Source organism: Saccopteryx leptura, chromosome 3 (assembly GCF_036850995.1).
Source record: "Saccopteryx leptura isolate mSacLep1 chromosome 3, mSacLep1_pri_phased_curated, whole genome shotgun sequence".
Classification (NCBI taxonomy): domain Eukaryota; kingdom Metazoa; phylum Chordata; class Mammalia; order Chiroptera; family Emballonuridae; genus Saccopteryx; species Saccopteryx leptura.
The window spans coordinates 275,301,719-275,372,505 of NC_089505.1; the positions used below are offsets into that span (position 1 = coordinate 275,301,719).

Consider the following 70,787-nt stretch of genomic DNA (forward strand, 5'->3'; position numbering starts at 1 on the left):
ACAAGACAAACTGTCTTTTCTGATTAAAGCATCTTTATGCCCTAAGTACAATAGTCATTTCTAAGAACAATGGCTGCCTTTAAAATTTTTTATTGACAGGAGGGAAAAAAATGACTAAACGAGACCAGAGCATTTAAAGGTAATCTATATCCTATAAACAACCTAAAGAGCAGTGTAAACAAGGTGATATGTCATAAAATGAAATGCGATACAGATAAGCTCACTATTATATTCTGTATGAGTCCAGATTAATAACAGTGCCTTAAATCTCCAAGCAATGGAAAGCAAAGCATACGGTGCATTTTATTTTTATTTTGCCTGCACGTTTTTCCTCAAATAAATAAGCAGATTAATATTATGGTAGGGCAGGACAAAATGAGAGCTTTTTCTTGAGACTGACCTCGGTGCTCAAGAACGGAAGGGTGCTGGAGGGGCTTCTGGGAAATGGCCCACAAGTCTTGTTTCCATGCCAGGCAAGTCAGCAAAACTTCTAAGGGCAGGATTACAGAGCACTTGAACAACTCCGCCTCCGCTAGAAAGGCAGCCTGTCTTTGGTAAGGAGAAATCTTGCCTCTCTAATCTACTAGAGCTCTTTGAAGGGCCCAATAAGTGTATGGATAAGGGGGGAAACAGTAGACACACTCTATTTACACTTGCAAGAAGCCTCTGACAGGCTCCACACCAAAGCCTGTTGAGTCGCCATGGGAATGAAGGGAATGTCTAGTGACAGTAGGGGACAGGTTTAGAGATAAGAAATGCAGAATAAGGATAGACAAACTTTTCTCTGGGTGGGAAAGAGTTAACGGCGGGGTGCCTGCTGGGGAACTGATGCTCTTAGGGGACCAGTTTAACTGAATCTTAGTGATTTGAGATGTGCCCGACAAGCCCTCTCCTTTCACAAGCCACATGTGGAAACTGGCCTCATTGCTCTGTGGTCACAGCTCATACACCGCCTTGTTGAATTTGTCCACTTTGTGACATCTCTAGTGACACTGTGAGCTCTCAAAAGGCAGGAGGCATGTCTGATATTTTGGTGTTCGTTACAATGACTAGCACTCAAGAAGTATTTTGTGGCTTGAGCAGTAGAGAGAAGAGCAGGTACATATTGAAATCCCCTGGTTTGCCAATGACCTTGAGCTCTTCCCTGATGGGATGATAACGGAAGGCTGTAAACTGCAAGGAGATGCAGGAGGCTCAGGAATGGTCTAAGATGTTCATCACAGGCAAGGGTAGGTTCAGTTAAGCACTAAGTGAAAAATAGTTAAAATTGCATTTTGTTTTTATTGTGAACTGTACAAGGTGACAGATTAGAAGCTCCCAGTGACAGCCCAAGAAAAGAATTATGAGTCACTCTAATCCAGTGCTTAACCTATTTTTCATTGTTGCCCCTCCCCCACCAAGTACTCTTGTGGATTTTTTTCTTCCTAATTGCCACTGCCTTCGTGAAATTTTAATAGCACAGACATACTGTATATCTGTTTATGTATTGTGGTCCTCTGGAGGTCCAGAAACCTTTGTGGTTGCTAAGATTTTTTTTTTATCTCCCAAGAACCAAGTTTTGTCTCCTTGCAGATGGTCACGCCCCAGATGAGAATGTATGGGGTAGAGGACTCCCTGAAGGTTTGTACGTGTTCCTTCATCCAAATGGAACAAGTGGCTGAACGGGTAAGAATGGAACTGGGCACAAACAAGGGAAGTCTTCTCTCGCCCTCCCCTCAAGCCCAACAAAAGCTCAAATAAGAAGTGGGGTGGAGTGCTGGGTCCACTCCTCTGATGCTCCTTCCCCCGCTCTCTGTCTTAGTGGCCTGTTACAGACCTCACCTCCAGCTCCCTCACCTCCAGACCTACTCCAAGGTAGGTTTGAGCAAGGAAGAGCTCCACAGGAGATGGGGGTTGGGGGGCGGGGAGTGTGACGGGACTTGTCTTCCGGCTCTTGGTGACAGACACCCCCTTCCCTTCCCTCAAGCAGAGGTGGTTGCGCTCTACTGCTACCAGCCCCAAATTACAGCAATAATCCCTTGGGGTTGTCCTGTACCCACACATTTGTTAATATATCTTTTGTTCATTGTGCTCTACATTTCCTGCTGGGACCCGAATGGTAGGGGGGGGGGGTCTGTCCTGTCACTGCACTTCAGGAGAGCCACCTGGAGCTGGAATGAGGCCAGCAGAAGGCAGGTAAGAGGAAGTGAGGGACTGGGTAGTATGGGGCAGGAGGACAAGGGAGCATACTCCTAAAAAGGGGTCTGAAAGTATTTTATGGGATGGGGTGGGAGAATAAGCTTCCCCCTACATGGTCATCAGGGATCCTCTAGAGCTTGACAGGTAATTTTTAAGAACCGCTGTGGTCTATCTCCTTTGTGTAGCGAAGGAGATGAAGCACTTTCTCCATCCAAGGGGGCAGCGCTGACCTGGAGTCACAGAGAGGAGAATGTGTGTGTGTGTGTGTGTGTGTGTGTGTGTGTGTGTGTGTGTGTACATGCCCTGCACAGCAGACCTCAAAGGGACCCTTTAAAAAGGCTCTTTGGGGACATTCTCATCCTTATGGGAGGATGCCGGAGAGGCAGAACTGGTCTCTTTTGTCTTTTGGGCTTCCTGTCAAAGGCAGACTGAGTCTGGGTGTAATTCCCAAGGGAAGTGGCAGGTTTGAGTGGGTCACTGATATTTGGGTCAGGGAGACACTGTGCTCCCGTGTGAGACAGTGGGTAGAGGAAAGGGACAAGGCTTTCAGGGGCAATCGCCTAGGCTTGAAATCCTTACCTCCCTGGGCTGTTGTCACTTCTCTTCACTGATGCTGTGAGGATTAACAGAGAAAGCATGGCAGCCTGGCCCCTCTTCCTCTGACTGAGCGGTCTCATGCTCTGAGTCTACCACGCCTCTTCCTGGCTCTGCCCCTGGGAACAGGGGAGACCAAGCCTTACATGCTCTGCTCCGGACTCCAGAAGCCATAAAGTGAAAGCTAGAAGCCGTTGTCATGGATGGGGGTGGGTGGGCACGTTACCCTGAGGCCTCTTAATCCCATTTTCTGCTTTCATGTTAATCCTCTTCCTCCTTCTGTCTGCCACACACTCAAGTCCCAGGGCACTGACCCGAAGAGCTGGACTCCACCTCTTCCAGGCGGTGGCAGTGTTCCCTGTTGAGCTTGCTAGGGGTGGGTATGGGGTCAGTCTGGCTGGGCCTTGGTCCTCTCCCCCCCACCTGGATTCTCTTCCAGGCCAGGTGGTGGATGAATGTTAAGGTCTGAGCTGCCTGACCTGTGGTGGCGCGGTGGATAGAGCATTGACTGGGAATGCTGAGGTCGCCGGTTCAAAACCCTGGGCTTGCCCAGTCAAGGCACATACAACAATCAATCAATGAACAACTAAAGTGAAGCAACTACGACTTGATACTTCTTGTTCTCTCCCCTCCTCTCTCTGTAAAATCAAAAAAAAAAAAAAAAAAAAAAAAAAAAGACTTGCCTCTGTGACTTAAAAAAAAAAAAGGGCTGAGTTTATTACTCAAAGCAGTAACAATGATGGTATCAGCCAGTATTTCCTAAGCACTCACTGTTTGCGGACACTGGCTAAGACATCATGATTTCATTCAATTACTGTAACACTCCTGTGAAGCATATATTATTCAGCTAACATTTGCAGAAGAGGACGTGGAAGCTCAGGGTTTTGTTACAGCCCAGATCACGCAGTGAGCAAAAAGCAGGAGTGGCCGGAATTCCTCCAGAGCCTTGTGGGGGGACCAGTAGCCCTGGAAAGGACCCACTGGCATCCCTCCCCTGGCTTCAGTTGGGGGAATGTATTACTCCTAGGCACTACACCTGGGTATGGCTGGCTGTGCAGTGGAGTGGAAAGGACACGGACTTTGGGGAGGGGGTGATGGTTCTGGCTTCCACAGGAAGGGGACAGAATGTACCCAGCAATTGAAAGTGTTCCAGGGAGACAGGTGGCTACATGTAAACGAGGATCTGGGGGGAGGGATCATTTTGCCTCAGGCTTTTTCACTCAGATCTTCCTTTCAGGGCAGTCCATCACCTCTCCACTCCCAGCTGCATACACCCTTCCCTCCACTCTGCCGCCCTCACCCTGGCCAAGTTTGCTCCCAGGTATAGGAGCCGAGGCAACTCACTCAAGGAGGAAGGAGCCATGTACCATCCCCTCACTCACCTGTGGGTGAGTCTTTCTAAAAAGGTTTTATGTGCTTTAATTCAATTTTCCCCCCCACTGATTTGGGAGGGTGGGGGAGAGGGGGAAGCATCAACTCATTGTTCCACTTGGTTGTGCACTCATTGGTTGCTTCTTGTATGTGCCCTGACTGGGGATCGAACCCACAACCTTGGCATGCTAGGGCACTCTATTCACTGAGCCACCTAGCCAGGGCTGGTTTTACATGCTTTGGACCTCCATTTTAGTCTGTCACACACTGCAAGTAAGTGAGGGCTCCCTAATTCTTACTTAGACTCCTCTTGCTGCCATATCCCCTTGGGAACAGGCTTGGGAGTTAGGGCTGTGTTTTAATGCTCACCTGTGACCTGAGCTTTAATTTTCAGGTCTGTAAAATTGGAATGATAGCCATTACTCATGGAGGCCAGAGACTGTCACTCTCCACTGACCAGTGCACCCCTTGTTTGGATGGAAACTTCTAGAATCCCAGAAGGTAGTGCTTGGTTAATCTACAGCTTCCCCTTCCCTCACTGAGTCACACAGTTCCTAGGCTCTGTGACCCTCTCTGCTGACTGTGACCAAGCCCTTTGTTTTCCTCTGGACCGCACAGACCCCAGACCTTCCTGTCCCCGCCCTGTGGCTCGTTCTTAGGCCAGTGCGGTGACGTGCTTCCTCCTGCTCTCAGAGCCCCCAGGCTGCTTGGCAGTTGGAGAGTAACAGAGGGCACAGGACAGGCTACATGTATGTGCGTGAACTCCGCTGAGGAAAGAAGTTGGGAGGCTGGCGAGAGCTGAGGTCCTCCATGGAGAGGCGGTGACTGAGGGCGCTGAGCATGGCAGGACCCGACAGCTGAGTCACAGTGTGCGGGTCTGTGGAGGCTCTGACCCCCCCCCACCACCACCACAATCACCAAGGCCAGGTAGCCGAAGGCAAGACGTGCAGCGTGTGGGTCAGGCGCAGGGTGGTGAGGTGCATCCCTGAGGGTCCAAGCGGCATCGAAGATGAGGGTTCCAAACCCTCCATCCTTTTGAACTACAAGGACATTTTGCATTTGAGAAACTATACCACACCTATTGAGGAGAACTTAGGTTGAGTTAAAGTTTGGTTATTCTATTTTAAAGTTCTCAAAGGTTTGTGCCCTTTGAGAATGTTCTAGAAGCAGAATGGTGTACAAGAGAGAAGAGGTGGGATTTCAGATTAGAAAAATTGCATCCATATTGGGTCTCTCTCTCTGGCCTCAGTGTGATCTCCAACTCTCTGTTCTTCTTTTTCCTCTGGGCTTCCATACACTGCCCTTCCCCTGCTCAACCATCCCTCCTGGCCCAGGAGAGGCAAACGGTCTTTTCCCAGGCCTTCCTTTCTCTTTGCTTTCTAGATATTTCTTGCTCAAAGAAAGGCTCTGAAAAGGAGAAGTGCCCATTACCTTGTGGAGGGCAGTGGTAGTGATGGTCAGGCCCAAACCCTGTACAGAGGCAGAGCTGACCTGACTGGAGTCCCCTGGCTTGGAGTCCCCTGGCTTGGGGTCCCCTGAGATGGTTGACATCGCACCATTAGGACATCACTCCTTTGAGTAAAGGCTCTGTATGTAAGAAGCAGTGAGTGTTAAAATGCAAACCTCCTCAGGGGCAAGAGTCCCTCTCCTGCCTTTGGTCTGGAAATGGGTGTGGATGGCCAGGAAGGGAGGTGGGCACCATTCGAGGAGGGCCTGAAAACAGATTCCCTCTAAGGTCATCCCTCATGACACACTGCCCCTCCCCCAAACACCCACAGAGACATAACTGAGGACTAGCAAAGTCAGCCCAAGAAACTGTGGCTTGGGAAGAGGCCTTGCCGTGAAACGTCATTTTATTAATTGATTGAGTTTCCTTTTTTAAAAAAATAAACATTTTAATGAACAGGAAATACAAAAGCTTCTGGATATACAAACTCCAGGAGGAGGGAGAGGCTAGTTTTGGCTGTTTCGTGGCTTTCATTGAAAGCAAATGAGGCAGAAAGGCCCCGGCCCCACCCTCGCCCCGGGTCCTGGCTCAAACCGCAACCTGCCCCTCCACCCCTGTCTTGGCTCATACCATGTGTGCTCCTCTGCCCGTCTCTGGGCTGGCCCATGAGAGACCCCGGTCTGGTGGTCAGAGGTGGCCTTCCCAGGCACAGAGTCACTGACTTCCCATCAAGTCTCCTGTCCAGAACTAGCTGAGAGAACACTCTGTGACCGATTGTCCCCATGCAGCCCCCCCTAGGCCATGGCACCTGTAGCAACAGCAGCAGCAGCAGCAGCCGGGGCTTTGGCTACATTCTCACACTATAAACACAGTGATGGGGCTGCCCACGAAATGTCCCAGTGAGGGGCAGCTCCCCAAGGGGAGACCAGCCTGAGCCCTGCTGGCAGCTCAGAGGGGTGGAGAGCCAGTCAGCCCCCCAGGATTCCAGCCCTGGAGCCAGCAGTCCCATACCTAGACTGGTAAACTCACATTTTAACATTTGGCATTATTGCACATTGTCCTGGTAACCTCAGTCTGTCTGGGATGATGGCCTTGTCTGCAGCGGTTCCCAGGTGACATGCAGTGCTGCGAGTGCAAGTCCCTCCCTCCACAGGCAAGCCCAGCTGACGGGGATGGTCGGCTGGGCCCTCAGAGAAGTCAGCCAGAGCCCCTCACATATGTGGTCTTGTTGAGATCAGGGACCACATGGCTCCATCCCGTCTTGAAAAAGACCAGCTGCCGACCTGGGGACAGAGGTGAGAGTTAAATAGGTCTGGACGTTTCTCTGCCTGCAGGTAGGGCCACTCTAATGTGACTGCTGTGAGGAACTATATATTTGTCTCTTATCATCTCAGTCTTCTCATCATCTCTGGTTTCTGATGGGGGGCCACTATCAGTCAATCTCTTCTGGGAAAGTTCAATCATGTGCCTCATGATGTCATTTCCCACTGACTCACCTGTCCAGGTGGTCTGGTTGGTGACCACGAAGGCCCGACACTGGGCATGGCTCTCACAGACATCCACGGCCTCAGCCAGGCTGAACACAGAGAGAAGGCAGCCTCCGTGGTGGTAGGACGGCCAGCAGCGGTAGTCCTCCTGGGGGATGGTGCTGTCCGCCAGGCGCCGGTACTCTGTGGGTTGGGGATGGAGCTCAAATGAGAACTTTGTATGCCCAGGGGTGAGGGCTTGGCCACTTTCTGAAAAGGGCAGAAAGATTCATTTCCTAGGAGAAAGCTGAAGTGCAGCCCAGTCCCCCTAGCATGGAGATGAAGGCAGCCAGCACTCTGAAACTGGGCTGACAACACTCAGATTTAGTTTGGGGTAGACACACATCTCCCCAATCTAAGAACATGCAGCTGGATCAGGCAGCACATAGTAACAGGCACATGTGTGGGATAAACGCACACCCAGCATCACTGGCTACCCAGGCTGGTTGCTAAGGTCAGGACATTTTGGATATCTAGAGTTGGCTTCTCAAACTCCACTGTGCATGTGAATCTCCAGGGAATCTTGTTAAAATGCAGATTCTGATTCAGAAGGTCTAGGGCGGCCTTCCTCCCTGCCTTGGGGAGAAGGTTAGGCAAACCTTCAGATGGGGGGGGGGGCAGTCAGGGAGTTTTGAGGTTGAGAGGCATGCAAGTGAATGTAAAACACAAACATTACCATTTGAGAATCTACAACTTGAGTGTTTGGGGAGGAGGCTGGAGGAATATCCTAAGATCTCCCCATTACACAGAAAGAGCCTCTGAAATTTGCTCATTGAGGAAGCAGGCTTGGCTCAGCTGCAGACCACCTGCTCACCAGCCTTTCCCACTGCCTGGGGAGCCCAGCTCTAGACTGATAATGCAGAAGCCCTGGGCCTCTGGTCACCCCGCCCTCCTGCCTCCTTCTTCTACGGGGGACTAGACCAAAGTCCAGGGCTGGCTGTGATTTACAGCCCCATAAACGGCGTCCTCAGGGACAGAGCCAGCCATTGTTCACCTCGTTAAACTTTATTTACAGGGCTAACGAGGGCTCCCCCACCCCTAAGACTGGCCTGAGCTCCTTGAATACAGAGGCTGCCCACCCCTCGCCCCCTGCCTCCCATGCTCAACCCCAGGGCCTCAGTGGAGGGACCACAGTCCTGAGCAGTGACTAGAATCCTCCCCCTGCTCCGGGGCTTCTTGACTGGTTTCCGTGTGGAGCCCCCCTCCACCTCCAGTGCCCTCCTAGCCCCAAAAGTGTAGAGTGAGGAAAGAGAAGCAAACATATGTTGTGTTCCAGCTGTGGATAGAAACTGGGCTAATTGCTTTCACATACTTCACCTGGTATTTAAACCTCAAAAGAATTTTGTGAGGCAGGTAATACTGAACCCAATTCACAGATGAGGCAAGTGAAGCTCAAGGTGTAACTTGCTCAAAATCACAAAGACAGTACACGGTGCAGTCTGGAGCCACCCAGAGACAGCGTCAGTGCCAACCCCTCAAATTACGGCCAAGTGAAGAGACCTCCAAGTGAAGGCCACACAGCAGTCTGTGCATCATGTCAAGCGAGCCTTAGCGGGTGTATGAGCCACTTGGTCCAATTAGGGGGGCTGGTCATCCTCCCACCTGTTTCCCACCTCCCCAGCCCCTGGTTCCCTGCCAGGGCCACTCACCAGCTCTGCCTGCGGTGGAGTTCTGCAGGTACTGGCCACTCCGGTACAGCTGCAGCACCTTCTCCAGTTGGGCCAGGGTCTCGTCTACCCCCCACGTGAGCTCTCCTGTAGGGTGCAGTGTGGCTATGAGAGGGCTCCTTCTCCTCCCCTCGGCAGGCAGCTAGCTGCCTTTCCCTCTCTCCCTCCGGAGCCTGGGCCCAGATGACTGATGGACCAGGGAGAGGATATGCCACAGAATGACACTTTGGGTAATGATGGTTCTGGAACGTATACTGTCCTGGGTTATTCTTGTCCTCACACCTGCTGGGGGAGGGGCAGGGTGATGGGAAGCAGGTGGGCCCTGGAGAGCTCACCTGTGGCGTTGACAATGCTGTCCAGCAGAGGCCGTAGTGAGGGTGGGGCACTGTGGGGAAGGAGGTATGTGAAGAAAAACCTGGGGCAGAGAGAAACCAGAAAATCAGTGGTTCAGCCTTTGGGGACACATCCTTCCTCTACACCAACTTACAGAACCCCGATCTCTCCAGGGAGCCTAATTCCTCAGGCCCACCAACAAGGCATATCCCCAGAATGTACACGGAGACTACTCAGACTCAGGGCTGGGGTCTGGGCACGTGCTAAGACCACAACTAACCCACCGAACAAACCCGAGGTCTGTTCTCCCCACCCTCAGCCCCGCGTTGCCCCAGACCGAGCAGGATCAGAGCAGTCCTTGGGGCCCAGGGAGGAGCTCCCAGAGGTGAAGGGCCAGGGGAGGAGGGGACAGTGTCAGTGTCACTAGCCCTATGCTCTGAGTCTGACACTATTTTAAGAGGCCTCCAGCTGCCACCCCCACCCCAGATTCTCCTTGGAGCTGGCTATTTTTAGTCTCACCGTCAGGAACCTGAATGTTCCCTTCCGGACTGGGGAAGCCTTTCTCCTCTCGGCTACTCCCGTGGCCAAGGCTGAACCTCCCATTCGGCTGGTGTCCTGGACCTCATGTTGGCTCTCTCCTGGCCATGCCCCTCACCCAGGTCCACTCCCTGTCGCTGCCCTTCCTGAATAAGGGCTGGAGTCACCTGTAGGCATTGTAGAGGTTGCGCTTCTCGTTCATGCCTTCACACCAGCCCTGGACTGAGCAGGGCAGGGTAAAGTTCCGGGCTGGAAACTCGAGTACACAGTTGGTGCTGCTTGCACACGGTGTCTCCTCCACGCGTGCATCATCCAGATCCGTCACTTTCAGCTCCCCATCCACCAACACAAACTGTCGGGGGCGGAAGTCCAGCAGAGTGACGGAGCCCAGCGGGGAGTGGGCCAGGTGGTGGAGGAGGCGGCCCAGGCTCAGGCAGATCTGAGGGGCAAACACAAGGCTGCTCACTGATTCTCCCCTGGGAGGGGACCTAGGAACTCCAGATCTCCCTCTTTTGGAATTCTGGACTTAGTTCAGGGGTTGTGGGTGGTGGCCTTTCTTTTCAAGACCCCAGCGTTCACTAAGGGGGGAAGCCAGGGGCCTTATAGAGCAAGCCAGTGATGTTTTATTAAACCTTGGCTCACCCGACCTTGAAAGCAACATGGAGTAAGTGGGAAGTAGGCAGCAGGGTTGTCTGGGGATAATGGATCTCCCCCCTGGAGTTGCATCTTGAGTGTGGTTTTAGTCCAGTGTTCGGAAAGGGAAGGAGGGGGAAGATGGCTTCAAGGTCTTTTCTAGTCCCAGGACACTGACTCTTCTGCAACCAGGCTGAGAGTGTATGTCAGAGAGGTGTGTGAATGTGTGTGTGTGTGTGTGTGTGAGAGAGAGAGAGAGAGAGAGAGAGAGAGAGAGAGAGAGAGTGTGTGTGTGTAGCTGGGTCCTCTATGTCTGGCTTCTTTTTTTAACCCTTTGGCTGATGGCCGAGTCAACTTTGCTGCATCCTTCCCTCCCTCCCCCTCTGCTGAGGAGGAGTCAAAGCTGCCCTGGAGGGCTGGCCTTCTAAGGGAGAACTATCCCAGCAAAGAGCCCAGGGCCCGCCCCTCCTCCCGGCTCACTCGGAATCGATCCTCCCAGGACGTCTGTAGCAGCTGGATCATCTCCACAGGGGCGCCCAGCTCCGTGATGGTGGTCAGGGTGTCCGGGATGTCCTCGCTGTCCTGGTAGCAGTAGCCATAGAGCTGGAAGAAGCCCCGGGGTGGGTCATTAGGTCCCAGGGTGGGGGTGGGGACAGAGAAGAAATGGCCTGTCATATGCTCTTTCTCTCTGTCACCTGCTCCCCCCTCCCCTCCCTGGCCACCCCTAGGCCTTTGCTTCAGCTGGGGCCAGAAGAGAATAGCAGCTTAGCCTGGGAAGCCTGCCCTCTGTCTCTGTAGCCAGAGTTCCTACTGACTAGATCAGCCCCTTACCTCTTGCCACTTAGGCAAATGGGCTGGTCTGGGCACCACGCGTTAACGCTGAGCCAGGCATTGTGCTAAGTGTTTTACAGGCATAACTCAATCCTTATAATAACCTCAAACGGTCATAGTAGGTACTTTTATTATTTTTAACTTACCGGTAAGGAAACCAACTCAGAGAGGTTAAGTTACTTGTACAAGGTCACACAGCTAATCAATTGCAGGAGTTAGGATTCCAATTTATATCACTGATTCTACAGCCTGATTTTTTCCAATACCGATTAATAATTGACAAGCCAGCAAATGGTTATTATACCTCTTCCCCTGCTCCAATTCTTGTCTATTTCTCATTTTTTCCACTTTTTGACAGTTTCATTTTTTTTTCTCTGCTCAGATCTTGTGGGAGAAGCAAGCTCCCTCAGGACTGGTAACAAGCACTAAGAACAAAGAATCTAAGAGAGAAGACCTTGGGTGTTCTCTGCATACATTGGCAAGTGGGTGCCACACACATCAACGGGGGTGGTAGTAAGGGATGATTCCTGGGGAAGGGTAGTTATTTGGGGGCATGGTCACAAAGGCCTGCCCATTCCGTATGCGCTGGGGAGGAGTTTGGTATAGCTCAGCTGATCAGGGGCTTTGGGAAGCCTAGCCTGACTTTGTCATTAAAACTTAAGCCAGGAGAACCCTGCTTTTTCTGGCCTTTCCCACCACACTGCACATCAGTTGGGGGCAGACTATGCTCAAAACCACCAGCACCCTGTGGGGTAGGAACACAAAGGCAGAGCTGTCCAGGCCAGAGTAGGGAGAATGGAGGCTGCAGGAAGGGCGGTGGGGGGTGACAGTGGGGAACCAAGCCAGGAGATAGATGTTCCTGCATATTGTCACCCTTCTTACAGTCATTCACACCCTTCCCAGCTCCATTCTGGGCCCTCGGCATGCCACCTTCCATCCCAAGAGTGCCCTTCCAGCTCCCTGTCCCTGGAGCCAGCTGTCCCAGTCCTGCTGGCTGGCATGAGAGAAGGCACCGCTCAGTGTCTGCCATCAGATTACTAGGGCTGTGACTTGGGGGATCTGGGGACAGTCCCAGGCACCCTCTCCTTCCCTCTCTCTCCACCTCCACCCCCTTCCCCAATCAGCCCAGGGAGGCCCCAGGCCCTGGTGGGGCGGGGGAAGGTAAGGGGAGCAGCCCCGGGGCCTGGTTCTCATTTTCTTGCCCAGAGTCTGAGCCTTTGTGGGAAACTTCTGAAGGTTATTAAACACCCGGAGGTCATTAAATGCGCTGTTAACGAGGTATTAATCAACACCCCTCAGGAAAAAATAAAAAGACACCATTAACCTCCCCCCCCCCCCCCAGGAAGTGTGAGGCTGAGCATTTCAGACGCATCTTTTGTTCGTTTGAGAGAAGAAATATACTCTCGAAGGGCCAGAATCTGGGCCCAGGCAGGCCTGGGGCCTCCCTGGACAACTGAGGGAGGGGGGAGGGAAGACTTTTGTGCCCTTTGACCCTGGGCTACAGAGGCATCTATCACGTGAGGAAGCGAATGTGAGTGTGTGTGTGTATGTGTGTGTGTGTGTGTGTGTATCGGGGTGGTTTGGGGAGGGATCACAGGAGATGGACAGAGAAATCTCACTTAGGCAGTCTCTGGAGACCAGAGCAAGGCGCTGAAGGTGCCTCGTGGGACACACTACCCTGGGTATTTTCTATTAGAACCCAAAGCACCAGGCAGGGGCTGCCAGAGTGGGGGAGGGGCCTCTGGTGGCCCGGGGGAGCGGGAACTCTGAGAAATGTTCTCTGGCTCCTTCCCAGTTAGCAAAACAGTCAAATGGTTTTGAAATTTTAAATGATTAAGAGATATTAAAACAATATTATTTCTAGTTCCCTGCAGAACCTCACTGAAGCCTCCTGAGCAAGAAGACCCCACAGCAGGCTTCACTGGTAGCAGAGGTGGTATTGCTGAAGAAGCCAGAAGGACACTGGCCTGGGGGTTAGGAAATAAATGGGGAAGACCCTCCCCCAAAGCAGTCCCTAAACTCATACTAATGGACCCCTGCCTCCGCATAATGGTAGTTTTTCATCCATCCCTCAAAAGAAAGGACCTGGGACTTGACCCACCTTATAACACGTGCCTTAGGGCCTAGGGCAACTAACCCCAGTCTCTGATGCTATGAGAGTCAGACAGCCAACCCCAGACAGAACCAAACTTGGTCTAGCGAGGAAATGGGTAGAAACTACTCAGTTGTTTTTTCTTTGACGCCTTGAGAATTGGGCTGGGGGCCTAATGTGGAGGTCCGTGCTGTGATATCTGTGGGGGTGGTTAGTTGGATGCTTGATAGGACATTTGGGTGGGGTAGGTGAGGGAGGAAGAATTTCCTTAAGAGACAGGAAAGCACATGAAACTTCAAAACTGTCCAAAGGGGTGCAGGGGCTTGAGTCATTTAACACTAATGTCCTGCTAAAGTCACTCAAGACCTTCTCTACTGACTCAGAATGTGGCTGACTCCCCAACGTTTCCAAAAAAGCAGGGGCTCTCCACGAGCCCTAGGAAGAGAAGAAAGCAAGATCCTCCCAGTCAGATGGCCACGTAACCAGCCGCTCACTCCCTTAAGCTCCAGACAGTGTCAGCCATGCAACCGGGCAAAACCACCCACAGCTGTTGGCTCTGCCCGACCTCTAGCAACCAGCTCAGAGCCCAGAATTTGGTCAGAAGTGTCTGACCTGGGTTTGGGAAGCCTGGGAGCCAGCTGGACTAATCAGAGCTCTCTGGCCAATTTATCCTATTCTGCACCGCCCATCTAAGCCTGGGGTCCATCTCACTCCTGAGGAAAGGGGGCCTCCTGGGTTTCTGATCAGTTCTGCTGGGTGCAGAAAGGTTCATCTGAGTGATCAAGGTGGTGGAAGGTGTGAGCAAGGTTCTGTACACACCCTAGTTCACTGGGTCAAGAGCAGTGAGGGGTTTCCCCTCAGTCTGCTCAGACACGTGAAAAGGGAACAGTTTGTCTAATCCCAAGGCTGACTCAAGGACAGAGTTGGGGGAGAGGAGAAATTGGTTGTGTTAGGGCAGTGCTGGGACTGTGAGAGACCCACTCTCTTAGTCTATCCTGTAGGGGACAAAGTGAGGAGTCTCATTTTTCCCCTCTGCCCCACAGTGAACAGGAGACAGAGTCAAGTTTCATAGAAACTTGGGCATCTGGCCTTCTCGATCTTCCAGCCCCTTGGCCAAATTTGCTCAAATAAGGTGACGCTCAGACCCTCAGGTCCTCAACCTGTCTGTCCCCTGAGCACTGAGCTAAGACGCTGAGGCTTCCCCAAAGGTTCAAGGGCCCACTTTAAGGCGGAGAACACCAGGGTCACTTCTGGGAAGGGCTGTGCACTTTCTGGCTTATTACCCAATTTCCTCCAGTCGCTCCAGTGGTTTGTGGATGGGGTAGAGGGTGGGGATATTCTCTGGGAATCAAATTTTACATAAGGTGTCTCCCTTGCCCTTCCCAGCCCTAAGGCTGTTCCACCCCATCTTCAAAGCCAGACAAGTCAGTGATTTGGAAGTTGAGAGAAGTGGGATTCTGATTCCATCAAGAAAGGGGGCCCTTTCACCACAGTTGTAATCCTGACTCAGGGATGACTGCTGTCCCGCATCTTGGATTGGGGTCATTTTCTTCGTACTCAATACCCTAGTTCCAGTCAGAGGCAGATACCTAAGTTTTCACGGACCTTCACCCCCACGTTTGGGACCCTCTGTCCTGGCCTCTGTCTTCAAGGGATATGTTGTGGAAGCTGAGAAACTCAGGAGTCCCCCGCAAAGGGTCGCCCACCCAGGGCTGAGAGGTAGGGTGGTGTAGTGGGAAGCAGCCATGGTTTAGGTTCTGCCTCTAGCCTAACCTGAGCCCAGTCACTGAGGTCGTTTCTTTTTCTATAAAACCAAGAGTTCTCTTCCAGCCGGAGTAACCGGGCCTGAGCACGTCCAGCCAGCACCTTTACCCCCACACCGCCACCCTCGTACCTGCAGCACGTTGGGGTGCCGCAGCCGGTCCAGCAGCACCATCTCCTTGAGCAGCTTGTGGGCCGCCAGCCGATAGCACCCCCTCCGCGCCCCAAACTCGCGCACGCAGCTGCCTAGATCGTGGCCGCTGAAGTCCACCGCCTTGAGCGCCACCGCGGCGCCGCCGGGCAGGCGGACCCGGTATACGGCCTTGGTGTAGCCAGAGCCCACGTACTGTGCACCGGACACGTTGCGGAGCGCAGCGCAGCCCAGGCGCGGGCCCGAGCCGGGAGCCGGGGGCCAGCCCGGGGCGCCGTCGGGCAGGGGCCGGGCCCGTGGGGGCCGGGGACGCTGCAGGCCCGGGCCGCCCGGAGCCAGGTCCATCAAGCGCCGCCGCTCGGGCCGGCCAGCCCCGGGCGCAGGGCCCCCGCGGGAATAGCGCTGCACCTCCTCGTAGCGCGCTCGGATCTGCCGGGCCAGCTCCCCACGGCCCCCGCGACGGCCCGGGCCCGAAGCTGGCGAGGGCCCGGGGGACTGGCCTGGCCGTGGAGGCTCCGAGCCCGGTGCGAAGAGCACGTTGAGGACGGAGCCCAGCAGGAAGGAGGCGCAGAAACCAGCGGCCACCGCCGCCCGCCGGCGCCGCATCTCTCCCCTCCCCCCAGCCGGCCGGCCCCGCGAGGCGCCCCGGCCCCGGGAGGCTCAGGCTCCGAGGCGGCTCCGCTCTGCACCCCGCCGACCCCCTGCCCAGCTCGTGCGCATGGCCCCGGCGGCCCCGACCCCGGCCCCTCGCGGGCGGCACATCGGCCTGACACTTGCCTCCCTCCCGCCCTGCCCCCGCCGCTTATAAGGCCCGGAGCCGCCCCCGCCTCCGCCCCCTCCGCCTCCGCCTCCCAGCTCCCGGCCCGAGCTCGTCCTCGGCGCCGCCTCCTCCGGCCTCCCGGCCCGGCCTTCCCCGCTGACTGACAGCGGGACCTCCTCCCGCGGCCGTCCGGGCCTGGGAAGCGGCGCGGAGGCGGCTCGGGCCCTGCCCAGCCCGCGGCCCCCTGAACTCCGGCGGGGGAGGGGGGGAAGGGCGGGCGGTGGCGCCGCGACGCGCGCGGGGGGCTCCAGGCTCAGTACGAGGGCCGATAACCGGGCAGTAGCTGCGGGATAACGGGACCGGGAGGCAGATAACGGAGCTGGTGGGGCTCGGTTGGGGAGCAGAAAAGGGGCGAGGCCGCGGGTAACGGACTCCGGAGGGCACAAGCAGCCGGTCCGGGGTGCTGGAGATCCGTGTGGTCCCAGGGCACCCGCCCAGGGACCGGAGGCCTGGGGGCGGACGGAGCAGAGGGAATGCGCGTGGGCCCCGCCTCCTGCCGGTGGGGCTGGGGGTGGTGGATCCTTGCCCAGTCCCAGATTGGGATTCGCGGGCGGGATGGGGGGTAGGAGGGCGCAGAGGGGCTTGCACCTGCGAGTGCGCGTGGGACGAGAACTTTGGGATCAGAGGAATAATTATGAGGTTTTCGGAGATGCCCTGTTTAACCTCTTCTACCAAGTCTGTTTTCTGATTTTTCTTATACCTAATCCCCACCTGCCCCTCCGGAAACCCTGCAGTCAGATGCGGTCCGCAGCGGATCAGGAACCACATGCATGTTAGTAGTTTCTGCAAAGATTGCGTTTTTACCCACGGACGTGCGTGGGCCGGACTGTCTGTGTAGTGTGTGCATTGGCGTTTCTGAAGGGGCCACTGTTTCGGAGGAAGGGGGTGTGTGCTTTTTTGTGCAAGTTGGTGCTGACTCAGCCAGAACTTCTAGTCCCTCCTCCTCCCTCCCTGATTGCATCATTAGTGCTAATTGAGGGGCTTTCACACGCCAGTGCATTAGCTGTTTGTAGTGAACTCCCCCCTCCTGGGAAAGATAAGCCGCTGCCCCTCCCCCTCCCAACCCTCCACTTCCCCACCACTCCCGGGCCTGTACACCTAGATCCTCTCACCTTCCCTATCACCTTTCTGCCTCCCTCCGGTCTTAGACTGATTAATCTCTTTTCTCCCCGCAGTGTCAGAGATTATTTTAAGAAGAGTCAGGGAGGGGGAGGAGGGCCCAGAACCTTTTCTCTAAGTGGGTGTCCAGGGAAGGGAGATTTTCCTGCAGGGGGCCGAAGAAATCTGGTGTTGCTACAGAATACAGAGTCACTGTGATGAGAGAGGGGACAGGAGTCTGTCCAGTTCTTTCAGACATGGAAGGGCATGGGAGAGGACTGGGTCCTTGATCTCCAGCCTGTGATCTCACTGAGGTAGGGGCACCTAGCTCTGATTCCTGGAGTGTTGAAGACTCAGAGAGCTGGGGTCCAGACTCACTTAACAAGTATGGGGAGAGGCAGAATGAGAGAAGCCACGATTCTCCTGCGAACCTTGGGTCTGTTGGAGTTCAGCCTGGTTCTGTTTAGCTGTTCTGTCCTGTTCTGGGCCATGGCTGCTGGGTGTGGGGGGAAGGCTCTGAGCAGATGCCCTCCCCAGCCCTCACACCAGATGTCTTTGGTCTAATTAACTGTGCTGGGAAAACCAACCTGGGTTTGTAAACAGAGCTACTGGCTAAAGTCAACAGGGAGCAGCAGCAAACAGCAAACATTCCCCTCACACTCAGCTTCAGTTCAGTCCAGCCCCCTGGGGAGAGGAGAGCCTTGCTGATCATGAGGCCCCCTGGCCCACAGCTGAGTCAGGGAAAGCCTATCTGCCTCTGTGACCCCAGTGTGCCTGTTTCCTTACCAGCTCCCGAGATTCCTCAACTGGGGAGGAACTGGGATTCTGGGAGGAGCAGAGTTGCCATCCCAAGATAGGCTCTGCCCTGCTTCCTGCCAAACCTGATGAGGAAGCCATTGTGGGGGGGAATACTCCTTAAAAAGCTTTCTTTGGGGCCTGCTCTACTCTTGGGTCTTGGAGAAGCTTCTGAAGTAGGTAGGGCTTGGCATTGCGGGTCTATAACTCAGAGTTGGTGAATATAACGTGAACATTGTTAAGTTCGTTACACATCATGTAGGTATTATAATAACATGTTCCAAAATTAGATAATTATTCTTTGCCAAGCTTCAGTGTTTCTGTTATGGTTTGAAAGTTCAATGCACACAGGGGCCTGAGAAACAGGCACAAATGTATGTACAATGCGTGCACATGAGCCCAGGGAGCAGCAGCTTCACACACAGGAACAAAGGCATTTCAGCTTTCTCCTTCTCACACTCACTCTATCTCCCTCACCGGCTCTCAGACACACAGACATATACAATCTTTGATGGAAATAGGTTTTTGGCCTCTGAAAAAAAGGACTTAACTTTCTGAACAGATTAGAGTTTCTGAATTGGCAGTTCTTGAGTTCTTAACCAAATTTTGCTTGTTTGCTTTTTTTCTTTCTTTCTGCCACCCAGGGAGAGGAATCATCCTCTCAAAGAATTGAAAAAGCACAAAACCTCTGCTTCCGGCTCCAGATCTATAATCTGTCCACCCCCACCCCCACCCCCCACCCCAAAGAACTGAATTCTGGGCCTCCCAGACCAAAGTCCTCGGGCCAGTGTCCAGCTCAGAGTGCTGAGTGCTCTCACCGAGGGCCACAGCTGCCCTCAGACCACAGGGTCTGTCTGCAGGTGTGAAGGCTCAGTGCTGCAGACACACCGTGTTTTCCTGCTCCTCCCTCTGCCTACTCCACTCCACTCCACTCCACCATACACTAACGTAGATACTAGCAATCCTTGGGAAGGACGCAATGACCCAGACTCTAAAATGCTAAATTTCTTTGGAAATGTCTTTTAGATAAACAATTTCTACATGTTTTGTCAGATTGTCCCAGGATGCCTAGATTGTAATACCAACCCCTCCTCAACCCTCTTACTTGTCTACCTTCTCCTTCTAGCCTAGGGCTCAAATACTTCTTTTGGAGAACAGTTGTCCCTTGGTATTCATGGGGGAATTGGTTCCAGGAATCCTGCAGATACCAAAGTCTGAGGATGCCCAAGGCCTTTATATAAAATGGCATAATATTTGCATATAATCTATACACATCCTCCCAGATACTTTAAATCATCTCTAGATTATCTATAATATATAATATAAATATCATGTAAATAGTTGATATAGGTATTGTTTAGGGAATAATGACAAAGAAAGAAAAAGTCTGCCATGGTCCATACAGACACAACCATCATAGGTTTTACTATATAGTATATGTCAGCAACAAAGTAACGTTTTTTTCCAACTATTTTCTATCCATGGTTGGTTGAATTCCAGGGTGCAGAACCTGCAGGTAGGGAGGTCTGGCTATATTACTCTCCTGCTCAATAACCTGGAGCATAAATTGAACTGGGTCTTCAGGCCCTAGTCCTCCACCTACCTCTGTTTCCCCCTTTCATTTCCCGGCACAGAGCCAGGCTCCCCCAGCCTGGTGCTGTCACTGTCTCCTGACTCACAGCCACCATGTTTGTTTTTTCGTGTTGCCCTCCCACTTCTTCCTTCCTGAAATTTCCTCTTCTAGCTTTTCTACATCATCTTTGCTAGCTGGTTGTTTTTTTTTTTTCTTTATATTCTTGACTATCCTAAACTGTTCATTAGGAAAAATTTTACAAACATGTCATATTAGCTGTCACGGTAGATAGAGCTGGAAAGTATTGAGCCTCATCCAAGCTGCATGGCGAGAGCCGCAATAGCGTGGTGTAACTTGTGGGCCTTTCCAAGGCTGGCACCTGCGGCCTGCAGGTGTCAGCCCTGGCATCTCCCTGTGCTTGTGAACTGGTTTGGTGATCCACTGGGTGTCGGGATTCCTTCTGACGGCTTTATGGAATGGATCGATGAGGATAACCTTAAAGAATTGGTACGTGATATCTTCACCAATCCAGTAAGAGCTCAGGACTCTCAGAGCCCCACAGTGAAGTCCAACTTGCCTCCTGGGCAACAGAGTTCAGGCTTCAGGCAAACTTTAGCTGGTTAACACTGTGATGGAAAGGCTTTCCCTACCATAGGTTGCATCCTTAGGAACAGGACATTTCGGCCACCGTGGCATACAGGAATATGATATATGACATAATCTTGCTTGGCCTTGTATCCCAGCCTGTGGGCTTTATTGGCCTGGGTGGGGCAGGGTGGGGGGTGCCCTGTGGAGTGCAGAGAGCTGGTGGTATTGCCAGCAGCGTACCCTAAGAAGGAAGCCCTTTGCATCGGACTGCTTTTTCCTCCATAGCTCCTGGATGTACTTGTAAGCACTACCTGAAGGCTGTGGCCAGATGGGAAGGAAGAGCCTTTCTTCTTGCTGTCTGGTGTTCCAGGGTCTCTCAGAAACTGGGAAGTTCCAGACAGTGCTTCTCCAACTGAGATACATGGGTCCCTGGGATCATCAAGGTTTAGTCTGAGTTTGTGGATTTATTTTCTTTAAAAGGAAATGTACAAAATACATTTTTCAGGTCTTGGGAAAGTTGATGTAAAGAGCTTAAGATTTGGAGTCAGAGAAACCTGGGTTCAGATATTATCAGTTGAGTTACTCTGGGCAAGTCAGTTAACCTCTCTATGTAGTATTAGTTTTCTCCTTAAGAAAATGGGAGAGAATAATAATATCTTCTGTATAAAGTTGTTAAGTGGATAATATTCAAAGGCATATAAAGTGCTAAGCACAGGATACACCCTCACTATGTATAATTTATGGCTAGTATTAATAATAATATTAAACAAGTAAACATCTGTGATGACGTGTTAAGCAACCTGGTTGGCAGAAACGACTTTACTTTCTATCTTGGTTTCCACTGGTGAAATCTCTCAGCCTCCTGGGCTCTCTCTCTGCCTGGAATTTTCACTTTTTCCCAAGTCAGCAAACCGGCGGCAGTGTATCAGAAGAGGCCTCACTCACTGCCTTCCCCACCCTGCGGTGCGCTGTGGAGGGAATATTGTGAACCAGGGCCTGATTCCTGATGCCACAGTGACCCAGAAGCTCAGCTCCGAGCGAGCGAGCGAAGGGAGAGCTGGGAGAGGGAATGGATTCAGAAAAGGAGGGGGGAAGGAAAGGGGTAGAGCCAGGCAGCCTGCTCCCCCACCCCCACTTCCCTCAGGTAGGAAGTTAAGCGGACGTTTCCAAAATATAAAAAACAGATGATGAAGGTCAGGTTTCCTACACACTGGAGAGCGGGAGCCCCAAGGCAGAGTCCCCAAGAAATGATCTAAGACAGAGATGGGGGCAGCAAAAGGAAGAGGAGACAAGATAGACAAAGATGCAGAAAGATGGAGACAGACAAAACCCTTGAATCAGACAAAGACAGAGCAGAAAGCCCTGGCTCAAGAGAGCTCTTTCTACCCGTTTCTGGAAAAGAGCTTAGTTAGTTCCTCTCTGTGGGTCTCAAGATGGGAAAGTGAGCCATTTTGGTTCCACGACCATGGCAGAGGGTGAAGCCCTCCAGGACCCCAGAAACCAAAAGGGTCTGTGGGCTCCCAGCGCTCACTGCCCGGGCTGGTCTTTCTCTCTGGGCCTCCAGGTCTGTGGGCCAGTGTGTCCCTCTCGGTTCCCTTCCCTGGGCTTGTCTCCCTCCTCCTCCTCTTCCCTCCTGCTCAGCCTCATCCCTGCAGCCCAGGGAGATTCTCTGACAGCTACTCTTCCTCACCCTTTCAAGGCTGTCTGAGATGTGTTTCCAGTCTCCTTCACCATTTTCTTTGATTGGAAGAGCTGGAAGGTGGGTTGGGCTGAGGACAGAGAAGGCTGAGAGTGATCTGTTTAGAGCCATCACTGGGCATTGGACCTGGCCTAGAATGGAGACTGTCCTGAAGACAGTTTAGTGAAGGGAGAACAGTGAAGGCTGCACTCCGGAGCCTCTGTTCCCCTGGGCAGGTGGAGAGTCAGGTGGAGAGATGGAGAGTTGGCCATTGGATCAGTGACTAATGGGTGGACTCTGGAGGCAGGAGGGTGGTAATGGGGAGGCTTTTGCCTTATTCCAGAGGCCTTTGCATAGGAGAGGGATGGGACTGGGAGCATAGGAGCCGGGTGATTGCATCTAACAGGTCGCACCTTCTCTGACCAAGCTAAATGCTCCCTGAACCAATGGGGTAACTTTTCTTCTAGGCCATAATCAAATAGAAAGAACCAGTTTGTTGTTTTGTTTTTTGAGCAGCCTCAAGGCTGTGGTTTGGAAAGTGGAGAGAAGAGAGGAAGGAAGAGCCGCAATTGAGTTTCTGCCTCTGGTTCCGGACCACTAGAGGGCTGACAGTTCTCTCCCTCTTCCCCAGCTGCCCCAGGAGGCTGGCCTGGAGCCAGACCCAGGAGGAAGACTGCTCCTTACAATTAAGGAGGACTTAGCCCTGCCTCTGCCCTCAGGAGCTTAAGGTATAATTGGACAGATTCACCCAAAACCACCAGAAGAAACATAAAGGAGATTATGTTGGGTCTGGAGGTTGGGAGCAGGCAGGAAACAGCTAGCCCCTACCTGGAGCCCTGAAGAACTATCATGTCTGAAAATGTGCTGTGTGCCAGGAACTGTCTTACCTCTTGACACAGACTATGAAGTTAGTATTCTTACACCCGTTTTGTAGATGAGGGAATTGAGGCTCATGAGATTAAGGAATCTGTCAAATGTCACACAAATTATAAGTGGCAAGGTAGACCACCATGAATCAGAAAGCAGTGACTCAGGCCCTGATTTGGCTCTTCTCTCAGCTCTTTGTTGGTTTGGGTAAAAAAAAAAAGAAAAAACCATTTAAAGGGAGAGACAGAGATGCAAAAAAATACTACCAGTAAAACCAAGATAGAAGTGCTGTAAAGGTTATTTTTGCCTCTAAGCAACAAAGTTTGGTCATAAAGATTTATTATTTTATTGTTCTTAATAACACTAATGATAGAGCACACTTATTAAATGCCTTTCATCATCATTTAATCCACTTAATACTTCTAGCAGATAAATACTATTATTATCTCCAATTTTCAAGATGAGAAAATTGACATAGAGAGGTTAGGTAACTTGTGGCAGATTTGGACACAGATGCTGCTGACATCAGAGCTTGTGCTCTTCCATGGTCTGTCCTGCGGCCTGTAGTTTAGGGGCTGGGCTGATCTCAGCTATAAAAACCCCGAGGTCGGTCTATCCAAGCCCAGCACTGCAATATGGCTTCAAAGATGGGGGTTTGATGATGTTTGAATCTTTGAGGACAGAGGCAGGTCCTGTGGGGACAGGGACAGTAGCAAGAGAAGGAGGGAGACATAGAGAGAGGGACATTGAGGAGACCTCCCCATGCCTCCCTCACCCCCACCATAGGGAAAACCGCAGACTCAGGAGCTGAGAATAAACCCAATGAGTGTTTTCAGAGCCCCAGCAAACCTTGTAAACCAGGGGTAGTCAACCTTTTTATACCTACCGCCCACTTTTGTATCTCTGTTAGTAGTAAAATTTTCTAACTGCCCACCAGTTCCACAGTAATGGTGATTAATAAAGTAGGGAAGTAACTTTACTTTATAAAATTTATAAAGCAGAGTTACAGCAAGTTAAAGCATATAATAATAATTACTTACCAAGTACTTTATGTCGGATTTTTGCTAAGTTTGGCAGAATAAATCTTTATAAAACAACTTACTATAGTTAAATCTATCTTTTTATTTATACTTTGGTTGCTCTGCTACTGCCCATCATGAAAGCTGGAATGCCCACTAGTGGGCAGTAGGGACCAGGTTGACTTCTACTGCTGTAAACCATTACTTTTTTTTTTTTTAATTTATTTATTGATTTTAGAGATAGAGGTAGGAAGGGAGAGGGAGAGACAGAGAGACAGACAGAAACAGAAACATCAATCTGCTCCTATATATGCCCTGACCAGGGATTGAACCAGCAACCTCTGCACATTGAGATGATACTCTTACCAAGCGAGCTTTCTGATCAGGGCAAATAGTCCTTCTTTTCCCTTCACTGCGGGGCAAGGGAACAAACCAGAAACCAGGAAGGATGGTTTACAAAGGGTTAACGAGACTCTGGGAGTCTGCATGGAATTAAAATAATTATTTGAAAAATTCCAAAAAGTACAAAAAAGGAAGTAAAAATTACACAAAATCCCTCTATTAAAAAGAGATTATATATCACAAGATGTGAAAGCCACCTTGCCTGCCCCTCCAACCCCACCTGCAGAGGTAACCCCTGTGAAGGATTTACTGTGTGAAGACTCCCTAAGATGAATTCATCATCTCTTCCCCCATCAAGCTCCCTGTGGTGACTGTCTCATTTCTGTACCAGTTGGCTCCAAAACACCTCAGAATCTCTCTTATGCTTCCAAACTTAAATTCAAGTCCTGTGCTTAAACACACACACACACACACACACACACACACACACACACACACACAACACAACACTGTCCTTGGATTTGCTCCTTTATTTCCTCCTTGTCATTCTCCCCAGCCCAGGCTCTCGCTCTCACATCTGGTCTGTTGATTGGGTCCCCTCTGTGTTCTTCTCCCACCTCAAAGCATGTGTGGGCACCAGATCCATCTGCCAAGAACACTGATTCCAACACATCGTTTTCCTGTTCTAAATTCTTTGATGATTCCCCGTCATTCGGAGGATAATTTAGCTTGGCATTTCAAGTTGGTCACAACCTACCCGTTCTATTCTTCAATCCACAAGTACTTCCTGACTTGGTGCAGCCTGGCTGGTGGCTTCACCAAGCTTAGAGCATGCTCTGTTACTCCTTCCTGACAACACCCTTTCCTCACCTAGCCAAAGCTTGTCCATCCTTCAAGGACTTTCTCAAGACTCTCCCCTCCCCCACCCCGAAAGCCTTCCCCAACTGTTTTAGTTCACATCCATTGCCCCTTCCCTAAATGCCTGAGCACAGGGAGGCTGTACCCCATAGTTCAGAGAGTCCCCGGTTGGAAGAGACATTGAGGCTAAACCATAGGTAGTTCAAGCCTGGAGTTTAAAGATCTCCAATGTATTGGGGAGGAGAGGCAGCTATGCCAGAAAGCCTGTAAGAAATGATACATATTCCATGATGTTTGCCCAATTAAGGAAAACACTGACTTTCTTTGCTTGTGGCCAGAACTACATCACACTCTGGGTCTCTTGTGCTCATGAATGACATTGGATTTTTTTTTTTCATTAAAAATGAAGGGGAAGCCCTGGCAGGTTGGGTCAGTGGCAGAGCGTTGGCCCAGCGTGTGGAAGTCCAGGGTTCGATTCCCAGCCAGGGCACACAGGAGAAGCACCCATCTGCTTCTCCACCATTCCCCCTCTCCTTTCTATCTTTCTCTTCCTCTCCTGCAGCCAAGGCTCCATTGGAGCAAACTTGGCCCCGGGCACTGAGGATGGCTCCATGACCTCCGCCTCAGGTGCTAGAATGGCTCCATGTACATTGGAGCAATGCCCCAGATGGGAGCATCGTCCCCTGGTGGGCATGCCAGGTGGATCCTGGTCAGGCTCATGCAGGAGTCTGTCTGTCTCCCCCTCTCCCATTATCACTTCGGAGAAATACAAAAAAAAAAAAAAAATGAAGGGGAGGGATTATGTTATGTAAATATACACCAATAGGCAGACTCTTCAAAGAACCTAGAGTTTGTGGGGCAGCACGATAAACACAAGGGATCCTTGATGATGAAAAACGTGCAGTCATTGATCCTGCTTGATCTCCTAACCAAAGTAGGACTCCTTCCTGACATTCAAACAACCCACTCACCCCCATTCCCCACCCTTGTGATGGGCAAACACTCTTACAGGTAGCCATGACATCAGTTGATTGTAACAAATCACCACTTTCCTCAAGAAAGCTCTTCAAGTATTTGAAGATAAAATCTTCATTGGCTTCTGGCTTCCTGTAGGCCAAAGACAAATCTCCCATTCTCTCTCCACATACTATAGAGCCTTGTCTACCTCTTCCACTCCCCCCCCCCCCATGCTCTGCCTCCCTTTCTGTGCTCTAAACCCACTTATCTACTTATCTTCCCTGGCTCCTTACTTGCACCTTGCTCTCTGCCCCACTTACTGTTGTCTCTGTTTGGAACATCCTTGTCTCTTTTCTTTACATTACTCTATTTTAAAGCTCAGTTTCTAAGATACTTCCTCAAGAAAATCTTCCCTGATTACGCCCTGTATGGGTTCTTGTAGTCCTATGTACCTAACCATTGCAATACTCATTGTGGCTATAATTTCCCTCACTGGATCATTTGATTGAAGTCTGTCTACTCTGGACTATATACACCATGAAAGCAAGGCCTTGTTTGATTTCTGCTCCCATTATATCTCCACCATCTAGCACCATGCCAAGATCTGTAAGCAATTAGTTAATATTGACTAATATTGTTATTTTCTATTTCACAAGGCTGTTAGAATAAGTGTATGCACAAACATTTTGTAAGCTCTGAATCAGAGCCTCTAATAATTTTAGGAGTAATTATTACTATTTCTTCCATTTCATTCTGATCCCCTAATTGAATCCTGTCATGCCTTGTGCTCCGCACCCCCCCCCCCCCAGCTTGAAAACAAATGGCCTGGTATATAGACTGAGCTTCTTTTTCTCCTCTTTTTTTCTGTTTTAATTGGTTATTGAATTAAAAAATAATTCAATAACCTCTAAGTGTCCAATCTTTCCCTTGCTCTCATTCCTTTGCCCTCCCTTCAGTCTTACTTTTATTGATCACTTACTCCGTGCTAGACACCAAGCACATTCCCAGGGACACAAAGATGATGGAAGGAGTCTCTGTCCTGAGGTAGTTCTCGAAATACTCTTTTTTTTTTTTTTGTATTTTTCTGAAACTGGAAACGGGGAGAGACAGTCAGACAGACTCCCGCATGCGCCCGACCGGGATCCACCCAGCACGCCCACCAGGGGTGATGCTCTGCCCACCAGGGGGCGATGCTCTGCCCCTCCGGGGCGTCGCTCCTCCGCGACCAGAGCCACTCTAGCGCCTGGGGCAGAGGCCAAGGAGCCATCCCCAGCACCTGGGCCATCTTTGCTCCAATGGAGCCTTGGCTGCCGGAGGGGAAGAGAGAGACAGAGAGGAAGGAGGGAGGGGTTGGAGAAGCAAATGGGCGCCTCTCCTATGTGCCCTGGTCGGGAATCGAACCTGGGTCCCCCGCACGCCAGGCCGACGCTCTACCGCTGAGCCAACTGGCCAGGGCCTCGAAATACTCTTTTTTTTTTTTTTTTTTTTTTTTTGAGGTTCATTTTTTTTTTTTTTTAATTTTTTTTTTATTTTTTATTTTTATTTATTCATTTTAGAGAGGAGAGGGGGGGGGGAGAGAGAGAGAGAGAGAGAGAGAGAGAGAGAGAGAGAGGAGAGAGAGATAGGGGGGAGGAGCTGGAAGCATCAACTTCCATATGTGCCTTGACCAGGCAAGCCCAGGGTTTCGAACCGGCGACCTCAGCATTTCCAGGTCGACGCTTTATCCACTGCGCCACCACAGGTCAGGCTCGAAATACTCTTGATGTAAGAGGGACCCCTGGGCGTCTCCCCAGGTCATGCTTCCCTGATTGTTTAGTGTTTGATGAAGCTCCTCTCAGAATGGGACCCCAGGATCTTCTTAGCTGTGGCTCAGAGGTCAGCTCATCAGACAGGCCTCCTCTGACTACTATCTACCACATTACTCTGTTTTGTCCTCAGAATACTTACCATAGACTGACATGATCTTGGTATGTTAATTCTATTTACTCTTTTGTTGTTAGTCTCCTCCAGTAGAATGCAGGCACCATGAGGGCAGGGTCTTTGTTTTGTTCGCTGCTGTATACTGAAAGCTCCAAGAAGGGGCAGCATATAGCAGGTACTCAGTAAATAACTGTGGAAGGACTAAACATGATATTCCAGAGACTTCCTGCCAACTCAGGTTGAGCTCTTCCCCTCCACTGGTTTGGACAACATACGTCTAGTAATGCGCTTGTCCTCTGATATTTTTCGGGAATATCAGCTTTGTGCCAGAGGGTAAATAACAAATATCTCATCAGTAGAAAAAAAAAAATCCTTTTCTTCCTCTTAACCAAACCCAGCCTCTTTATCATGAGTATGGCTTTCTGCATCCTGCTTCCTGCAACTATGATCTGAACTGCTCCCCAGAATTTACCTGTCTTGAGTCTCATTCCCTCAGGGCGCTGTTTTGTGGCTTTAAAGGTGACAATCAGTTAATCCAATAACAGAATCCTGCTAATGTGCTAAGGGAGAGGGTAAAAAAAAAAAAAAAAAAAAAAGGCTCCCAGCTCCCTCCCTTCTGATTCAGGTAACATCTGTGCATTTAACAGGGTCCTTCTGGAGACAATTAAATAAATGCTTTATTGAAACAATAAAATTAATAGGGGTCTCATGGAACTCAATGAAAGGTTTTTTAAAAATTAACTTCATTGTTTTTTAAGCTTCAAATTAAGCTTTGTTAGGCATGGGGTGGGCAGGCCAAATTTTTATTAAAGCTGATCCTTGCCCACAAGGCCACCCTGGGGGAAGGTGGGGGGAGGCCCCCCCGAGAGCCCAAGCTCGAACTTTCCCGGGGGTGGGGGAAAGGCCATTGCTGCCACTCTGGGGCCTGACTCTAAGGGGCTCCCTCAGTGAGAGGTGCGACTTTTCTAAACCATAGGTCCAGTTTTGTTCCTGGGACTCTGTGATCTCATAGATAGATAAACTCCAGGCTTCATGAGATTTGGATGCCCTAGGTCAGGTGTCTCATCAAAGGAAATGTCATGATGACATTTGTCATGTTGCTTGAATGAAACAGTGAACATTGGGAATATTCATTCTGCCAGGAAGTGGGGGAGGGGACATTTGTTTGGTTCTGTTTTCCTGGATCCAGGCCCATCCACCCCATCATACTGCCTCACAACGCCTGCCCTGGCCTTAGGACCCACGCTCACCCATTTCTCCCTTGGAACCATTTCCAATCTCAAGAAAGGTCTGAGAAGTCAGAGTTTGTCAAATCAGAACCTGAAGCCAGAGTTTTCATAAAATCTGTGGGTGGTTCTGCTGGGCGTGGGCTGGGGAGCAGCTGTGATGTGGGGCTGGGGACTTTCTCACAAAGGATTTGCCAAGCTTAGAGGGTGGTGAGACCCTGGATGGGGAAATTCTTGTGGAAGATGTGCTACTCTGTCCAGACGGATGGAGCTGGCATAAGACTGTCTTCAGGACTCCTCATTATTCCTATCAAGGTAGCATGTTGATTCAAACCATCTGTGGGCTTGTGAGGTCTGATTAGACTTGGCGTTTCCAACCCTTGGCTCCCGACTTACGCCCTCTGTGAGTGTGAGGAGCAGGCTGGAGGTGCGGTTGAAGTCCGGGGTGGACCCTCTCTCTCTGAGGCCCAGACTCCTTGCCCCCAGTGACTCGGCTGTGTAGCTCCAGGCCCCTCTCCTCCCCTCCCCTGCGCTGCCAACAGGAATTGGGGAGGGTTCTGAGCTGAAACGAAAGTCAGAAGGCTTCTGCCCTCAATTAGTTGTATGACTTATAGGAAGTCTTCCCAAGCCTCAGTCTTTTTATCTGCAAAATGGGGATGATGATACCTACTGTGGTTGTTTGGAGGATCAAATGAGGCACAGGTGTGTATCACTTGGAAGTGCTTGAAAAAAGGTTGTACAAAAGTTGTTTTCATGATGGTGTTCCCAGTCTGAGGGAACAGGGCTTTCTGCCTGGAGTTGCTATCCTCTTGAGTACTGGGTTCAAGGCATCTTTGGGCTCTGGAAGGGAGAATAAAGCTTTGGGAGGTTTATTTATTAATACCTCACTTCCCCTAGAGGGCTTCGACTTCCCCCTCATCACCTTCGTCCTCTCCCAGACTGGAGATCTTGGAAGTGTCTTTGTTCACACTCCTTTATCCCCTTATATCTGTTCTGTCAGCACATCTTATTCCTTCCTTTGAAATCTATCCCAGACTCATCTTTTCTTTCCCCGTCCCACTGCCATCACCTTAGTCTAAGCCATCATTACCTGGGTTCCCTCCCTTCACTCTTCCTCCTCTCCATGCCTCTCTGCACAGGGCTGCCAAATTAATCTCCCCACCGGCCACCTTTTATCAGCTCACTCTCCTGCTCAGAAACACCAATGGCTTCCTAATTGTCTCATCAAAGCCATTCTCCCCTGTGTCCTTGCGTGGCCTTCCGCTCCTCTCTTCCATCTCCTCTATGCAGCTTGGTTCCCTGTGGCTCCCCCACATGCACCCTCCTCTATAACAGACCTGCTTCCTCCTGTCCTGCGAAGAAGCTGTGCCCATGCTGACTTTTGCGCCTTTGCACAGGCCACTTACAGTGGGAATGCCCTCTTCGTACTCTCTGTTCGTTCCTCCAGTCTGCAGCACTCAGCTCAAGTCCCACCACCCCCACCCCCGGAATTCTCTTAGGAGGCTGTCTATGGGACCATCTCCCTGGTCTCAATTCTTCATGCTTGTTTTGTTAGTATTGATTTAGTACCAATAATCTTTCATTTCTTGTCCCCCTGCTCTCCCTCCCTTACCTAGATTATGAATTCTCTAAGAGTTGGGACTCTGTCTTTTATCTTCCCTACAATATTGAATCAAAGGCTGCATACCTTATAAAATCTTGGTTGAATGGGAGGACAAAGAGGTTTGGTTTGGTTAGAGGCAGATTTAAGAGTGGGCGTGTGCCCTGGGCCCCAACTTCTGAAGGGCCCTGCAAAACCCCAACTTTACACTCTTTTCTAATGACACCAAATTTGGTTTCATATGTGCAATTTTAACATTAATAGTACATAATATTTTTTATTTATTTAAAAATATGGTTAACATGTATTTTTTTTTTTTTACTTCCCCTGTCTTTCTCTCTTTTCTAAGGGGCCCAATACTGTATTTTCTTCTGCGCCCGGGGCCTCAACCAACCTTAATCCACCTCTGGGTTTAGTGCATGGAGACCAAGTGTGGAGAGGTTCTATTCTCCACAGAGATATTGTGTCCTCTCCACTCCTCTCCCAACCCCTGTTTTTCAGACTCTCCCCTCCCCATGTCTTTATCCATCAGTAATAAAGCAGGAACAATAGGGTGTGGTTTTTTTTTTCTAATTAAAGGGAGCAGTTAGTGTTTCCACTTCAAAGCCCTGAGAGAGAAGACTTTTGTTCCTTGGGCCTGGGAGCTCTGGGAGGCTGGTTGGGTGGGGAGGTAGAGCTCCAGGCCCAGCCAAGCATTAAGCTCATGAACCTGAGATCCCCCCATTTGCAGGCAGAGAAGCTCAAATTTAAAACAACAATGTAATTTGGTAACTTCAGCTCTGATAAAACAGTTGGGGGAATTTCTTCTCTCCTAGCGTCTGAAGCCAATGTTGTTGCAGGTGTGTGCTTGTCTCTCCCACACCCTGCCCGGCTCCTGTTGCCCCACCACGCACAGCACACACACATGTACCACACCACACACTCACACTTATGTGGGACTCACAAAGAAGACACAGTGCCCACTTAGTGGGCATATCCCCTCACCCTGTTCCCAGGGCAGTTTAGCCTGTACTGTCCCGCATACGCAATTGCTCACACATATTATCTCTCCATCTTGAAATGCTCAGGAACAAGGCACTGTGGCTTGAGAACTGTCCATTGAGCTGCAAGTCAGCTTGGCGGAGAGGTGTTCTCCTCTTTGACACACACCAGCCACAGACTGCTCCTTACACTAGGCCCAGATTAAGTCCTATCCTCATTACAAACTGGCCACTACCTCTGAGTACAGACTAAGACCCCAAAGTGACCAAATACTGAGTGTAGATATGGTTGTAGACTAAAGCTCCAAAGTGGCCAAAGAGTGCATCCTAACAGTAGACCCAATAAAGAGCGTGGAATAGGTCATTGTTCTAATAAATCATCTCACTAACTTGATCCATTGATATGGAAGATGGGAAGAGAGCTCTGGACTACTTCTACTGCTGAAATCCTGTAGAGCCCACAACATCCATCTATCCATACATTCATCCATCCGTCCATCTGTCCGTCCATCCTTACATCCTTTTTGGAGCACCTATTCTTTGCCATTTAGTGGTCAGCAAGGCTAAATATAGACCCTGTCCTGAAATGTCTCAGTGTTGTATTAACAGCATACATAGGTTTTGGCATTTTATGATCCTGTGTTCAAATTCCCCCTTTCTAATGTACTAGCTGGGTCACTTTGGAGAAGTTACTTAACCTTTCCATGAATAAATTGGGGATAATCATAATAATGACCTCTAGGAATGTTAAAAAGGATTAAATGAAGTTATCTCAAGTGCTAACACAGTGCCTGACACATAGAGTATGCTTAATAAATAATAATGATAATTCATGTAGTTATTCTGGTGGATATATAGACATATACACCCATAGATGAGGGAAGCCCAGAGGAGACTCTGAATCAGTTGGAGATGCCAGGGAAGCCTTTTGAGAGGGTGGAGGTTGGAGCTGGGGGTGATGGCAGACTTGGGATAGAGAGAGGTTTGAGGGAGTAGGAGTTTGCTTGGCTAATCAAGCCTGTTGTGTTCAAGAGGAAGAAATGACGTGCACATTCTACTGGGGTCAGGAATAGCATCCCCCTGTAAACGATGGAGGGTACATTTTGAAGACTACAGACAAGTACTCTTGTCTACGGCCATACCACCCTGAACGCGCCCGATCTCGTCTGACAAGTACTCTTCTCATGACACACTTAATCAACTCATGCCACTAACTGATAAATGTGAGAATACTCTAAGCATCCAGGAGCATCTCAAGGGGCCTTTGATGATGCTGGTGGATGGTGATGGTGACACAGTGCTGTGATTATGGTAAAGCAGTAACTTGATTAAGTGATGGATGGCTGAGGTCTTCTGGCTGTACACCTGGCCTCTGCTCTACCCTTGCCTCCTCATCTTCATTTTCTTCCAGTTCCCATTCCCCTTTCCCACTTCCTTTGCACTCTTTTGTGTCTGGAGCACAGAGAAACACCCTTGTCCTCACTGCTTGCTTGCCTCATTCCCCAAGGCCCCTGGGTCCAAGGGCTGGTCTGGCTTGACCCAGGGGGGCTGTGTTCTGCACACAAGATGCCTCCAGCGTGGGGCATGGCCCCCTTGCTGCGGCCTTGCTTGCTCCCCTGATTATTTCTTCTTAATTGGGCGTAAAGAATGTGAGGAATGTGGAGTAGACCGCAGTAGGAGGGCTGCTGCAACCCATCCGGGATCCGAGATTCTGAGCTCTGGACGGGAGAAGTGCATATGGCCACCGAACCCCACCTAGTCTGTCATTCTCTGTGCCCCCACCCTGTGCCATGGTGCTGGGCCCACTGCCCCAACCTTTAATCCATCCCTTCTCTGCTCGGGGGCTTTCTTATCTGTCCTTTCTGCACATAAATTTCACTTCTTTGCAAAATTGGCCATGATCTCCCCTCTTCTTGGGAGTCAGCCTTGATTTCAAGCCTCTGAGATTGATAATCCTTATCCATCTATAATTCCAAGTGGAACTCTAAAAGCTATTCACGCTCCTTTGGTGGAGGAGGGGGAAGCAATGATTCTGGCTACCTGTTGGCCTTGCTTGACTGTTAGGAATCCTGTGCGTGGGCTGTGGGAAAATGCATCCAGGTGTGGAGCCAGGATGCTTGCCTGTCAAGAAGGCAGCCAGGTGAGTCACAGCTGGAGCATTAATGTGAGGACCGAGGGGGAAGTGCTTGCTGCATGCATCTCCTCTGTCTCTTTCCTCTGCCCAGTAAGGGTCCAGCCTCCCACCTTCTCAGGTAGAGTGTGACATGGAGGAGGAAGCAAAGGTTGAGGACTCAGACCTTGGTTTGAGCGCTGACCCTGTCCTGTTATCTATTAGCTGTATGACCTCAGGTGAATTTGTTTATTGTGTCTGAAGCTGTTCCCTCCCGTTTAAGAGGATGGTGGTATAAGGTTGGGAAGATGAAATTAGATATGCTAAGGCATGTGAGGTACTTAGTAGACACTCAGGAAGTACTCATTTGGCTCTTTGGAGGAAACTGGAAGAAGGAGGTGACTTTTTCTAAAAGAGGTTTTGTTTCCTGCAGTAAATGCAGTAGGCCATCCCTAGAGACCATCGAAGGGACAGAGTGATGCTGAGAAACCCAGTCCTAGGACTTCCACTCAGAACCTGGAGCTGATCTCTGCAGAAGAGAAGTGCAGGGATCCGGGATGGAGTGTTGGGTGGGGATGGGGGTGGGGAGGTCCAGGATGGGGGTGGGGAGGTCCGGCAAGCCCAGTGCTGTGGCTCTGTCTCCTTAAGAGAGGATGGAGATAGTTGTCTTCTTCCACCTCCCTCCCCGAGTCATGACCAAAGGCAATGGCTGATTCTGCAGTGGGGAAGGGGTGGGGGGGGGGTCAGGGTGTATTTAAAAAAAATCTTCCTGTCCAGAAGAGATGTTCTGTGTTGAGCTAGCAATCCTCCAAGAATAGCTGAGCGTGGGCTGATCTTATTTTCACAAAGAGGACCTGGTTAGGGGCTGGCCGGGGTGCAGGCCAAGCTCACCCAGAGGCGGGGGCTGGGCAAGGGAGGCCTCCATGGCCTTGTCCCACCCAGACTGCTGAGCGTCTTCCTCTGTCACTTTCCACTTCTGCCTCCTCCACTCTTTGGCAGGTGGTGGCCTGGGGGGTGCTGTATCTGAGAGTGAATGGCAGGGCTGAGTATGCACTGATTATATTCTGAAACTTCTGGAAAGTTCCTGCTGTTAGCGATTTGCAAACTTCTCCCGTGATGAAAATTCAAAACAAAGTGGGAAGTAAATGGGCCTCATGAGGGCTGGCGTAGGGAGCTTTATCATTGGGGGTGTTTATGTGCAGGGGTCCCTGAGCAGGGTTGTGGGACCCTTCATCTTTATGGTGCCCTGATGTCGGGTATTAGCAGGGCTTAGGACAGAGGTTGACCTGGTGGGCTGACACTGACATTCGCTTCCGTTTCCTGGAGGCAGAGGCAGCGTGGCTGCGTCTTCCATCTGCGGTAGGGGGTGCCCAAGGAGAACCCTGGGCCGCCTGCAGCAAAGGATCCCAATGAAGCTGATTCTGTGGCTGGAGGCTGAGGTGAGGAAGGGCAGCAAGAGTTGGAGGAGAGTGCAGAATAAGTGAAATTAGGCAGTGGTGGGCTTCAGCTGATTTGCACTGGTTTGGCAGAACTGATACCTAAGTTTTTGTTGAGCTCGGCGAACCGGTTGTTAAAATGGCACTTGTAATCAGGGTTCTTTCTAAGGTGGGCACTAGGACAGCCACCCAATGTGGAAATTACAAATTTACATTCCTTATTCTTTTTTAATGTTCATCTGCACTACAGCATATTCTAAGTGCCCGTAGTAATGTTCATTTTGTCCATAGGTGAAAAAAATTGCAAGTGAGGAAGCCAGTCAAGAGACAATATGGAAATATCTTAAATAACAGTTTTATTGTTTTCTGTCAGGTATTATTTAATATTTTTATGAATATTTTAAAATTCTTATAATCTAGTGTTTTGTACCTCTTTTATTGTTCTTATTTAAGTATTAAATGCATGAAATAATAAACTACCTTTCGGTATATCGCTTTTTACACTTAAAATGGTCATTAGGGCAGAGAACTGGTTGTTAAATTATTTGAATCCCACCACTGGAATTAGGCGTGGGGTCGTTGAGGGTGAAGTATTCATTTGCAAGAATACATCTTCCTCAGGATCAGGCTGATCCCTTTTATGAAGTCAGATGCTAGACATCTCTCCTCCTCATACTCTTCCCAGAGCCCAGAAGGCAGCTCTGTGCACTGTCCCCCCACCCCAGCCCCAGTCCATCTGGGTCTACATTCCTGTTTGCAGCCCCAGCAGCCTGACGGCAGCCATGGCCAAGCCACATCTGGGGCTCTCATGGCCACATCTGTATCTGCCCCTCTTAGTGCCGGTTATTTCTATTCTGACTTTTATCTGCATCTCTGGCATCTGGATGGGGTCTGTGGATGGTGGATTCCCAACTCCAGCAGCTGTCAGTTTTCTGGGGAGGGTTGGGAGGACTCCATGTCACTAACTACCCAGAGGAGCTGCTGTGATGGGTTTTAGTTGAGGCCATTGGTTGCTACCTCTCTGCAGGCATGGATTCCTGGCTCGTTGGTTCTTCGTAGAGAAAGCTAGGAGAGATTGTGGCAGAGTGTCACACCTCCCTCCCAAGGCCTTCTTCCTTCCCCTGTTCTTCTCTGCCTATGCTACGTGTCCCTCCTCCTCCAGGAGTTATTTATACTTTTACTGACTCCAGGTTATGGCTCCCAAATGACAAATGGGGATAGTGGCAGAAAGAACACTCATGTTGCCTATGACAGGGAGATAAATGTGGGGGATGGGAGAAACGAGCCACCTTGGGCTATTTCAGGGGTCCCTAGAGTGGTCTGGAAAGGCACCAGGTAATGTTAACATGCAACACTAGGAGCCAGGGTTGTGTGGCCAAGATGCTCCTTGCTTATAGGCTTAAAATATCCACAAGAGGACTTGTCTGGCTTTTATGACTGGCCTCTGATTAGGCGTTTTTGTGGCCAGAGTTCCCTGACTGGGTCACCTTCTCCAGACTGACTAAGAACGGTGGTAGTAGAGGTGAGATACGCTGAGCATTTGTTGATGTGGTCCTTCATGGTTGGACAGACACCTGGCCATAAAAACCCTGACATAATACCTAAGCTGGGAAGGAATAGAGAACTCCAGAGAGCCAGTACCTTCCCTATGGTCTGGCCAGGCCTGCTGATGTTCTGGGAAATTTGTAGACCAGTGTTCCCCTGAGTGAGGTCCTTTAGATTTCATTCTAGAAGTGCTAGACCCAGCCATTCAAAACAATAATACTGTCCTTCCCACACTATCGGGTTCTCTCACTGGACTAGAGAAAACATAAGGTTTTGGGGCAAAGAAAAGAAACTGGAGAGGACCTGAATTGGACAATGTGTGAGTGTATGAACAAGCCCGTCTGTGTGTGTGTGTGTGTGTGTGACAAATCACTAAGCTTAGAAGGTCTTCATCCCTGTCCTGATAGAGAACTCCCCTCATTGAATTCTGGAAAGTTCTGGGTGCATTCCCCAGGATGAATCAGAATATTAGCTGAGCTCAAGTTAGAGTTGGCTGGTCAGGAAGAGCACCCTCAAAGTAGTAAAGTGGGGGCTGTGGTGATGGAGTCTTCAGTGGTTCTGCAGAGCCTGAAATTAATAAAGTTTGGGGTGGTTTTCTTGGATCAGAACCTTTCCTCCTATGCTATGACTCTGTGTCACTCTGCAGTGGATTTCTAGGTCTGAGACCTCAGCGCCAACTCTCACTCCATACCTGATCAGAGACCCCACCTGGATCTCAAATGATGAAGCTTGGCTTGGCTGCTAGAGCAGCTGTGGTTCTCCGTGTAGACAGAACACATTCCGGTGGAGTCCTCACACTCGCTTTGTGAGATATTGTTGATGGGAGCAGTGATTCCACCAGTCACATCCAGGGCTGGTGCCTTTTACTACAGCAATAAGTGAAAAGACCCTGTTACTGTGCCTAATACCTCCTAAATGCTCAATCTCTTACTGTTTGTTAATTCTGACCCCACAACAGACATCTTTTATGACAACACTCAGGCTTATGATTTCAGCGTGAGTCTGGAGCTGGGTGGGCAAGGTTTTGGATGAGGATGAAGATGTGGGGTTAAATTCAGCAGTTTTGAATAGTGTTTGGGTTGAGACTGGTTTGGGGTGCTTGTGAGGGATGTATTTTAGGGGTTAGGATGATATTTGAAATGGCAGTTGCTGGGAGAATGAGGATTAGGGATTGAGTTGCTGCTAAGAAAGTCTTTCTCTTAAGAGCGGCATAGCTGCGTCTGACTATATCCCAGCATAAACTCATGAGACACATTGGGGCTCTGCAAGTCTGGCTTCTTGAGGGAGCACCCTGGCCTACCCAAGTCTGGAATGTTTCCCTGAATGACCCCCACCTGTTTGCTGAAGACAGCAGTGCATGCAGTTAAGGGGTTAAGGCCTTTTGGGGGGTGGCTTGGAGATTAAAGGTAGAGAGAATGTCACACCTTCTGAAGTGTTTGGGTTATGCTTTTGGGCTAGTCCCATCATCCAAAACAATAGTCCTGTCCTTCCCTCCTGCAGCCCACCCACTCTTACCACACCCTACACTCTCACCTGATGGCCTCTGATTCCAGGATGCCCTGGCCCCAGCAACCTTGCACATCTTACAGGGAGCAGGCAAGGAGAAACGGGCCTGGCCTCCACCCCCCCACCCCCACCCCAACCTTCTTCCAGCCTCCACCTCCTGGGGGGAGGGTAGGACACAAAGGCCGGATCTTTCCACCAGCCCCATCCTCCTCCCTCTGGCCTCTCTCCCTCTCCCTCCCTGGGCTGGCAGAGGCCAAAGAAAACAGAGTGCTTCCCCAGCTCACTCTCCCTTTCTCCCTCACTTCCTGCTCCGGGAAGATGGTTTGCTCCCTCCCCCTGCCCTGGCTCCAGACCTGGCCATGGTGTCAAGTTTCTCCAGAGTTTTCAGAATTAGAGGCCCTGCCTGGGCTGAAGCTGGACCCCTCACCTCTCCTCATTTCACCTTTGTCATGTCTTTTTATCCTTTGTCTTGGTCCCATAGTAAAATTTTGTTATTCAGGTGGTGGACAAATCCGAAGGAAGGAAGGCTTTCTTGGGGGTGGGGAGCATGTAGGATGAGGGTGGGGTGCAGGACAGTTGGATGTGGAGAGGGAATCTCTGTGGGATGGGTAATAGAGTCCTGTGAACACAGGGACCAAGACATTTCACTCAGTCCTGCTCACCCAGGGGAAAACAGCGTCTCTTGCATCCTGGTATGAACGATGACCCTGGAACTGTGCAATGAGACGGCCCTGGTCAGTGGGGAGCCCTAGACGGCCAAGAAGCCCTCAGTCCATTTGTGGCCATCTCAGGAGACACGTCTCCCTCAGAAACTGCTGATTTCTGGACCCCTGCTCCGTACAGTTTTAAGCCCAGCTACCCTCTTCGAATTCCTTCAGCGGGATCTCAGCCTCATCTCCTCGGCTCCCGGTAGAGCTTGGTCAAGGGCCCCTCAGTGCCTGAGAGAGCTGTTGGGGCTCCCAAACCCTGGACCTTGGACCTGCCTTCTCTCTTCAGAAGCAAGCCTCTCTTCTGGCCCACACCATCCTTCTTCCTCTCTTTGTCACTTGCTCTCCTCAGCTTCTCAACTGAAAACTTGGGTCCCCTTGAAATTACTGCTCAGAAACAGACATTAAACATCTGGGCTCGATGTCACACTCCCTAGATTTGAATCCTTGCTTCATCACCCATCAGCTGGGAAACCTTTGGCAAGACACTGGACACCTTATTTTTAAAACAGGGATAATAACTGTATCTATACCACAAAGCCGTTATGAGGATTACACGATATAATATAGTAATGCATGTAAAGGACTTAGCGTCATGCCTGACACATAGTGTACCTCTGACAGGTGACAGCGCTTATTATTATTACTATATCTTGTGATCACTCACCTGCACCTGAAGGCAATCCCAGGGAGACCATGGAAGGATGGTGGAAGAATGAGGGTGTGACTCTCCACAGGACTGGTTGGCTGGAGCCCTGGTTTGCCGATCTACCACAATGGAATACCTATCCTGGCACTTGACACAAAGTTAGGTCTTCCTCCCTCCCTCCCTCTTTCTTTTCTGCACTTAACACAACAAAACTCTACTCTGGCCCAATACTTTGCTGTGCACTAAGGATACTATAATAGATAAAGGCAGCCTGAAGTCTGGTCTTGAGGATGGAGGAGACAAGTGTGCAAACCAACATTGTAGGTGGCAGAAGGTGACCAGGTATGGTGGAGAGTACAAGTTAGTGAAATGTCAGCACTGAGGCAACCAGTCTGGAGCAGGTAGGTCTGCAGGCAGACGGAATACTTGAGCAATGATGCAGAGGAGAGAAAGACCACATCTTACTGGGAATATCTTCTCCAGTTTGGAGCTGAGGACTAGGAGAATGAGTACAGGATTTGCAGAGAATAACCTTTCTCCTGGAGAACACTAGAAGAACAAAGTGCGCTCACTACTTCTAGCGTACGTCCAGGAAAGCCCTTTCTCCAGTGACCTGAATGGCTCACTCTTCCCTCAGCAGCCACTTCCCCAGCTAACCCTTCCCTGACTCTCCTGCTCCGAATGGCAGCCTGTCCCTCCCTCCACGGCTGTTTCCCATGCTTCACCTCGTTGTATTTTTCTCTATAGCACTTTTTGTTATCTGACATTTCATATATATTCTTGGTTGTTTTGTTTGTCTCCTACTACCAGAATATAAGCTCCATGAAAAGAGAGATTTTTGTCCATTTTATCCACCACTGTATCCCTGCTGCCTGAACAGCCTGGCACATAGTGGGGGCTTAGTGAATATGTGTCAGATAGGTGCTCATTCCTGATTCACCTGGGAAATATATTTGGCCATATGGGGCAGGTATAATCCTGGTGAGCTGTAACCAGTGATCCCCAAATTCTAATTGCATCAGAATCGTTCTGGGGTGTGTATTTACATATACAGTTTCTCAGAGGCGGATTAAGATTGGTTATGGCCCTGGGTGCAGAAGAAAATATTGGGTCCCTTACATTAGAAAAAAGTATAAAGTTGGGGTTTTGCGGGGTCCTTCAGAAGTCGGGGCCCAGGGCGCGTACTCAGTGCGTCCGCCGTTAAATCCGCCTCTGCAGATTCTGAAATCCCATTCAAAACCCAATGAATTAGAATCTCCACAGGCTGCTGTGTTTTAACAAGGATGCCTGGTGATTTGATGTGCACCAAGGTTAGAAACCACAGCTAGACAGTGTGGAAAACAGAACATGTTTCCTTTGTTGGCAGTGGTCAGTAAGAGGTTGGAGCACCAAGAGAGCTAGCAGACAGGGAGACCAGTCAGGAGGCCGTGCTGTAGTCTAGCTCAGAAACGAAACTGCCTGTGACTAAGGTTGCAGCACCTGAGATAGACCTGGATGGATTCAGGGAATGTTCAGGAACTAAAATCTCGGAGATGGATTACATATGGCTGGCGAGGGAATGAAGGCATCAAGAGTGACCTTTAGTTTCCAGGCTTGTCTCACTCTGCCCATCCTCAGGTCTTGACTCAATTGTCACTGTCGATGGAGGTGCCATCATTCAGATGAGGCACCCTGGAAGAAGACCTAGTTTAGTGGTGGTGGAGGGATAAGATGATAAGTTTAGCCTTGGATATATCGAACATAAGGTGCTTTTGGCATTTGGAGAAAAAATGTCAAATCAACAGTTAGGTTCCAGGGCCAGGAGACTTCCAAAGCCAGTCATCTGAAAACATGATGTTCAGAATGGAAATAGTCAACTTTAAGCTAAGCATGAAAACTGAGATCAAAGGACTTGACGTGGGGCTACCTCAGCATGGTTATCTGTCATGTTAAAAAAATACAGAAACGTATATAGTTCCCATTGTGAGAGGCAAATACAGTAATGGAAGCTAAATAAAATTACACGTGCCCTAAACTTAATTATGCTAAAAAAAATAGAGCAGAAACTATACAGCTGTAAAATGCATGTGTAGCTCTTATTGAAAGATTTAAATCTTGCTGACACCAATAAGAAATGATGGGTTGTGATTCATAGGGAAGCTAATGTGATTTCTGCACATGGGCTCTGACCTTGGGCCGCCCAGGCAGAGCTGGGAGAGTGTTTCTAATTGAATCAACACCAGTTGGGGTGGGGGTGGGGTGGAGATATCTTAAAGGATGTGGAAAGAACAATCATACTGTGCTCTTTAAACAGAAGGAAAAATGGGGTAGCAGACAAGAGGTGGTTCACATAGGAAAAGGGGTTTATAGAAGGAGGATATGTCAAGCTTCTCCAGCCTGCCCAAGGCAGGGAAACAGGATGACTAAGGCAAGAGTAGCCTAATTACCAGAGGGTATTCATTGTTTTTGGGGTGGAATGGAGCAAGGGATATGTCTATGATGTCTCCTGAACTAAAAGGGGACCATCAGTCTCAACTACCTTTTGTTCTGATTGTGGCTCACCAAGCAGCCTTCTGGTGAATAACTCAATGTAATAAACACTTTCTAAGCACGTAGAGAACGTTCTTCTAAACCCTTTCTATGCTTTATCTCATTTAATCTTTATGATAACCAATAATATATGTTATTATTATTATTATTATCCAGGTATTACAAATGATAGAATTGAGGCACAGAGAAGTTCACTAATTTGCCCAAGGTCACATAGAGCTGAAATTTGAACCTAGGCTCTCAGTTCCTCACTCTTAACCCCTTCTTTGCCCTTGCATACCTAGTGGATGGTTTTAGTTGGGGATTTAGTATTCTGGTCTCTGGTAAAGGAGTTGGGGTCAATCCCATATTAATGTAGTCAATTGTAACTCATTTCCATAGTAACCAGTAAATTTTGCTAATCCGAGTCTGCTGCTGAGAGACCAGTAGAAGACCATCCAACTGTTGTCCTGGAAGGTGGGGCTGGAACTTGAACGTGGTCTCTCATTGTGATTGCTGCTCTTGGCAGTGCCCAGCCCATAAACAGCTCTCAGACTCTTATTGAGGGGCTGAAGTGGAGGCATGGCCTCAGGGACTCTGAGGAATCTGAAGGCAGTACCCTGCTAGTGGCCCCTAAACAAAAAGGTAGCACTGTTTTTGACAATATTTAAAAAATATTTTTTAAGACTTTATTCATTTTAGAGAGGAGGGAGAGAAGGGAGGAGAGACAGAGAGAGAAGGGGAGGAGGAGTGGGAAGCATCAATTCCCATATGTGCCTTGACCAGGCAAGCCCAGGGTTTTGAACTGGAGACCTCAGCGTTCCAGGTCAATGCTTTATCGACTGTTCCACCACAGGTCAGGCCCTAGCAATTTTTCAGTATCTGAAATTTTTCTTTTCTTGTCAAACTGGAACTACCTAAATGAACAAGTGTTAACCCAACTCCATACTTGTCTTTTAAATGTAGTTGTGAAAGGAAAAAGCATTGACTCTCAGATGTAAATTGAACCAAAAATGCACATAGACTATAGAACAAGGCCAGGCTGTTCAGTGTAATCATTTTTAGGGAGAAAAGTTTCCAAAAGGCTTTTATACCCCCACCAAAGGTTCCAAAAATGGGAGGAAAGTAGACATTTTATAAACTCTAAGTCTTGAATGGCTGCAAATGTCTGTAATTTGGAGTCCTTTTGGGGGGTTATATTTCTATAGTGCCCTCTGGAATGATGACAGACTGTGGAAAGGGAAGTTCCCCTAACTCCGATGTCTTCCAAATGCCATCAAGCCCTCAGATGATGCCCCAAGCAAGGTCGAATGAACCAAACTTCCACCCAACAGGCGATTTACTATTCCAATGTTGCTATTATTTTTAAACTTTCAAGTTTTGAAATAATTACAGATTCACAGGAAGTTTTAGAAAAACATGCAAAGACTCATGTGTCTTTCATCCACTTTCCCCCAATGGTCCCATCTTGGGTATCCGTTCCTTTTAAAATTTATTTACTTATTTTTTTAAGACTATTCATGAGAGAGAGAGAGAGAGAGAGAGAGAGAGAGAGAGAGAGAACTGAGGAGTGAGGAGGAGCTGGAAGCATCAACTCCCATATGTGCCTTGACCAGGCAAGCCCGGGGTTTCAAACCAGCGACCTCAGAATTCCAGATCAACACTTTATCCACTGCGCCACCACAGGTCAGGCTAGGGTATTCATTTTTAATTAAATAGAGAAAGATAAAAAGTAGCTTAGGCCCTTCTGTGGCCTGCTTTCAGAAGACTGAATTTACACTTGAATGTTTACGTTGATTTAAACAATGGTGGGGAAAATGTATTTTTGTGTCATAAACTAATGTGAAGAAGTTTAAAATGCGTTCGAAAATTTTACTTTTATGCATGTAGAAATTGGTTCATAGTCACACGTGAGGGAATCCAAGCTCTTCTTAGTTTCAGCTGTGTAATTTGAATCCTCACCACGGTCCAGCCTCATCTCCAACTTCTCCTTCGTTGCTTTTAGCGTCTCACTAGCAATTAAAAATGTCAGGCCCTGTAGTGGAAAGTTAGTTTTAAAAAAATATGTCTGGTGTAACCATTACAATTTCAGTGATACTTTGGGGCCAAAGGAGTTCTCAGGTATTTTTAGTAATATAAGTACTTTAATTTATGGTAACTGAAAAGTTCATGGAGAAATTCACGGCAAGAGAAATTACTAAGTCACATCTGTGTCTCCTATACTTTTAGGGAAAAAAAAATAACAAGCATTTGCCAATTGAAACGGTCTTCCCAGCCCTTCTTCTGCACAAGGAACATTAAAAAAAACCCACTACTACGAAAGCTCAACGTTTTCTTGAAATTGCGATTGCTTCTAAGGGAAGACTCAGAGGGATGCCGGTAGAATTTACCCATGTATTTGTTTCAAGTAAACTTTGTTTTAGGTATTATTTCTCTAGGACTCCAATTGGAGGTGAAAATATCACACAAATGGATGGTGATGCCTTAACTTCACAGAAGAGAAATCCTTATTGTTCTTATTTTAAAACAATCCATCAGTAATGAAACATAACCTTATTTGTTTTTATAGTCTTTTGGAGAACCTGACTTTTAGCCACTCAAAACCGTCTGACAGTAAAAACCTTTAAGTGATTGGAAATCACACATGTGCCCAGAATAGGTAAATTGTGGCCTATTGATACAAAGGAATACTATTCAGCAATGTGAATGAGTGAACTGCAATTGTGTACATGCAAAAAATATAGATGATTCGCCAGCATAAAACTGAACAAAATGGTCACGCGTAAGTGCACATACTGTCTGAGTCCATTTACACAAAGTTTTAAAACAGGTAAAACAAATCAGTGGTGTTGGAAGTCAGTCTTTGGATGGTGAGGTGGGGTAGTTATTCCAAGGGAACAGCAGGGGGGTTTCTGGGATGCTGGGAATGTTCTGTTTCTCGATGTTGGTTATGTGGGTGTGCTTGATTTGTGAAAATTCATCAAACTATATACTTAACAATATTTGCACTTTCACTATGTAATTTATTCTTCCATAAAACATTAAAATAAAAGCCAGTAAATGCAATGGGATTATGGGAGAGCCTGAGTGGCTGGTGGGCATCCCAGCATCCTTCACTCCAGACGTGACGGTGGCCTCCATTCAATTCTGTCGCAGACAGGGTGGCGGATGGTGGGGAAGTGGGGCAGGCTCCATGGAGACAGCATGGATGGTCTCTAATTATACTTTTCATTTTAGAAAGTAAAGTTTTTTCCCCAAAAGAGGGACTTTAAATGATAGTTCATGGAAGAACCTCCTTGATGTAATCCCCACTTGGGATACTTTTCTCACTGACAAATCCGTGTGACTGTGTCCGCACACGCATCCCTAGCTCAGCATCACACAGTCTGGCAGGGAGTGGCGGCGGCCCCCAGAAGGCTTGGTGTTTGTTCCACAGAACTGGCTTCAGACCTCAGCTCTGTTTCTCAGCTGCTCTACAACCTCGGGCAGGGTCTGCTCTCCAAGCCTCAACCTCCACCTCTCAGGTTGATATTAAGAATTAAATGAGGCCTCCCAGGGGATATGTATCCAGTACAATGTTTGACATGTGGCAGGTGCTTGAGGAATTGTTTCTTACTTACATTGTCTCTAATTTTTACTCTAAGCCCCAGTGATCTAAGGCTCTGAGGTCACAGCAACCTCAGGCCTCTCTGCCTGGCTGATGGGGTCAGTGTGTATGTAGTAGAGAGTAGGGGGTGGGTAGTGGGGTGGTAATGTGGAGATACATACCTGGGGAGAAGGCCAAAGGTGGGGCTGAGGGGGTGCTTGGGATCTGAGCTGCTAGGGCTAAAGTGCCTCTGGCCAGGACTTCAGGAAACAGGTAGTGCCTGATGGGTTCTCACCCTGAAATGGCCAGTGGCTCCTACAGCTATGACGGGGATGGCCTAGCCTCTGAGAAAGAAGCGTAGGGTCATGTCAGCCCAGGAACATCCCACTCCTTTTGGCCGTTCGTGGGCCATAGCTGTTTCTTTTTCAGTAGGGCCTCTGCATGCCCTGTGTCCGGGGCTAACCCCTCTGTGTGTGCACCATGCCTTCCACTTCCTTCCACCCCCAATCACGCTCCCCTTTCCTCAGACCTCTCCGTAGCACAGACACAGACAGACAGAACACAGGTTTTGGCTTTGGAGAGAGCTGAGCTCCAAGTGCGACTTGGCTGTTTACCAGTTGTGTGACCCCAGCCGAGTGGCTCAACCTCTCAGAGTGTTGTTTTCCTCATTTATAAAAGAGAATAATCAAGTATCTGCCTGCCTCCTAAACTGGGTACAAGGATTCGCTGCAAAAATAGAGCCGGAGACCTGCCCCATAATAAATACTCAATAAAATGATAGTTGTGCGTAGAGTGGTGTAGGAGGACGAAGATACTGTGAATGGGCAGTGGGGAGTGTGGGGATAATAATTTCTATTCCAAAGTGTTGGGAAATGGTGTCTGTGGTCCAGAAGCTCCTAGCATGGTGCCCGGTGCCCAGAAAGGGTAAAAATGTAAACTATTTGTTCATCTTGCTTACAGCTATCCCCTGTTTTTTATCCAGTACTTAGGACCTCCTTAGATCCTACCTTTCAGGTTCCTCTAGAGTCCTAGACCAGTGGTTTCCAACCTTTTACACTTGGGGACTGGTAAAAACAGAAAAAATATTTTAAGGATCACTAAGGCAGAAATCACCCTGTGCCTAAGTGAATTCAGCTAGGATCATTGGACTTATAATTTTCATACAACATCAGGGTGGTTAACTCTTTCACGGCCTGGCATGAAATTTCTGGCAGACTGGACCATGGACCCGCGGTTGAAAGGCACTGGGTTAGACAGTTTATATCACGTGGCTCTCTGGCTCAGCCAGCAGCCTGAGGGTTTTGAGTGTGGCTGAGAGGCGGGAGAAGAGTGCTCAGAGGGGAGGTCATCAGGCCTGGGACCTGGGGCACACCCAGTGAGAGGGGAAGCCTAGCGGGCTTCCTCTGCCCCCTGGTCTCTGCCTTTGGTCAGACCCCCCAGTGTCTCTGTCTGCCACTCATCCCAGGCTGGTCTAAATCTCCATCTACCTCCAAAGGGGCGCCAATCTCTCCACTCTTTGGTGAACGATGCATGCCCAAGTAGTCAGCCCCATGGCTGCATTCTTCCACACTTTGTCTCCTCAGCCTGACCCTGACCCTCTCCTCTCTTTACTCCTCCCAGTCTTCATCTTTTTCTCCACCCCCGTTGAGCTCTCAGCGTGCCGTGTCTCACCAGATTCTAGTCCAGACCCATCCCACCCTGCCTAGCATTGCCCCCTCCCTCATGGCTGCCCCCTCCCCTAGGGCTGTGGGGAGGGTCTGCATACCCCTCTCAGAACTGCTTCTGGAGGGATGTTTTCAGCCATTCCATCCTGGTGACAGTGAATGCCCATCCGGAGTGCAGGCTTGACCCCTCAGCCTTGGGCTCCGGGATGGCCCCGAAGGGCTCTCCTCCGTCCCCACTGAGGGGCCCACTCAGCTCCTGGGGGCTCCTGGGTACAGTGAGTCAGGCCTGTCCCTGCTGTTGTTTATGTAATCCTTCCCTGCAGTAACAAGGTGTTTACTGTTGCACAAACACATTTTGGTTTAATGGCTGACAGTAAAACTGTCTGATAAAGTTTGATTTAGCGAAAGAAAGCAAAATAAACCTGTGGGCACGGAGAGCTGTTGGGAGGACAGCCATCTAGGGCTTAAAGAAGGGGCATGAGAGTGAGGGCCGGGGCTGTTGTGTTTCCCCGGCCAGCTGTTCTGCTGTCTCCCAGGAGCGCCTCCGAGAGCTCCTCTGCAAGAAACCGAGTGCCCCCTAAGCTGGTAAGCTCTCGGTCTGGCATTTTCTTGCCATACCATCTGCTCTGGCTTCCTCTATTGCCTGCCCTCCTGAGTGGTCTCCATCCTTTCACATCCTGTGTAATTTGTTCCTCCACCAGGGAGCCTCCCCTGATTGATCCAGCTCAGAGAGAGCTGGCAGTGTTGTCTGAGAGAAAGGTCCTTGAGCTAGGAGACAATTTAGTGGTAGTGTGGCCTTACCCAAGTCACATTGCTGTTAGGGATTTAGGTTCAGTCAGCTGCAAAGGACACTGAGCAGGATATAAAATACATAAAAGTGGTTGAGTCTTTGTATTTTTTAATTTAATTTTTAATTTTTTCAAGTATAGTAGGCATACAATATTATATTAGTTTCAGGTGTAGAACGTAGTGATTAGAAAGCTATAACTTACGAAGTGATCACCCCAGTAAGTCCAGTGCCCATGTGACACCATGCTTAGTAATTAATTACTACATTATTGACTATATTCCCTATGCTGCGCTTGATATCCTATAACTATTTTTTTTTTTTGTATTTTTCTGAAGCTGGAAACGGGGAGAGACAGTCAGACAGACTCCCGCATGCACCCGACCGGGATCCACCCGGCACGCCCACCAGGGGCGACGCTCTGCCCACCAGGGGGCGATGCTCTGCCCCTCCCGGGCATCGCTCTGCCATGACCAGAGCCACTCTAGCGCCTGGGGCAGAGGCCAAGGAGCCATCCCCAGCGCCCAGGCCATCTTTGCTCCAATGGAGCCTTGGCTGTGGGAGGGGAAGAGAGAGACAGAGAGGAAGGGGGGGGGGTGGAGAAGCAAAGGGCACTTCTCCTATGTGCCCTGGCCGGGAATCGAACCCGGGTCCCCCGCACGCCAGGCCGACGCTCTACCGCTGAGCCAACCGGCCAGGGCCTATAACTATTTTTATAATTGGTAATTTGTATATCTTAATCCCTTCCCCTTTTTCACCCACCCCACTCCCATATGGCAACCATCAAAATATTCTCTGTATTTCTGTTAGTTTGTTCATTTGTTTTTTGATTCTGCATAGAAGTGCTTAGTTTTTTATTTTTTAATTTTTATTTATTGATTTTAAAGAAAGAGAGAAGCATTGATTTGTTGTTCCACCTATTTATGCATTCACTGGTTGATTCTGACAGAGGATCAAACCCAAAGCCTTGGCATATTGGGATGATGTTCTAACCAACTGAGCTACTTGGCTAGAGTGAAATGCTTGGTTCTTGAAAAAGCTCTCCCTACATTTGAGACATTCCTATCTTGTTCTCCTCCGAAATCTATGAGACATGTATTTATTGGCTTTGTATTCACTTGTTCTCTGCTCACAAAGCAAGAAAGAGTGAGCATCTGTTCTTGTATGTATGTGATGATTCTGTAGACTGTCCCCCACTTCCCAGGCCATCTCCTCTACTACTCCCTGTCAGTATGGGGCTGTGGCAAGGCAATAGATACTCAAGAAATATTTTTTGAACTTTTTATTGAAGCATGACAGACATATAAAAGAATACAAAGCATAAGCATACAGCTTGATGAAATTTCTGAGTGAACACATCCATGTAACCAGCACCCTGATCAAGAAACAGAACATTTTCCCACTCTAGATGCCCCGTTCCTCATACCTTTCCCAGCTGATATCTGCTCAAGGCTAATCACTACTTGACTTCACCACAGATTAGTTCTATCTGTTCTTGTACTTTATTCAAATGTATATACATAGGTATATGTATTCTTTTGTAGCTGGCTACTTTCTGCTCAGCATGATGTTTGTGAAATTCACCTATTTTGTTGAGTGTAGTTTTCATTTTCATTGTTATGGAGTATTTCATGATGTGAATACACTGCAATTTTTTAATCTATTCAATTATGGGTCTTTGGGTAGTTTCTAGTTTTTGTATATTATAAATAGTGATGCTATGAACACTCATGTACATGTATTTTGGTGATTGCGTTTTTGTCAGATAAATGCCTAGGATGGAATTGTTGGGTCAAAGGTTGCTTACCCAAAGGGCAACTTTAGAAGATATCATTAAATAGTTTTCCAAAGAGGATGCACCAATTTACATTTGACCCAACATTTGGTATTGAATATATTTTTCATTTTAGCTTTTCTGGTGAGAGTGTAAGGTTGTTATCTCTCTGATGTTTCAACTTATATTTCTGATTACTGGAAAAGTTGAGCATGTTTTCATGGGATTACTGGCCACTTATGTGAAGTGGTTGTTCAAGTCCTTTGCCCATATTGTTGCTGAGTGGTTTGTCTTTTTCTTATCGATTTGAAGAAGTTATTTGTATATTCTGGATCCGAGTCCTTTGCCATCTATATTCTGTAAACACCTTTTCCCACACTGTGCACTGCCTTTCCAGTCTCTGTGTCTTTTGAAGAACAGAAATTCTTCCTTTTAGTAGGATCCAATTTATTTAAGTTTCTAGGAAATAGGTTTTGACAGGTTGAACCCAGCTTCTATCTTTCTGGCTAAGTCCATTTGCCTGTTCTGAGTCATCTGTTTTCCATGTCCTGTTCTGTATTTTGGGGAAAATAAATGTGGTTTTCAAGGAAAACCCCATAGTTCAGGCCCCAACTATTTGCCCCAAAGCCTTTTCCACAGGGCGTGTTGCTTGAGCATCCCTGTTCCTGTGCCTGGGGAACTCCCACCCCTTCCCCTTTTTCAGGAATCTGGGTGAGTTGAATGGACTAATCTCCTTTCCACTTTAAATCTGATTATCTCATGCAAAAGAACCTAAACATCTACAAGCATATGAATAGTTTCTGCATGTGTTGAATAATATTGATAATTAGAGAGATGTAAAGTAATAATCAGAGAGATGTAAATTAAAGAAATAATGAGATATCACTTCACTACTATTGGACTGGCAGAAATTAGAAAGCCGGATAATACCAAGTGCTGGCCAGGATAGGAGGGTATAATGATGTGCATACTCTGCCGGGGGGAGTGTATCAGGAGAGTAAGCAGACACTACTGAGTTAAGACTATATATACCCTTTGTACCAGTAGTCCCACGCACACAGGCCCAAGAAGGATGTGGCCATGTGCATCACAGCGTGGCAGTGGTGGTGATGAGCATCTGGGTGTCATCCCTGGGGGAATGGATGGGTTAGGTGTGGTAGTATGATATAACAGTTGGAAACAATGGATTCTCTGTACACTCAATAACATGGTGCTTTGAAACATAGTGCTGAGGGGAAAGCTAAAAAACAGAAGGAGGTACACAACATAATACCATTTGTGTAAACTAAAAGTGCTCATACACAACAGAAAGATAAGGACTTTGCAAAAACACAAACAATGCCAAAGATACATACACATCCAGCACATCAAGATGGTTGCCTGTGGGGGGCTGGGAGTGAAGCATGGGGATAACGAGGGATTTAAAAAAACTCTTGACACCTTAACCTTATCTTACTTCATGCGTTTTCGGGCTCCATCTTAAAAAATCCCCTTCTGCTTGACCTGTGGTGGTGCAGTGGATAAAGCGTCGACCTGGAAATGCTGAGGTTGCCGGTTCGAAACCCTGGGCTTGCCTAGTCAAGGCACATATGGGAGTTGATGCTTCAAGCTCCTCCCCCTTCTCTCTCTCTGTTTCTCTCTCTCCTCTCTAAAAATGAATAAAAATTAAAAAAAAGAAAAAAGAAAATGCTTAAAAAAAAATCCCCTTCTCTGTAATCACTTCTGGGTCCCTTCCCAAAGGTCTCAGCCCTCACTTGTCATTTTGCTTTAGATCAGCATCTCTCAAGCCATGTCTGACCAAGCACAGAGGAACACTGACAAGATCCACATTTAATCTAAATGAGCACTCAGCACACAGCAGTGGCCAACGTGAAGCCCCACGGGAGTGGGGAGAGAGGGGAACCTGAGGACTTGAGTGGGACCCATGTTGTTATTCGTGATGTCTGGTACCTGGGGGCTGCTTAGTCAATGTCTTCTGAATGAACCAAAGAAATTCTGCTCTGCTGTTTACCAGCTGTGCCAACCAGGGCAAATGTCTGCGCCTCTCTGAGTTTTGATTTTCTTCTCTGTCAAAATGGAGATAATAGTTACAAATTTTGTTTCACAGGGTTATTGTTAGGGTTAGATGAGGTCATTGCTTTGGAAAGCACTTTAACTGTAAAGAATTACCCAACGCAATGGAAAAAGTATAGAAATAAGAAGGTAGGTATGCAGAAGTCAAATTGTAATATTGCATATATTATATAATGTAATTAATTAACCAATATCATACCAATAAATTTCATTAAAAAAAAGAATGCAGGAGTCCCAGCACTTCTGCATATCAGCTGTGGGACCTTAACTAGCAAAGCATTCCTTGGTCTTAGGTTTTAAATTTTGTAAAATGAGAATGTCAATCCTGTGGAGCTGTTATGAGGACTGATGACAATGGTATGAGAATTAATGATGATATATATTTGGTATATAATAATAGGTGTCTAGATAATGGGAGATCTATAAATCCACTTGTTAATTTATTCAGTGAATACTTGTTGGATGTCTATAATGTGCCAGGCTAGACACTGCGAATGGAACAGTGAACAGAATAGAGAATAATCCTCAAATCCCTGTCCTTTGGTCTGGGAGTGGGTATAATAAGAAACAAATTAAGCCTGGCCAGTTTCTCAGTTGGTTAGAGTGTCATCCCGATATGCCAAGGTTGCGGTTCACTTGCCGATTAGGGCACATACAAAAATCAACCAGTGACTGCATAGATAGCTGGAACAAGAAATCAATCTCTCTCTCTCTCTTTCTCCCTTCCTCTCTCTCTCAAGTCAATTTTAAAAAATGAATAAGGTATGCTGTAAGCTAGGTGATGCTAAAGGGCATGCCAAAAACTAAGCAGGAAAGGAAATAGGGAGCACCCAGGGTGCAGTGGAGGGCTTTCCTTTTCAAGTAGAGTGGTCAGGGAAAAGCCTTGCTGAGCAGGCGATGTTTAAGCAAAAACTTGGAGGAGGAGGGAAACCCTGGGGAAGTGCAAAGGCCCTGAGGTGGGCACATATCCGATGTGTTCAAGGCCCCAGTGGCTGGGATGACCTCAGAGAGGTAAAGGCAGCAGTAGGGCTGATGGTAGAAGCCCTGCTTATAAGCTGCTATAAATTACACCTGGGCACACAGGGCTATCTCAGGAGAAGAAAAACGGCTGAAGGAGCTATGATGTTCGGATGTGTAGATGTATGCGTTATCTATGGCTGCTTAACCAACTACCCCAAAACTTAGCAACTTAAAACAGTAAATATCTACTATCCCACAGTTTTTGTGAGTCAGGAATCTGAGCACAGCTGAGGTCTCTCGAGGTGTTGACTGGGGCTGTGGATCTGCTTCTAAACTTGCTCTTGGGGTTGTTGGCAGACTTCAGTGCCTTGCGGGCTGCTGATGGGAGTTCCCTCTCAGTACTTTGCCTTGTGGGTCTCTTTCAGTTCAGCTTGCAACATGGAACGTGGCTTCCTTAAAACAAGAGAGGGTGTATCTGAGAAAAAAAGCCACTGTCTTTTAATAACATAATTTTGGAAGTGATATTTCATTACCTCTGCTTCATTCTTTTCTCTAGAAACAAGTTACCACATCCAGCCTTCCCCAGGGGTGAAGGAGACTACCCATGAACACCAGGGGAGGGGAATCACCTGGGTGCTCGAAAGTGAGGGGGCCACCACCAGCGAGCTGTGATTTTCAGGTGTGACAGAGGTGCCAAAGACTACAGATGCCTGACACATTATTTGTCCAGATGCAGCAGGGACATTTGAGACTTAGTTTGTCATACAATGCAGTTGTACTCTACTACAACGACTAGGAGTAATCAAATAACTATCTATCTATCTATCTATCTATCTATCTATCTATCTATCTATCTATCTATCTATCTATCATCTGTCTATCTATCATCTATCTATCTATCTATCTATCTATCTATCTATCTATCTATCTATCTATCATCTGTCTATCTATCATCTGTCTGTCTATCAACTATCTATTGCTATGTGGTTCTAGCTAACTTGACTGACCAGGCTCTCCAAGAGCGTATTCTCAGGCTGGGCTTTGACATTCAGGAAAAAGGCACTATTTGTGTGCGCACGTGCATACTCTTGTCTGTGCTTATTTTCAATGGGTTCTGCATCTGGGGTCCTACTCTTCCTGGAGCCTGGAGACTCCTAGGTTCACCTTTCCTCTGTTCCCCACTCTGCACTTTGTTGGGAGGTCACGTGTGAGGAAACAAGCCCCACGCGGTTTTAATCATTTTACTATAAAAGCTGAGCTGCTCTCCTCTTTGATCCAGGCTGAGCTGCTGGAGGAAGGGCTGGGGGCCAGGCTGGCCAGTGCACTGAACGCTCAGTGCAGGGCTCCCACATCAGACGGCAGCCATAAAATGGAGCACAGCTCATTAATTCTCCCTCTTAACCAGGGCACCTGACAAGAAGTGACTTTGAAAACCCGGAGGACGGATGGGCGGGCGAATGGGCGGCTTTGGGGCTCTGTGCAGAACATCTGTTTCCAGGTCCCTGTTAAATTGACATCTTTTTATTTGAAACATTTCTTTTATTTCCCAACTTCCTGCAATTGGCAAGGTCTCTGTGCCAGGGAGTAGTGTCCTGGATTTTTGGGCCATATGAGCTGAGTGGCCTCGCTGTCCTGCTCGACATGCCTGTAAGTGCCCCAGTGGGCAGCCTGGCACTCTGTCAATTATTAAACCTATGTTTGTGCAGAGAACATCAAACCCCATAAAGAAGCAAAATAGACTTGAAATGGAAAACCCTGTGAAAATTCGTGAGCCTCCATATGAGAAATATTAGCATTTCAGAACTAGAAGAGTCATTGGAAGCCTGGCATTTTCCAACAAGAGTCTTCTTTCCTGGGACCCAGCAATCAAATTCCCGTAACAAGAATGACCCAAACTCCTGTGCCTGCAGCCTTCCTCCAGGATGCGGAGATAGTTATTGGTGACCAAAGACCCAGGTTTTACCTTTAATCTTGATCTGGCAAAGGTCACTAGCAAAACTGGTTGAACACCCTCAAGGTGAAAGCTCAGGGCTTTTAGGCTAGGGGGCGGAAGTGGTGGGTGGTTGATCCGATTTATCACTACTTTGTCCTGGGGGCTTTGGGTCATCTTGTGTTCCTGGCAGTCTGATCCATATGTGTCATCCTTCATCCTTCAGGCTCCAGCCTTGGCCAGGTGTGTTGTTGTCAGCAGGACAGACAGCAGTCAACATTTGAAAAACGATGGCATGACTGAGTTCCAAGGACTCATCAAGAGGTAACTGCGTCTGGTATACCCTTGGTGTGCACAAGTATGTGTGTGCATGCACCTATGCACTTGTATGGTGCCAGAAGATGTGAGTGTGAACATCGGTGCATCTGTGTGAAAGCATTGGTGTGCCATGATGTGTGTGTGTTTCTGAAGCACATGCCTATGAAGTGAGTAGATGAGTGAATAACGTATCTTTTGTCAAATGTGTTTCTGTGTGTTAAGGTGCATGAGAAACTGCTGTGATGAAGTGGTGGTGTTCATTTGTGGGATGTGCATGAAGAGGAGAATTTTCTCATTCTCAGGTTTCCTGAGAGTAATGGAGATGTCCTTGCTGGTTTTGCTTTGCCAATGACTCTAGCACTCATACCCCTTCATTTTCAAAACATTGGGTACTCCCATACCCAGTTATTTGAAAGCCTTATTACGACTATAGGCTCTTGAGCCAGATTGCCTGAGTTTGAATCCTGGCTCCTTCTCCTTTTAGCCACGTGACTTTGGGCAAGTTGCTTGACTTCTCTTATATCTGTTTCCTTATCTGTAAAGGGGAAGTAAGATACAAAACTGAAGAATCCATGAAATAATTCACATAAAGCAATTTGAAATTGCCTGGCACAGAGTAAATATTTGGTTAGATGTCATGAGTGCCACGCCTTGTCACCTCCATCACTCTGACCTCTTATCTCAAATTCTGTACTTCCATTATGCCTTGATAGACTTCCATTCTCCTCATCTCCCTTCATCACATTATCAACCTGCATCAACTCAGTCACCCCCAGCCCCTTTACCACTACACTACTGTTTGACACCACTTTTGCAATCCATGCCACCAAACTTGGGAGTGTCCAGAAGGGTGAAATTGGTAAGGTGTGACCCAGCCAGGATGGGTCACTTGGGTAGTAGAACCTGAGTATAGATGCTCCTTGATTTCTTGACTACTTGGATGGAGAACAAGAGCAGGTGAATGAAAGTAGGAAAGAAGCCACTCGACTTGGCCCCTGAAGCATGCTTCCTTTTCCCCTATTCCTCTTCCCCCTTTGGGCTTGACTTAGGGTGAGGAGGGAGACCTGGGGCAAGGCTGTGCCCATTGTCTGCACTCTACCAGCTTGGGAGTATCCAGGAAAAACAGTCAACGTCCTGGTCACTTTGGCCTTTCCATTCCAAATTGAAAATATTAAAATGCAACCTTCCAGCTGTGCAAATCCCCAGGCCATTGAAATAAAAGGTTTTTAACTTTAACCATTAAAGATTTAACTAGCCAATAAATCTAAGTATGTGGGGGGTTGTTACCAAACATTTATTACATTGCTCTTGCTTTTAACTTAAGAGCAAATGCCAAGTGAGGACTTCCATGAAAAAGACATTCCCTTATGGTCAAAACTGATGTCAGCCCTGACCAAAAAAAGTAAGAAATCACTGTCTGCACCAGGGTCCACTCACTTTCTTCCCAAAGCCCTGTAGGAGTTAATATGGCTATATCAATTTTATAAACCAATTTGCTTGCTGCAAAAAAGGCCTGTAACAGTCTCTTGTTGCCACGGTCAGAACATGACTGACTAAATTAATCCAAAAGTCTACTTTCTGTTTGAGTATCCTGGCGCCAATTTTTCCAGAACCAGATTTTATAAAGGCACAAAGGACATATAGCTTTAGTGAAGAAAATCACAAGATCCTTGTCTGTTTGTGTCTTCTGGGTGAGTTGGATAATCAGTGTCCTGGATTGTAGTGCTTAGTTTTGCCATTTTCACCTTGAAGACAAGCAGGAGATCTGCCCAGTAGTGAAATATAGCTTTTAATTTACACAAATGTAAATATATATAACTAAACAATCATATTCATCTTGGACTTAAAAAATGAATAGATGCCAGATAAATCTTGGCCATTAAAAAAAAGAGAGATCTGACATACATGTTGAGTTCTACCAGCCAACAAGGAGACAGAGCCACTTCCCAGATGTGCTGTTTTCCTAACCATTGACAGTTCTCCAGCCCACCCCAGCAGTAAAGAAAATCCTGAAGTGGGTTTTTAAATATGGCTTAGACTCCTTTTTGCCCAAGAGGCTTGCTTAGGTGGGTCTTCTGGGTTTTATTTCTCACCGAACAAACCAGTGAGTCCTATTTGTGAGAAATACACAGTGAATTCTGGCCCTTGCTCAGGCATCATCCCACTGGAATATTTTTCACTTCTAAATAGGAGGTGAATAAAGTTGATAAGCAGTTGTATTTTTTTAAAAAGTGATTTCACTTTTAGCTTGAAGAGTTTTAGTTGTCTGACCAGGTGGTGACGCAGAGAATAGAGTGTGAGATTGGGACGCAGAGGACCCAGGTTTGAAACCCCAAGGTTGCCAGCTTGAGTACTGGCTGATCCAGCTTGAGCGTGGGCTCACCAGCTTGAGCTCAGAGTCACTGGCTTGAGCCCAAAGGTCGCTGGCTTGAGCAAGGAGTCACTTGGTCTGCTATAGCCCGCCGGTAGAGGCACATATGAGAAAGCAAGCAATGAACAACTAAGGTACCTCAAGGAAGAATTGATGCTTCTCATCTCTCTCCCTTCCTGTCTGTCTGTCCCTCTCTCTGACTCTCTCCTTGTCTCTGTCAAAAAAAAGAAAAAGAAAAGAGTTTTAGTTTAAGATTCTTAACTGTGTGAAGCCTTATCTTTTGATTCCTAGATTATGAGCCGGAGTTGATGACAGTGGTGAAGTACATGTTTGTTCCTAGCCAGTTCAAATGTTGAGGGCCACTGACATTTGCCTTTTGACTGGCAACCCATCCCTATCTCCCTGGCGTCAGCCAAGGTAGGAACATTGGTGGATTCCAGGATTCTCTTTCTGTCCATGTGACTTCCATCTTCCTCCACCCCCTCCATTCCATTGCAGCGTCTTAGAAGGAAACGTGAACCCCAGGGATCTGGGGTGCAGAGGCATTTCTCCTGGGGTACCCTAGCAGTGTCCTTTGATGCTGGTGTGGTAGGGAGAGGCTAAATTTGATACATTTTAAAACTTCCTCAATGTCTTGGGAGATGGAGGCCCTAGAGAAATTATTTTCACACCCCACAGAGGGGAAGCACTGGCTGGTTCTCAGGGAATCCCTCTTGAGCCTGGGAAGCAAACTGAGAAACTCCAAAGACCTGTTTCAACCCCAGAAACTGGAAGAGCTAGCACCATCCCTCAGGTGGCTGGGGGTGGGTGGGTGTCTGCCTTCTGAGGCTTCTCAAGAGCAAGGATCAGCAACCCATCTACAAAACAGGATGAGTCATGCCAGTCTTTTGCTGGAACACTTCCAAATCGACTTTGCTGTTCCTTCTACCTTCTCTGATTTTTCAAGTCCCAACCTATTTAACCCAGAAGAGAGAGATGGAGCTAGAAAGAAACTTGTCAATGATTACTAGGATATTTTGCTTTCTGACTGACAAGACACTCTGGAAGAAAAAGTTTACATTTGGATTTCTCGTGCCCGTGCGCGGCAGCCTTGCTCTGGGGGTGTAAGCCTGCTGCTGATGGAGAGGAGCACCCGTGCTTCCTCCCAGAAGGAATGCAGTCGTTTAGAAGAGGCTAATTTCATTCATTCATCGATCCTTATATATTAGTTCACTTATTCATCCCATAAATATTCCTAGATGCCTTCTGTAAGTCTCTGCCAGGCGTTTGGTTCAGGGCTGTGGGCAGAATGGGACCCAGTGCCTGAGTATATGGTCAGACAGAGCTCTTCGGGAAGAGCAAAGTGACCCTTGACTCCCTCTCTAAGGATTACTGAGTGGGATCCTGCTCTGTGGGTGTTCAAAAACAGCAGAGTCTTGCACTCATTAGAGGTCGGATCCATCTGTACAACGTGGCTTTCGTTATCTCCCTAGAACTCTTCGAAGTGCTCTTTCAGATCCCCCCCACCCTCCGTAATCCTCAACCCCCAGGTCTCCCCTGCATTCAGTTCCTGTTTCTGCAGAAGGTGGACCATGTTGAGTATGCTTCCCAGCCAGTTTCCTGACCCCCTGCTTCTACCATGCCTTCCTTCCTGCACGCTGTCCCAGCCTGGTTGTCAAAACCCATCCTTCCTGTTTCCCTCTTGATCCCTTTACTCCCACCTTCTTCAGAACCAACCTGCTCCCCACCAGGAAATTCCCCTCTCCTGTAGCTGTTCAGTCTCCCCTCCCGACCAGGACTTCTCAGGCACACCCCTGGGCTCTGCAACTCCCCTTCCCTGGTCTGTGACCTTCGACCTGAGGGAGGAGGCAGATTCCAACAGCACAGGCTGGGACTGACCGTTCCCCCTGCTGCCAAGGAATTGCCCCAAAACACTTCCCTGCTTCTTTTTCCTTTTCCTTTCTGAAAATAGCCATTTAAAAAGGTCAAAATGGGCTTCAGTGAGGTTTCAGAGGTTTATTAGTTTTAAGAACTATGTTCCCTGTTTGGAGGGAGGGGAAACAGCCGCCTTCTTTTCACATTACGTCAATCCACAGGCGTCTGTAATTTACATTTTTTTCAACTCAAATGTTCAGAAATAATGGAAAGGCTGCTTGAAAAAAGCAGATGAAATAAAAACTGGGGGAAATGTGTATTATACAAAAACCAGACCTGTGAGCCTGAGGCGAGACACCCCGATGACCTGGGGAGCTGATTAATGAGGCAAACCAAAGGAAGGCCAGGTGAGTGGAGATGCCATGATTTCTTCACAGTCACTGACGCCCATGTGCTGGCATTTCATTTCCCACGCACAACTTCACGAATGGTTTTCATTCGGAAATTTTGGAACCACTGATGTTCCTGCCTTAGGAGAGCTGTGGAAGTTGGGCAGGTGGGGGTGTATGTGGAGGAAAGGATTGGGGGTGTGGAGAATGGAACCCTCCTGGGTCCTAGCCTCTGCTTCTCTTGGTCCTCAAAGGCAATCTTTTCTGATCCAGCCTCACCCAGTTGAGGCCCTTCTTTATTATCGCTTCTCTCCTCATCCTCTGAGAAACAGGAGATGAAGATCAGATGGCAAGATCATGGTAAGATGTATTAACAGTTTTATTTTCTGACAGTCTTTTAATATAATTCCTTCATTAAAATAAAGGAACCCAACTCCTAGTTACAAATTAAATGTCTGTTTACCCTATAACTTACTGTATTTCTGCATATAATTATTCTACGTGTTATGTCTCTGAATGCTATGTTTAACATTTCTTTGACAGTATTTTACGCATGTACACACCAACGATGGTTTTAGGCTTTGAGGATCTCAGGGATCCAAAATAGACACAGTTATTGCTGCCTGCTCTGGTAGGGGTAGCGTGTTGGACAAAGCCACCAGTGTAGGAGAACGAGGTCTCTGACAGCAGGAGCTCCAGGAATTCCAGAAGCACCATGGAGGGGAGGGGAGGGATGAGGGACTAGAAAATCTCTTGAGGAAAGTGACTTCAAGGAGTAGGACTTAGCCAGGCGAAGGGGCTCTGGAGGGCATTCCAGGGAGAGGGAGACTGTGTGCCTGCGCTCAGAGGCGGAGGCTGTTGGGAATTTCAGTTCTATTGAATGGTGAGATAGGGACTGGCGGGGGCTGGACCTGAGGGGATACTCAGGGGCCCAACAATGCGGGCTCTTTCCAAGTTGCTTGTATTAACAGTTTTGATTCTGTGGGTAATGGGGAGCCTTGGAAGGGTTAAAACAGGAAGCTGACATCTCTTTGAATCATTTATGCACAGTGACCTTAAAAATCGTTTAGTCCCAGTCTCTTTTTTTAGAAGATGAAGTTGAGGGTCTGAGAGGGAAATACTACTTCTCTTCTACCACTGTTACTAGTTGGTACCGACAGAGCTCATAGACACCAGCACTGTGCCAAATGTTCACCCGCCTCTGCTCCCTCAGCCTCACAACACTCTTGGGAAAGTACTAGGAATATCCCCATTTTACAGATGAGGAAACTGAGGCCCAGAAAGATGAAGTAACTTGCCTCAGGTCACTTTGGCTAGTAAGCATTGAAGCCAGTATTTGAACAAGGTCAGTCTGGCTTCACAATCTTAACTGTCCACTCTAGTTTCCCAAGGTTCCAGAATTAATAGCAGAGCTAGAATTTAAACCCAGTCCACCTGCTTCCTAAGAAGTGGGCGACAGACCTTGTGCCATCTTCTCTGCCTCTGTTGACCACATCTCTTCTGACTCTGTGGACTCCTCTGCCATAGTGATGCCTCTGAACATGTCCCTTTCATATCCTGTTCTTCATATATCTCCTCATTTGTATTTCAGGAAGATTATAACACTGAATCAGTCAGTGGTGATGTTGAAAGAAAGACAAGAGCCTAACTATGAGAAAGCTGGGATGGGGTTAAATGGCTTTTTGGGCTTCCTGGTCTGGTGGTAAGGACCCTGTCTGCAGTGGCAGGCCTAGTCCCTTCTAGCCCCAGTTGCTCAGCTGGCCTGTCCCTATTGAGGTCAGCAGACCCTAGGTCAAGGACCTCCCATGGCTGGCCACTCTAGTCCCCTGGGATTGTCACCTTCAGGTTCTATGAGTCTTGTGGCTGCCAGGCCTGGTGAAGTCCTAGCCACTTGTCACTGCTTTTCAGCTAATGACCTCCTGGCCTGGCCACATCTCAGCTAATTTCTGCAATTAGGGAAGCTTGTTTTCAGAGGCTGGAACAGGAACTTTTCTGAATTAGCTTTTATGGTTCAGAGCCTTTAATTTGAGATTTAAAAAACATCATAGCTCGCCAAAACCAAATAAACTGCAGCTAATGAAATTCGCAGAAGTTCTCAGAGAATGCTTCTCGCTGGTGCTCCTGCATGATTTATTGACAGCTGGTTGTAAAAACAATCTTATTAAAGGTCATAATGTTGGGTAAAAAAAAAAGCCCTTTAATTTATAGCGTAATTAGGCTTCCTCCAATAGCTCCGCTGCCAGAGCTGTCACTTAGGGCTCTGAGGAAGCACTTGGTGTTTTTCATTATATCACAGCAAAGGGGATCCATGCTCCTGGAGGGCCCACTGACTTTCTCTTTATGGCCCTTTTATTGCTGCTAAAATAGTCAAAACAGGGGGTTGATTAGAGCTGACTGATGCCTACTGATTATGGGAACACCTCTTGTGGGGGGAAGGAGAAAAGGTGGGAGGGGGTTTAGGACCTCAGGACATGCCACCAACAGAAAGGGACGGACTGTGCAACTTGCCTGGGAAGTGTGACCAGGCTTCCGGGCTCTTCCCCAGACACTGTGGATTGAAGGCTGACCCCAGGCAGGTGGGGCTGGGGTGATAAAAGGCCTGTGGAAGGTGCTAATGCCTCAAGGAAGAGGACAATCCCAGGACAGGATGTGTAGGCGAATAAGAACCTTAAAAATGCTAATGGTCCTTAGGTGGAGAGCAGGCTGCAGGCTGCTTGGTGGTGAGGGCAGCGGCCCCAAAGAGTGAAAGGTAGCAGTGGTTGCCACTGGCCTTCCTGGAGGAAGAGAGGAGACTCAGTGTTTGTGTATTATGGTGGAGGTGGGGCAGGCATTGTACTTGGGAGCCAGCCCTCCAGGGCTGTGCTTGTATGGTGGAGGCGCCCAGGAGGGATGATGATGGCCAAACCCAACTCAAAATGCTCTCACACTAACCTCTCTATTTTCCCAAACCTGAGGCTCTTGTTAGGGGAGGTGCTCAGAGTGGCAGCTCTAATGACCAAACTCATGCAGCCCAGTTGATCCCATGGCAGCCCTCTCCCCAGCTCCCAGCCCTGAACCCTCATTGTTAGGCCAAGGGAACCATTAGTCCTTGAGCTTCCTTAGCTCAGCAGGCTGTGTGTGTGTGTGTGTGTGTGTGTGTGTGTGTGTGTGTAGGATGGACCATCCTTCTGCCAGTATATGGCATGGAAGGCCCTGTGGTTCTGCTGATGTTTGTTCTGGGCCCTGGGTGTGCCTTGGAGCTGAACTAGCAAGAGAAATTGGTCTGCTTCTTCTGGGGCTCCTTTGCTGATGGAGTGAGTGCTCCAGGATTCATCCCAGGCTGCCTCGTCTTGTCCGAGTCCATCCCATCCAGTCCCATCCTGTCAAGTTCCATCCCCTCAAGTCTCATAAAGTCTCTCTCTTCTCTTCTTAGGTTTATCAACCAGTCATGTTTCCGGTGTGAAAATGGGGAGTACATCTCTGGCAACCTTTGGAGGGCCAAGGACTCCAATTTCTGGCTCCTCGAAGCTGGGGGGCAGACCTAGGCCTGTGGCGATCTCACCAGTGGGCACCTGCTTAGAAGTTGCAGCCATTTTCCTCGTCTTCCTCCTCTTCCTTCCCTGCCCCCTCCTACTTCTTTCAGAATTAAGTGTGCAGAAGGTTTACTAGGAAGTAATGTTGTGAAAGAAAAAAGGGAGACAGTAGGATTTGGCAAGGAGAGCCTTGAGGCCATGACGCAAACTGACAAGGTCTCTCCTGCCTCCTCCTCCTAAGGTCACAGGTCTCATGCACATGCGTGAACTAGCAGAGCAGGCTCACTGGTGCTGTCTGTCCGTGTCTGCCCAAGGTGGGGGCTGGGATGGGTCTAGAGCTGGGATGAGGGACTCTTGCCATAGAATTTGGCATTTTTCTGAGGCACTCCCTTAGATTTATTTATTTATTTTATCCAATTCCAACTTCAGCCAGAGAGAGAGAGAGAGAAAGAAAGAGAGAGAGAGAGAGAGAGAGAGAGAGCCAGCGTCCTTACTCATGGCATTCAAAGATCATACAATAAACATTATTGAACACCTACTATGTGCCAGGTACTATGCAGGAAGATGGGCTTACGCAAATGAACTTAGGTAGTTTCCAGGTTGAGGCAGAGATGAAGGAGAGACATTATACGGTTATTCACACTATATGTGGGAAATCTCATAGCTGATTTTACACAGTATTAAGGAAGGAGCCAGTAACTGCCGAGTCTGTGTGTTTCTCAGTAACTGCGTGTGTGTGTAATGTAAGTGTGTAAGTATATATTGGTGAAATGTGAGCATATGAGTATGTTAGTGATGGTGTGACTGAGTGTTGTGAGTGTGCAAGCATGTATATGATGCTGTGATGTAGGAGTATATGAGTGTGTGTGTGTGTGTGTGTGTGTGTGTGTCAGTGATACGTCGTGGGATTGGCCTGGGCACCCTTAGCAGTCTTTGCAAAAGGTGAAAGTACCCAGAGAAGGAATGGCATCTGCCATGCTGTGACCCAGTGCCTGGCCCAGTGCGGGCACACAGGACATGATCAATATACATTTTCTGAATGGACAGCCCCCTCACCCCCTGAAATAGAATCTGGTCTGTCGGCATTGGCTGTGGCTTTCGTTTCTTTTCAGGCTTTCTCCTCTTGGACAAAGAAAGAGAGTTTTTTTTTCTTCTTCTTCTTGGTGTCAGTAACTGAACCTAGAGGGTAAAAGAACAAATTCTTGAAATAGTTAAGAGCTAGTAACATCCTAGTCCTTTAAATGACCATAGCTCAAGTTAAAGAGTTGTGTTTAATTTGAATGTGTTTCTACAGACTTTTTATACTGTCTAAATTTTCATCAATTTTTTTTTTGAGTCATAAAGGAAGAGTTATTAGAAAAGGAATCTGGTTTTTGCTGTGCAAACTTGGGTTGTAGGGTGTAAAAGCTGCTTGGGTGCTGCCCTTTGGACCCTGGGGTGAGCTCAGACTGCTGGCCCCTGTCTGCCTGCCCCAACCTGCAGTTTCTCGTTCTGGCCTTTGCTGCTCCTGCCATCCAGCCCTTGGGCTTTGTGTCTCAGCCTCAATTATTTGTCTTGTTTCCCTTTGATTGACAGCTCATTTTAGAGTCACATTTCCAGACTGACCTCTGCCTTCTCCATCAGAGCACAACTCTGGGACTTCCTTCGGGCCTCATGCTCTGAAACCCCACTTTCCCAGTCTCACAGTGAACCTTGTTCCCTGTGGGCCACCAGCCAGGCACCCCTCACCAGCCTCCTAGGGTCATTAAGTCAGAATGAAACATGCTGATGTCTCTTTAAAAATCTAGCTTCTCCCTGTGGATTCTCCTATCTTCTTAGAAGCTTGCAATTATTCATCATTTATAAATTGAAGATAATCCCATTTCCTGATGACTGCTGGCAGACCAGTGTGGGGGGAGATGAGTTTCTTAAGAACTTTCATCCTCGTCTGCTATTTGTAGAGGAAGTAACTAAAATGCCTCTATTTCTCAGCTGTGAACTTCCAAGGTCTGGTTCTTTCCACATAGATTTCTGAGTATTAAATCCTTTAATAATGGCAATAGTCTCTATCAGATTTTTAACCCCAAAGGACAATTGTTCAAGGCAGGTTTCAAGCTACAAATTGCAGACAGCTGTCGGTCAAGGCCACCAGATTGTGGGCAGTGGTGATTATCTCCCAAAGATCATTTCTTTCCGTCTTTCCTTTGACCTAGGGGGAGGTTGGAATTGGAGCTAAAGTTAGGGCTGAGGGTGGTATAAGATTGATTGGAGTTGAAGCTGGTGGTTGAGTTGAGTTATTTGAGTTATTTTATTTAGTGTTGGTGTTGGTTAGATGAGGCCTGGACTGGGGTTCAGGCGGTTGTGTTGTTAGCAAAGAGGGTGAGGGTCAGGTGGGATTTGGGTCAGTATGTGGTTGCTGTTGGTGTCGGGACAAGGTCTGGGATAAGGGTTGAGCTCTTGGAAGCTCATTGGTGGGGACCCTTCACCTGAGGGTTGTTCCACACTAAAATTTTCACACTTATTTGGACCAAACCCTTGTTCCTGCTGTGCAATTATGGGCTAAAAAAACATAAAGACAGCCTGACCAGGCGGTGGTGCAGTGGATAGAGCGTCTGACTGGGATGCGGAGGACCGAGGTTCGAGACCCCGAGGTTGCCAGCTTGAGCGCGGGCTCATCTGGTTTGAGCAAAACTCACCAGCTTAGACCCAAGGTCACTGGCTTGAGCAAGGGGTCACTCAGTCTGCTGTGGCTTCATGGTCAAGGCACATATGAGAAAGCAATCAATGAACAACTAAAGAACTGCAACGAAGAATTGATGCTTCTCATCTCTCTCCGTTCGTGTCTGTCTGTCCCTATCTATCCCTCTCTCTGACTCTCTCTCTGTCTCTGTAAAAAAAAAAAGAAAAAAAAAAGAGAAAGACATACTATTTTCCCTCTGAGAGTGTTTGAGGGTGAGACACCACATGTGCACTCCGTGGCAGCCTCCGGGGAAGCCTAGTAAGAGTAAATAATGTTGGGGTTGATCTCCTTTGGTTCCCATGGGGGAAGGAGGGCAGGAAAAGGCAGTAAGCCAGGATGTCTGTCTCTCCTTCCACAGGGCTGAGTAGCTGTGACTCTCAGTGGAACTCAGTCTCAGGACCTGAGGCACAGAGTCAGCCAGGGGTGCCTGGGGCCACCTAGGGATAAAAACAAAGCCTACCTATTCTTATACTTGGTGTCTAGCTGACCAGTTTTCTGCCATTTCAAGCACTTTGAAGAAAACCTAGGAAGGCAATAAACTGATTCCATTTCTCTGCTCCCATAAGGAGATAGATGGGCAGCATTCTGGTGCCTTTCTGAGGTATTTCTGTGAAAGAGTACCCGGCAGACCCACATAAAGAACCCACGTGTCTCCAAGCCCATCGCCCAGCCACTGGCATTGTCATGGGTTTGAATGCTGTCCCTTTCATTTTTGCTCCTGTTCTTGCCAAGACCAACCTCAACCCCAACATGCCTCCGTGGCTTTGCTCATCAGCTTGGAGGGCCCCCTTCTCTCCATGAGGCTAGAGAGTCCCCTCATCTTCCAAGATCCAACCCTTGTGACCCTGAGTTACACTTGTTTATTTATGGATTAAATGCAGAATGTCTTTTTCACGCTGTTTCCCCAGAAACTTATACAAGGTCTGGAAGAAAATGAGCACAAAATCAATGTTTCTGTAAGAATGAGGAGCAGGAAAGACTGATGGATAATTCCAATTTTATGAAGACCTAGGCTATTTTATAGAGCACCCTCAACTCCTCCATACTTAATCTTTGTCCATTTTCAAATTGCTTTCTTCACTTGAATTGAATCCAATAAACCTAACAAGTAAACATGTCTAGTAGGAAGTCAGTGGGTGTGCAACACTCTTAGAGTATGGTACCACTACAGAGTTGGAAGTGTAAAATACCTACTCAAACACAGATATAGAGAGGGAATCATTTGTGTGTGTGTGTGTGTGTGTGTGTGTGTGTGTGTGTGTGTGTGTGTGTATGATAGAGACAGAGACAGAGAGAGGGCCAGATAGGGACAAACAGACAGGAAGGGAGAGAGATGAGAAGCATCAATTCTTTGTTGCAGCACCTTAGTTGTTCATTGATTGCTTTTTCATATGTGTCTTGACTGGGGGGCTACAGCAGAACAAGTGACCCCTTGCTCAAGACAGTGACCTTGGGCTCAATCTGGTGAGCCTTGCTCAGACCGATGAGCCTGTGCTCAAGCTGGCAACCTTTGGGTTTCGAACCTGGTCCTCTGCGTCCCAGTCTGACATTCTATCCACTGTGCCACTGCCTGGTTGGGCAAGAGAGGGAATCATTCTTATCTCCCCTAGCAGTGCCCTAGAATGCTGTCCTCACCCACATTCTCTCCATTTTCTCTCTTGCCTATGTCATCTGGTTATACAGCTTTAGCAGCCACTTCTCAGAGGATGATCTTGCATGGAAAATTGCTACTTGGGTTTTCTGGCCCAGGTCCTAGTCTTGCTTTTAGAACTGTCTACTGTATTGCTCCAGCTGGTGTTCTGCTAGGCTTTCAGTCTCCATGGAACCCATCATTTTCTCTCCTCTCTTGCATTTTCATCTTGTTAGTGCCTTATAATTTAACTCAGGGGGAGTACCACCTTTGTATCTTTTCTGTTCCTCACTCCTTTTAGTTCACTCAACAAACATGATTGTATATTTATTATGTGCCTGGCATCATGCTAGGCTCTGGAAATGCACTGGTGAACAAGATAGACAGTGTCCCTAGTCTTAGGGAGCATGTGTCCTCATCATAGTCTGTTGATGTCAATTCTACTGTGTCTCATCCTTCGCCTTGTCACTGCCATTTTCTTGTTGACTTGTAGGGGTTCTTCATATATTCTGGTTCTGAGTTCATTGTAATATTGCAAATATCTTCTCCCAATCTGTTGATTGACTTTTCTTTCTTTTTTTTTTTTAAATGTATTTTTCTGAAGTGAGAAGCGGGGATGGGGGTGGGGGTGGCGGTCAGACAGACAGACTCCACATGTGCCCAGGATCCACCCGGCATGCCCATCAGGGGGCATTACTAGGCCCCTTTGGGGCATTGCTCTGCTGCAATCAGAGCCATTCTAGCACCTGAGGCAGAGGCCATGGAGCCATCCTCAGTGCCCCGGCCAACTTTGCTCCATTGGAGGGGAAGAGAGAGATAAAGAGTAAGAAGAGGGGGAAGGGTGGAGAAGCAGATGGACAATTCTCCTGTGTTCCCTGGCCAGGAATCGAACCCAAGACTTCCATACACCGGGCCGATGTTCTACCGCTGAGCCAATCAGCCAAGGCCTGATTGACTTTTCATTTTTTTCCCTCTTCTTTTCCAAGTGAGAGGAGGGGAGGTAGAGAGATAGATTCCAGCATACGCCCCAACAAGGATCAACCTGGCAACCTTATCTGGGCCAATGCTCTGCCAATATGGGGCCATGTTCACAACTGAACTATATTTAGTGCCTGAGGTGGACGCTCCATGGAACCATCCTTAGCACCCAGGACCAATGTGCTCAGACCAATTGAACCGTGGCTGTGGGAGGGGTAGAGAGAGATAGGGAATCAAACCTGGGATATCCACATGCTGGGCTGATGCTGTACCACTGAGCCAACTGGCCAGGGCCTTTTTATTCTTTTAATGACCAGATGTTTACAATGCTAATTAAAGTTCAATTTATAAATCTAGTCTTACGTGGATAGCGCTTTTTAAAATTATTGTGTTCTTTTAAAAAATTCTTTCTCTTACCCCAATCACTTCAGTATTTTTATTTAAATACTGACTTTTGGGTTTACTGAACTTGATTTTGTAATCAAGAGAGAAATCTATGTAGTTTACAGCTCCTGTAAGTGCAGATGGCTTTTATGCACATTAAATTTCTCAACCTTATTTATAATGAGTGAAATGCATGTTATCACCACAATGGAATGTTATTTTTCTCATCTAAAATTAATGTGGATCAAAATGTTTTATAACATACTGTGTTATCCTAAGATGTGAGGCACTCTCATACGTAGTTGGTGTCTGTGTAAATAAGTACAACCTCTATAAGAAGCAGTTGAGTTATAGACATGGCCACAAAAGCACACACATACATGCCCTTTGCTTTGCCTGGCACTTCTAGGAACATATCCTATTCATACTCATAATTGTGCACAATGAAGTTTTTTTACACGGGTATTTTCTGCAACATTATTTGTAATAGGAAAATATGGACAATTATCTAAATACCCATCAATAGCCATACAATATGAAACCAGGAAAAAGGAGATAGTTCTATATGTACAAATATTGAGTGACAACCACATTAAGTGTAAAAAGGACATTGTAGAACAACATGTTTAGTTTCTTACCAAATGTATAAATATAAAAACGAATAATATATATATCCATGCATATCTATCTATATGTGTGTATACCTATACCAATATATGCTAGTATTCAAATATACTTACTGAAGGAAACAAGACATTCAGCTACAACGGTGGCCATTGGGGGTGTTGAATCCATTATACCTGTTCTATGTGGTTGCCCTGTATATACCATGGGAATTTATTCCCTTTTTTTAAAAGAGCTCCCCAGGTGATTTGGTTAAATATCACATAGCTCAGGTGAGGAGACTGGGCCCAGAGAGTTTGGGCTCAGGCATTGCTCAGACCTCCTTCCTGAGAGTCAACCATCCCCTCTCTCCTTTGCTTTCCTGCCCTCGCTTGGCCATTGGCTCTCAGAACCAGTTTGTCCTGCACAATTCTTGCCTTCTGCCTGGGAACCTGCCACAAGCCAGGCGTCAGGCACCCCCTCTGAGGCTCTGAGTGGGAGGGAGAAGCATCACGTGCTGACCACCATCCCCTCCCGCCCTCCCCGAGGGTGATCTATGGCTTGTCAGAGGTGTGGGGTCTCACCACTTGCTGAATAGAAAGCTTCTTTGTTCTTGGGAGTGAAAATAACCTCAGATAAATGCTGGGGCTGGAAGAGCTCAGGAATGTTGGGCTCTGGCTGCCCTAGGGTTCCTCCCTGTAGCAGAAGGTCTGAGGTTGGGGGAGACGAACAGATTTCCAAGAGAAGCTTGTGGCCATGAGTCCTCCGGGGATTTTGAGCTGTTGTGATCCCTGGAAAGTAGCCATGGGCTCTTCTCAAATGCAACCCAACTCCCGACACCTGCTTGAAACCTACTTCCGTGGTCAGTAACCTTCTGTCAACCCATGAAAACTTCCTATTTCTCGTCACTTATTGGTTATGACATGCCCAACCTCCTCATAACCTCCTCTTATTCTTCCTCACCTGGAGGCTGTCTTCGGCACCCCTACAAAAACTCTGTTTTGTCTTCCCATCCCCCTCTCTTCCTACTTGCATTGTGGAGCCTGCATTTAATTTCTCTAGCTGTTGAGGAGAAGGGGCGCGACCCAGCTGTGCACCTGGCGGCTGTAAACCCCATAAAGTTCAGGGTATGACTCTTCCATGGACCATAACCTCCTCCCTTCCCTAATCCAGCTCAGGAAGGACTGAGTTGAAGGATGCAGGAGCTGCCAGGAGAGGAGAAAGGGGAGGGAGAGGGTTATTAGTACGTAGTTTCAAAATAAAGCCACAGACAAGGTCGGAGGCTGTTTTTTTCACCCTCTTTCCTAAGGTTTAACTCAGAAACTTTGGGAGGTGGTCTAAGACCTTCCACG

General features: G+C 48.2%; 1 protein-coding gene and 1 long non-coding RNA gene across 2 annotated transcripts in view; both read right to left on the reverse strand.

Moving 5' to 3' along the window:
• Positions 1-6,658: 6,658 nt before the first annotated feature.
• On the reverse strand, positions 6,659-15,893 carry PKDCC (protein kinase domain containing, cytoplasmic). The gene is made up of 7 exons (XM_066378410.1): positions 15,104-15,893; positions 10,767-10,889; positions 9,821-10,092; positions 9,119-9,198; positions 8,766-8,870; positions 7,087-7,260; positions 6,659-6,873 (listed from the first exon to the last, which is right to left on the reverse strand). The coding sequence occupies exons 1-7, from the start codon at positions 15,725-15,727 to the stop codon at positions 6,788-6,790; spliced, it is 1,464 nt and encodes a 487-aa protein (XP_066234507.1). The 5' UTR covers positions 15,728-15,893; the 3' UTR covers positions 6,659-6,787.
• A 47,154-nt stretch (positions 15,894-63,047) lies between these two features.
• LOC136400960 (uncharacterized) overlaps positions 63,048-70,787 on the reverse strand; it is a 15,184-nt gene continuing 7,444 nt past the window's right edge. The window contains exon 6 of the long non-coding RNA XR_010750437.1: positions 63,048-64,300. This is a non-coding gene — a long non-coding RNA (uncharacterized lncRNA). The remainder of the gene's footprint in view (positions 64,301-70,787) is intronic.

Coding starts and splice junctions, on each gene's coding strand:
- PKDCC (XM_066378410.1), bottom strand. CDS start 15,727: ATGCGGCGCCGGCGGGCGGCGGTGGCCGCTGGTTTCTGCGCCTCCTTC. Junction 10,093..10,766: donor CCTGGGAGGATCGATTCCGA/GTGAGCCGGGAG, acceptor TTTGCCCCTCAG/ATCTGCCTGAGCCTGGGCCG. Junction 6,874..7,086: donor CAACCAGACCACCTGGACAG/GTGAGTCAGTGG, acceptor CTCTGTCCCCAG/GTCGGCAGCTGGTCTTTTTC.